This window comes from Oncorhynchus gorbuscha, linkage group LG01, assembly GCF_021184085.1.
Source record: "Oncorhynchus gorbuscha isolate QuinsamMale2020 ecotype Even-year linkage group LG01, OgorEven_v1.0, whole genome shotgun sequence".
Lineage (NCBI taxonomy): Eukaryota > Metazoa > Chordata > Actinopteri > Salmoniformes > Salmonidae > Oncorhynchus > Oncorhynchus gorbuscha.
This window is the reverse complement of record NC_060173.1, coordinates 94,727,669-94,796,296: the sequence shown is the minus strand read 5'-3', so window position 1 is coordinate 94,796,296 and position 68,628 is coordinate 94,727,669. Positions and strand designations below refer to the sequence as shown.

At 42.7% G+C, this 68,628-nt stretch overlaps 3 protein-coding genes and 1 pseudogene across 3 annotated transcripts in view; all 4 read right to left on the bottom strand.

Moving 5' to 3' along the window:
* Positions 1 to 18,469: 18,469 nt before the first annotated feature.
* Positions 18,470 to 30,075, bottom strand: LOC124026233 (high-affinity choline transporter 1-like). The gene is made up of 9 exons (XM_046339370.1): positions 29,941 to 30,075; positions 28,968 to 29,205; positions 27,875 to 27,988; positions 26,338 to 26,493; positions 25,984 to 26,132; positions 25,737 to 25,880; positions 25,461 to 25,614; positions 23,062 to 23,279; positions 18,470 to 22,672 (listed from the first exon to the last, which is right to left on the bottom strand). Exons 2-9 carry the CDS (start codon positions 29,149 to 29,151, stop codon positions 22,019 to 22,021), a joined length of 1,773 nt encoding a protein of 590 aa, XP_046195326.1. The 5' UTR covers positions 29,152 to 29,205; positions 29,941 to 30,075; the 3' UTR covers positions 18,470 to 22,018.
* Positions 30,076 to 36,780: 6,705 nt separating this feature from the next.
* LOC123989506 (claudin-14-like) lies at positions 36,781 to 37,540 on the bottom strand. Its single transcript, XM_046290614.1, has 3 exons — positions 37,307 to 37,540; positions 36,936 to 37,164; positions 36,781 to 36,812 (listed from the first exon to the last, which is right to left on the bottom strand). Exons 1-3 carry the CDS (start codon positions 37,538 to 37,540, stop codon positions 36,781 to 36,783), a joined length of 495 nt encoding a protein of 164 aa, XP_046146570.1.
* A 12,489-nt stretch (positions 37,541 to 50,029) lies between these two features.
* On the bottom strand, positions 50,030 to 53,258 carry LOC124026114 (annotated as a pseudogene).
* Positions 53,259 to 54,431: 1,173 nt separating this feature from the next.
* epha6 (eph receptor A6) overlaps positions 54,432 to 68,628 on the bottom strand; it is a 249,428-nt gene continuing 235,231 nt past the window's right edge. The window contains exons 11-18 of the mRNA XM_046366591.1: positions 67,488 to 67,616; positions 66,610 to 66,795; positions 60,359 to 60,420; positions 60,052 to 60,261; positions 58,981 to 59,130; positions 58,114 to 58,307; positions 57,863 to 58,012; positions 54,432 to 56,217 (exon numbers count right to left, since the gene is read on the bottom strand). Of these exons, the coding sequence (XP_046222547.1) occupies positions 56,109 to 56,217; positions 57,863 to 58,012; positions 58,114 to 58,307; positions 58,981 to 59,130; positions 60,052 to 60,261; positions 60,359 to 60,420; positions 66,610 to 66,795; positions 67,488 to 67,616 (1,190 nt within the window). The 3' untranslated portion in view covers positions 54,432 to 56,108. The remainder of the gene's footprint in view (positions 56,218 to 57,862; positions 58,013 to 58,113; positions 58,308 to 58,980; positions 59,131 to 60,051; positions 60,262 to 60,358; positions 60,421 to 66,609; positions 66,796 to 67,487; positions 67,617 to 68,628) is intronic.

Below are 68,628 nucleotides of genomic sequence, written 5' to 3'. Positions count from 1 at the left end.
GACTCTTTACTAGACTCTTTACTACAGACTCTTTACTAGACCCTTTACTAGACTCTTTACTACAGACTCTTTACTACAGACTCTTTACTACAGACTCTTTACTACAGACTCTTTACTACAGACCCTTTACTAGACTCTTTACTAGACTCTTTACTACAGACCCTTTACTAGACTCTTTACTACAGACTCTTTACTACAGACTCTTTACTACAGACTCTTTACTAGACTCTTTACTACAGACTCTTTACTACAGACTCTTTACTAGACTCTTTACTACAGACCCTTTACTACAGACTCTTTACTAGACTCTTTACTACAGACCCTTTACTACAGACCCTTTACTACAGACTCTTTACTACAGACTCTTTACTACAGACTCTTTACTACAGACTCTTTACTACAGACTCTTTACTACAGACCCTTTACTAGACTCTTTACTAGACTCTTTACTAGACTCTTTACTACAGACTCTTTACTACAGACTCTTTACTACAGACTCTTTACTACAGACCCTTTACGAGACTCTTTACTAGACTCTTTACTACAGACCCTTTACTACAGACTCTTTACTACAGACTCTTTACTACAGACTCTTTACTACAGACTCTTTACTACAGACCCTTTACTAGACTCTTTACTAGACTCTTTACTACAGACCCTTTACTACAGACTCTTTACTACAGACCCTTTACTACAGACTCTTTACTACAGACTCTTTACTACAGACCCTTTACTACAGACTCTTTACTACAGACCAAACACTAAAGTCTCAGACATCACCCCAATGCCTTTCCCCCAAACCCAACCCCCTCTCCTTGCAGTGGAGCTCCTTCTGGGCATCAACTAAATCACTCTCAAAGATGGCAGCCCCTCCTCTCTCATGCGTAATGTAATTTGTGTGTTGAAGGTCAGCGGGATTCAGCGCTGCGGCGAGTCATTACGCTGGCTACTGTTGTTGCTGTGACGATTCAGCACCTGTCAACTCACCAACCAGGAAGAAAAGCAGGAGAGCTTTGGAACAGGTTTAAATTGCCGGGATGCTATTAAAGAGAGAGATTGGAACAGAGACTGATCATATTCAGGGTAGGGATGTTTATTTCAACCAGTGTTATCGGTTCAATGCTGGAGTTTAATATACTGAAAGGAAAGCTAATTATTTACATCAGTTTACATTGTATTAGTCTATACACAATGGATGTTTAAAACATGACTATTTTTGACATTATAAATATAACCTCAACCCATTGAAGAATTGTCCTTGAGTCCCCAACAGGCCCTTATAAACCAGCTTCCGCCACACATTTGTCCTGTCCAGCTCTCCCCAGTCCGGTGCTCTAAGTGGGCCTAAGGATGCAGGCGACTCTATATTTAGCCACCACACAGAGCTATTTTAATCCATGCATACCTACTTAAACACAACCAGCTGTGGAGTACATTGGGATTAATCAGCTTGGTCAGAAATAAGCAGGATCTCTTTCTCTCCTCTCCTCTTCTCTCCTGCTCCCCATCTCCCTATCAGGTCTAAACAGGCCACAGGCCACTTAATGTTGATGAGATCAATGGTAGGACCATGGCTGGACACACACCATATTCATTACTCATCTACTGCAGCTCCATACACCACAACTGCTTAAAACAATCAATGCATATAAAGGTGATACAAATTGGTAAAGAATTGATCAGGAAGACACTCAGAATCAGAAGAACACTCAGTAGAACATATACAGCTAATTGCAAGGAAACACTTGAGTAAATGAGGGATACAAAGTATATTGAAGCAGGTGCTTCCACACAGGTGTAGTTCCTGAGTTCCTGGGAGTCACGTATAAAGATGCCCAGTTGCTCGTTATTTTGGAGAAATCTCAGTGATTCAGTGTGTGTATTTCAGTCACCACATCTCAACCCAATTTAACATTTCTGGGAGATTCTGTAGTGGAGCCTGAGACTGCGTTTTCCACCACCATCAACAAAACACCAAATGATGGAATTTCTGGTGGAAGAATGGTGTCTCATCCCTCCAGTAGAGTTTCAGACACCAGTAGAATCTATGCCAAGTGCGTTGAAGCTGTTCTGGCTTGTGGTGGACCAATGTCCTATTAAGACCCTTTATGTTGGTGTTTGTATATTTGTTTATGTATTTGTATATATATTGTAACAATTGTCTATTGACTAATATTGGTATTACCACTAGGCCTGAAACTATCACCTAAAGACTTGCATAAGAAACACTGTCTTTGGCATACCTCTTGATGCTCTGATGTAACTGGCATACCTCTTGATGCTCTGATGTAACTGGCATACCTCTTGATACTCTGATGTAACTGGCATACCTCTTGATGCTCTGATGTAACTGGTATACCTCTTGATGCTCTGATGTAACTGGCATACCTCTTGATGCTCTGATGTAACTGGTATACCTCTTGATGCTCTGATGTAACTGGCATACCTCTTGATGCTCTGATGTAACTGGTATACCTCTTGATGCTCTGATGTAACTGGCATACCTCTTGATGCTCTGATGTAACTGGTATACCTCTTGATGCTCTGATGTAACTGGCATACCTCTTGATGCTCTGATGTAACTGGCATACCTCTTGATGTTCTGATGTAACTGGCATACCTCTTGATGCTCTGATGTAACTGGCATACCTCTTGATGCTCTGATGTAACTGGCATACCTCTTGATGCTCTGATGTAACTGGTATACCTCTTGATGCTCTGATGTAACTGGCATACCTCTTGATGCTCTGATGTAACTGGTATACCTCTTGATGCTCTGATGTAACTGGCATACCTCTTGATGCTCTGATGTAACTGGTATACCTCTTGATGATGGCATACCTCTTGATGCTCTGATGTAACTGGTATACCTCTTGATGCTCTGATGTAACTGGTATACCTCTTGATGCTCTGATGTAACTGGCATACCTCTTGATGCTCTGATGTAACTGGTATACCTCTTGATGCTCTGATGTAACTGGCATACCTCTTGATGCTCTGATGTAACTGGCATACCTCTTGATGCTCTGATGTAACTGGCATACCTCTTGATGCTCTGATGTAACTGGCATACCTCTTGATGCTCTGATGTAACTGGCATACCTCTTGATGCTCTGATGTAACTGGCATACCTCTTGATGCTCTGATGTAACTGGCATACCTCTTGATGCTCTGATGTAACTGGCATACCTCTTGATGCTCTGATGTAACTGGAATACCTCTTGATGCTCTGATGTAACTGGCATACCTCTTGATGCTCTGATGTAACTGGCATACCTCTTGATGCTCTGATGTAACTGGTATACCTCTTGATGCTCTGATGTAACTGGCATACCTCTTGATGCTCTGATGTAACTGGCATACCTCTTGATGCTCTGATGTAACTGGCATACCTCTTGATGCTCTGATGTAACTGGTATACCTCTTGATGCTCTGATGTAACTGGCATACCTCTTGATGCTCTGATGTAACTGGTATACCTCTTGATGCTCTGATGTAACTGGTATACCTCTTGATGCTCTGATGTAACTGGCATACCTCTTGATGCTCTGATGTAACTGGCATACCTCTTGATGCTCTGATGTAACTGGCATACCTCTTGATGCTCTGATGTAACTGGTATACCTCTTGATGCTCTGATGTAACTGGTATACCTCTTGATGCTCTGATGTAACTGGTATACCTCTTGATGCTCTGATGTAACTGGTATACCTCTTGATGCTCTGATGTAACTATACCTCTTGATGCTCTGATGTAACTGGCATACCTCTTGATGCTCTGATGTAACTGGCATACCTCTTGATGCTCTGATGTAACTGGCATACCTCTTGATGCTCTGATGTAACTGGCATACCTCTTGATGCTCTGATGTAACTGGCATACCTCTTGATGCTCTGATGTAACTGGCATACCTCTTGATGCTCTGATGTAACTGGTATACCTCTTGATGCTCTGATGTAACTGGCATACCTCTTGATGCTCTGATGTAACTGGTATACCTCTTGATGCTCTGATGTAACTGGCATACCTCTTGATGCTCTGATGTAACTGGCATACCTCTTGATGCTCTGATGTAACTGGTATACCTCTTGATGCTCTGATGTAACTGGCATACCTCTTGATGCTCTAATGTAACTGGTATACCTCTTGATGCTCTGATGTAACTGGCATACCTCTTGATGCTCTGATGTAACTGGTATACCTCTTGATGCTCTGATGTAACTGGCATACCTCTTGATGCTCTGATGTAACTGGTATACCTCTTGATGCTCTGATGTAACTGGCATACCTCTTGATGCTCTGATGTAACCTCCGACGCGGCAGCCTGCCCGGCCCCAAATAAAAAGGTGAAATGAGGTGACGTCCTTTTGTCCTTTTATAAAAAATGTTGGAGTGACGCAGTTTATCAATGTTCAACTTGGGATTTTGGGGGGGATTTTCATTTGAAGTCATCAAATCAAATCAAACAAATGTATTTATAAAGCCCTTCGTACATCAGCTGATGTCTCAAAGTGCTGTACAGAAACCCAGCCTAAAACCCCAAACAGCAAGCAATGCAGGTGTAGAAGCACGGTGGCTAGGAAAAAGTCCCTAGAAAGGCCATCGTCATCATATGGCAGAGCACCCAGATAATGAATCAAGACAGGGCACCTATTAGCCACTCAACTTTATGTTGGTGTTTCCTCTATTTTAGCAGTTACTTTTTATTTAACCTTTATTTAACTAGGCAAGTCGGTTAAGAACAAATTCTTATTTACAATGATGGCCTACCTGGGAACAGTGTGTTAACTACCTTGTTCAGGGGCAGAACGACAGATTTTTACCTTGTCAGCTCGGGGATTCGATCCAGCAACCTTTCAGTTACTGGCCCAATGCTCTAACCACTAGGCTACCTGTACATTTTTCATTCAATTGGTTTATGGCAGATTTAAATGAACAGTTACTATAACTTATATATCACTTGTAAAAAAAGGATCAGTAGGTCCTTTAGAGTCAACATAAATCCAGCAGTCAGAAGTTGCTTTTGCCAAAATATTTGTTTTGAGCTAAACAGACACATCCTCCAGGTCTGGAGCTCACAGTGTGGGAGTCAGTGATGGGAAATCAATGAGTGGTTAATATTAGTGCAGTGTGCAAGAGGCCAACTCTCAATCAATGTGTCGTAGAGGGAAATACAAACAGCTAAACAGTTAGCCTTGAGCCTTCACATGTCATGACCCATCAAACAGGAAGTGGACAGAATGATACACAGACACAGGGTGTTCTGGGTAAGAAAATGTAATGTAGGGGATAAGATATAAAGTCATAATATCTGGTGACATGATGCCTTCAAATTAGTATTGTAGAGGGAATTATACAAATGGAGTTTTTTCCAGATGAATGGTGAGACAAAAGGCTGGTTCACCTTGTGACTGACAGGCTTCCTTTAGGGTTCAGGTCTAGCACGAGAGCTGTCAGCCTGAGACAGCCTGGAGAAACAAACACAGCCTTCGATACATCACACACAGCATGCACACACCAGCTCTCCAGTGACTGGCTGGCTCATATAACTGATTGTACACCTCAGGCTTCATCTTGCCAATATGACACTGGCACCATGAGAACTGAATGAACGAACCAAGTACAACCATTTCTGAGGCTGTGTTTTAGGCCATTTTAACCAGGGATCTTGTAGTGATTGAAGGGTAACATCCATGATGAGGATGGATGTCTTGTCTGTTGACCCTCTACTCTCTCATGTCCAGGTAGACATGTACATTTAATCAAGGCTTTCCTTTCTTTGGGATCAGAGGTAGAGGTCTGGTCATCCTCATTCTAAGAAGAGGTGTTCGTCTACACATAATCAGGACTAACGTTATTTATCTAGACAGAGATAAGTGGTTAACATGCATCCCTTAGATCACTTCACTATTCCCTTTTTCTTTACGAAGCTCTCCTACACAAGCTTCCGACTTAGCTAACTCTGTGTGAAGTATAAAACATGAGTTACCAAACCCGTTAACTCGATGTCCCTCGGGTCTCCACCGGATTAGGTACATCTGCTTGAAGGTCAAAATGCAACTTACTGCTGGAATAATTGGATGTTCTGGTGCCTCTCGGACAATTTAAAGTGTTGATTGAGGACCTAGTAGCCAAGGAATGTAATTGTATTGATTGTCGCTTTGTTTCACATTGTATTGATTGTTGTTTTGTATTGATTGTTGTTTTGTTTCACATTGTATTGATTGTTTTGTATTGATTGTTGTTTTGTTTCACATTTTATTGATTGTTGTTTTGTATTGATTGTTGTTTTGTTTCACATTGTATTGATTGTTGTTTTGTATTGATTGTTGTTTTGTTTCACATTGTATTGATTGTTGTTTTGTATTGATTGTTGTTTTGTTTCACATTGTATTGATTGTTGTTTTGTATTGATTGTTGTTTTGTTTCACATTGTATTGATTGTTGTTTTGTATTGATTGTTGTTTTGTTTCACATTGTATTGATTGCTTTGTTCTGTTTTGTCACGAACCGGCTCAAAGCCCGTAACAAAGTGGAGATAAGGAGTAGCAAAATATATATTTATTAACTAAAGCAACAAAGTATAATATACAATGGTGTGTGTAATCAGTAGTGTAAGTGAGTGTTTTGCATGCATGAATGTGATGATTCAGGGTGATGAAAGGTGCCAAAGCAAACCATAAAAAAAGGTGCCATAAAACCGGGGACCAACAAGGACCCCGGAACAACATACCAGCCTCTGCGTCCCAAATTGACACAGCCTCTGCGTCCCAAATTGACACAGCCTCTGCGTCCCAAATTGACACAGCCTCTGCGTCCCAAATTGACACAGCCTCTGCGTCCCAAATTGACACAGCCTCTGCGTCCCAAATTGACACAGCCTCTGCGTCCCAAATTGACACAGCCTCTGCGTCCCAAATTGACACAGCCTCTGCGTCCCAAATTGACACAGCCTCTGCGTCCCAAATTGACACAGCCTCTGCGTCCCAAATTGACACAGCCTCTGCGTCCCAAATTGACACAGCCTCTGCGTCCCAAATTGACACAGCGTCCCAAATTGACACAGCCTCTGCGTCCCAAATTGACACAGCCTCTGCGTCCCAAATTGACACAGCCCCTGCGTCCCAAATTTGCGTCCCAAATTGACACAGCCCCTGCGTCCCAAATTGACACAGCCCCTGCGTCCCAAATTGACACAGCCCCTGCGTCCCAAATTGACACAGCCCCTGCGTCCCAAATTGACACAGCCTTCTGCGTCCCAAATTGACACAGCCCCTGCGTCCCAAATTGACACAGCCCCTGCGTCCCAAATTGACACAGCCCCTGCGTCCCAAATTGACACAGCCCCTGCGTCCCAAATTGACACAGCCCCTGCGTCCCAAATTGACACAGCCCCTGCGTCCCAAATTGACACAGCCCCCGTCCCAGCCCCAAATTGACACAGCCCCTGCGTCCCAAATTGACACAGCCCCTGCGTCCCAAATTGACACAGCCCCTGCGTCCCAAATTGACACAGCCCCTGCGTCCCAAATTGACACAGCCCTCCCGTCCCAAATTGACACAGTCCCCAAATTGACACAGCCCCCTGCGTCCCAAATTGACACAGCCCCTGCGTCCCAAATTGACACAGCCCCTGCGTCCCAAATTGACACAGCCCCTGCGTCCCAAATTGGTGAGAGGTTATGTGTTCACACCTCCACCTGCCCCATCCAACCTCCTCCTCCCCAGACCTCAGCAACCTTTGTGCATAGGAAGCAATATTTAAGAGGAAAAAGAACACAAGACCAGGGGGGAACAGACAGGAAAGATAGAACATGACAACCCAAAACAATGGTCAGTCACGTAAACATTCAGGAACATGGCACAAAAGACCACAACAGCTACAAACTCCAACGAAAAGAACATCAGGGTCCTTCTTCATTTTTACAACTGCCAACGATTCATAGTCACTGCCAACGATTCATAGTCACTGCCAACGATTCATAGTCACTGCCAACGATTCATAGTCACTGCCAACGATTCATAGTCACTTCCAACGATTCATAGTCACTTCCAACGATTCATAGTCACTTCGCACGTAACAGAATTTCCCCATTTCAATCATTTAACCTTGTAGTGTTCAGCGATCTTCAACAGCTGTTCTTTAGTACATAATTCTAACAGTTCCTCTGATGGAAAGCGAATGAGCTTGTGTACATGAGACACCATAGTCATAAGTAAATATTCTTGCTCAACCCCTCTCCTGAGCACATCAGACCACAACCAGAGAAATGACAATCACCCTGAGCACCACAGAAGAGAGATGAGATACAGAGCTTCCCCAAAACCTACAATAACTCAACCCTAGTCTTCGTGCAGATTTGCGGTGGGTATTTATGCACTGCAAATTCCACCAAGCAACGGATGTGCCCCCGAGACAACTGCTCAATCCACAGACACCACACAAAAATAACAAACATTTAACCATTCCCAACATGTCCAAAATTGAAACACGTCGCTAAGCCTATCAGGGGAAAAAGGCTACAGCTCCGGGTAGCAAGTTCCACTACCCTACACAAATCTCCTACCGAGGTACACAGCCGATTTACTCACCTCCTCAGATTGACTTCCCAACAGAGAGTAGAACAAGTTTCCAGGCTAGTCAAGGCCTGGAAACTAACCATTATACTCCAACGCAGCACACAAACCAAACAACAAAGGCAACCAATACTGGGCCGATCACACTCAAACACAATATTCAAACCAAACACGTACCTCCACGGTCTCCCAAACCAATAGTTCAAAGATCCCGGACAAGCACCCACTTGTCACGAACTGGCTCAAAGCCCGTAACAAAGACATGGAGATAAGGAGTAGCAAAATATATATTTATTAACTAAAGCAACAAAGTATAATATACAATGGTGTGTGTAATCAGTAATCAGTAGTGTAAGTGAGTGTTTTGCATGCATGAATGTGATAATGCACGGTGATGAAAGGTGCCAAAGCAAACAAACGGCCACCAAGAACCACAACAGAATCTACAAAAGGTGTCTGCATGGAGAGAGTCGCCTCCATGAATCTGGAAGAGGTCTATTTATCCTGGGAGACACCTGGCCCAGGTGTTTCCCATGTAGCTGACGACCCTCCCAACTCCGCCCACCGGCATCCTAATAAGGAAACAAGAACAAAGAGAACATACGGCAGACAGAGTGGGAGGGTCGTCACAGTTTCACATTGTATTGATTGTTGTTTTGTTTCACATTGTATTGATTGTTGTTTTGTTTCACATTGTATTGATTGTTGTTTTGTTTCACATCGTATTGATTGTTGTTTTGTTTCACATCGTATTGATTGTTGTTTTGTTTCACATCGTATTGATTGTTGTTTTGTTTCACATTGTATTGATTGTCGCTTTGTTTCACATTGTATTGATTGTTGTTTTGTTTCACATCGTATTGATTGTTGTTTTGTTTCACATTGTATTGATTGTTGTTTTGTTTCACATTGTATTGATTGTCGCTTTGTTTCACATTGTATTGATTGTCCCTTTGTTTCACATTGTATTGATTGTTGCTTTGTTTCACATTGTATTGATTGTCGCTTTGTTTCACATTGTATTGATTGTCGCTTTGTTTCACATTGTATTGATTGTTGCTTTGTTTCACATTGTATTGATTGTTGTTTTGTTTCACATTGTATTGATTGTTGTTTTGTTTCACATTGTATTGATTGTTGTTTTGTTTCACATTGTATTGATTGTTATTTTGTTTCACATTGTATTGATTGTTGTTTTGTTTCACATCGTATTGATTGTTGTTTTGTTTCACATTGTATTGATTGTTTGTAACATCATTCGTCTGTTGAATGAAGAGAGTCAGACCGAAATGCAGCGTGTAGGTTATTCATGACTTTAATGAAGAATGTCGCGGTACATGAAATAACTGATAATACGAAAACAACAACCGAGTGAAACTAATTACAGCCTATCTGGTGACTACTACACAGAGACAGGTACAAACACCCACAAAATACAACGCGAACTCAGGCTGCCTAAATACGGTTCCCAATCAGAGACAACGATAATAATATATGCTATTTAGCAGACGCTTTTATCCAAAGCGACTTACAGTCATGTGTGCATACATTCTACGTATGGGTGGTCCCGGGGATCGAACCCACTACCCTGGCGTTACAAGCACCATGCTCTACCAACTGAGCTACAGAAGGACCAACGATAAGCAGCTGACTCCAATTGAGAATCGCCTCAGGCAGCCAAGCCTAACTAGACACACCCCTAATCATACACAATCCCAATTACTACAAACCGCAATACGAAAACACAACATATAAACCCATGTCACACCCTGGCTACCCAAACATATACCAAAAACACAAAATATAATGACCAGGGCGTGACAGAACCCCCCCCTAAGGTGCGGACGCCGGGACGCACCTCAAGAGCATAGGGAGAGTCCGGGTGGGCGTCTGTCCATGGTGGCGGTTCTGGCTCGGGACGTGGACCCCACTCCATTAATGTCCTATTTCCTCTCCTTCGCGTCCTGGGATAATCCACTTTCTCCGCCGACCATGGCCTAATAGTCCTCACCCTGATCCCCACATAACTGAGGGGCAGCTCGGGACCGAGGGGCAGCTCGGGACCGAGGGGCAGCTCGGGACAGAGGGGCAGCTCGGGACAGAGGGGCAGCTCGGGACAGAGGGGCAGCTCGGGACAGAGGGGCATCTCAGGACAGAGGGGCATCTCAGGACAGAGGGGCAACTCGGGACAGAGGGGCATCTCGGGACAGAGGGGCAGCCCGGGACAGAGGGGCAGCCCGGGACAGAGGGGCAGCCCGGTACCGAAGCAGCCCGGTACTGAGGGGAAGCCCGGTACTGAGAGGCAGCCCAGTACAGAGAGGAAGCCTAGTACTGAGAGGAAGCTCAGTACTGAGAGGAAACTCAGGCAGGTAGTAGGCTCCGGTAAATCCTGGCTGGCTGGTGGAACTGGATGATTCAGGTTGTCTGGCTGATCTAGAAGATCTTGGCAGACTGGCACTTCTGGCGGATCCTGGCAGACTGGCACTTCTGGCGGATCCTGGCAGACTGGCGACGCTGGGCCGACTGGCGGCGCTGGGCAGACTGGAGACTCCGGCAGCGCAGGAGAGGAGAAAGGCTCTGGCTGTGCTAAACAGGCGGGAGACTCCAACAGCGCAGGAGAGGAGAAAAGCTCTGGCTGCGCTAAACAGGCGAGGCGCACTCGACGTGCTGGGCCGACTGGGAGCACTGGTGGCGCTGGACAGACAGGAGACTCCGGCAGCGCAGGAGAGGAGAAAGGCTCTGGCTGCGCTAAACAGGCGAGGCACACTGGACGCGCTGGGCCGACTGGGAGCACTGGCGGCGCTGGACAGACAGGAGACTCCGGCAGCGCAGGAGAGGAGAAAGGCTCTGGCTGCGCTAAACAAGCGGGAGACTCCGGCAGCGCAGGAGGGGAGAAAAGCACTGGCTGCGCTGAACAGGCGAGGCGCACTGAATGCCTGGTGCGTGGTGCTGGAACTGGTGGTACTGGCGCGAGGACACACACAGGAAGCCTGGTGCGGGGAGCTGCTACCGGAGGACTGGTGTGTAGAGGTGGCTCTGGATAGACCGGACCGTACAGGCGCACTGGAGCTCTTGAGCACCGAGCCTGCCCAAACTTTGGCTCGATTCTAGCCCGGCCAATAGGAAGAGCTGTATTGATTGCACTGAAAACACCGTGCGCTCCATAGCATTTGTCTCTTAGCCCAACGGTGAGCACAGGGATATGTCTCCTATTGGCATAACTATTCTCCCTTCTAGCTCCCCCAATAATTTTTGGGGGCTGCTTTTCCGGTTTCCTTGCCAACCGTGTTCCTATCTCCCGCTGCCTCTGCTCTCCTTAGTGCCTCCACCTGTTTGATTCTTGCCAATATCTCCTCCCAAGTGTTTACCATCCAACACGTCTTCCCATGTCCATTCTCCAAATAATTCATGCTCCCTTTGCTGCTCCAGCTGTTGTTTAAACCAGCATCTCCGTTTTTGATTGTTTTTTTGTTTCAGTAGCCCTCTTCGAAATGCTGAATCCCAGGCGGGCTCCTGCACTCGCTCTGGGTCGGCCGCCCACCTGTTGATTTTTTGTCGTATACTCCATGCTTCTGCTGTCCATAACGTCCTCCTTCAGATCCTGCCAGTTCACACTCTGCTCGGTCTGTGAGCGGTGGTGGGTGTTTTGTTCTTCTGTTGAATGAAGAGAGTCAGACCGAATGCAGCATGTAGGTTATTCATGACTTTAATGAAGAATGTCGCGGTACATGAAATAACTGATAATACGAAAACAACAAACGAGTGAAACTAATTACAGCCTATCTGGTGACTACTACACAGAGACAGGTACAAACACCCACAAAATACAACGCGAACTCAGGCTGCCTAAATACGGTTCCCAATCAGAGACAACGATAAGCAGCTGACTCCAATTGAGAATCGCCTCAGGCAGCCAAGCCTAACTAGACACACCCCTAATCATACACAATCCCAATTACTACAAACCCCAATACGAAAACACAACATATAAACCCATGTCACACCCTGGCTACCCAAACATATACCAAAAACACAAAATATAATGACCAGGGTGTGACATTGTTGTTTTGTTTCACATCGTATTGATTGTTGTTTTGTTTCACATCGTGTTGATTGTTGTTTTGTTTCACATTGTATTGATTGTTTTGTTTCACATCGTATTGATTGTTGCTTTGTTTCACATCGTGTTGATTGTTGTTTTGTTTCACATCGTGTTGATTGTTGCTTTGTTTCACATCGTATTGATTGTCGTTTTTTTTCACATCGTTTTGTTTCACATTGTATTGATTGTTGTTTTGTTTCACATCGTTTTGTTTCATATTGTATTGATTGTTGTTTTGTTTCACATCGTGTTGATTGTTGTTTTGTTTCACATTGTATTGATTTTTGCTTTGTTTCACATCGTATTGATTGTTGCTTTGTTTCACATCGTATTGATTGTTGTTTTGTTTCACATCATATTGATTGTCGTTTTGTTTCACATTGTATTGATTGTTGTTTTGTTTCACATTGTATTGATTGTTGTTTTGTTTCACATTGTATTGATTGTTGTTTTGTTTCACATCGTGTTGATGTAACGTCGTTCTTCTGTTGAATGAAGAGAGTCAGACCGAAATGCAGCATGTAGGTTATTCATGACTTTAATGAAGAATGTAATACATGAAATAACTGATAATCTATGTAATAAAAACAACAAACGAGTGAAACTAATTACAGCCTATCTGGTGACTACTACACAGAGACAGGTACAAACACCCACAAAATACAACGCGAACTCAGGCTGCCTAAATACGGTTCCCAATCAGAGACAACGATAAGCAGCTGACTCCAATTGAGAATCGCCTCAGGCAGCCAAGCCTAACTAGACACACCCCTAATCATACACAATCCCAATTACTACAAACCCCAATACGAAAACACAACATATAAACCCATGTCACACCCTGGCTACCCAAACATATACCAAAAACACAAAATATAATGACCAGGGCGTGACATTGTTGTTTTGTTTCACATCGTATTGATTGTTGTTTTGTTTCACATTGTATTGATTGTTGTTTTGTTTCACATTGTATTGATTGTTGTTTTGTTTCACATCGTGTTGATTGTTGCTTTGTTTCACATCGTATTGATTGTCGTTTTTTTCACATCGTTTTGATTGTTGTTTTGTTTCACATCGTATTGATTGTTGTTTTGTTTCACATCGTGTTGATTGTTGTTTTGTTTCACATCGTATTGATTGTTGTTTTGTTTCACATCGTGTTGATTGTTGTTTTGTTTCACATCATATTGATTGTTGTTTTGTTTCACATCGTGTTGATTGTTGTTTTGTTTCACATCGTGTTGATTGTTGCTTTGTTTCACATCGTATTGATTGTCGTTTTTTTCACATCGTTTTGTTTCACATTGTATTGATTGTTGTTTTGTTTCACATCGTTTTGTTTCATATTGTATTGATTGTTGTTTTGTTTCACATCGTGTTGATTGTTGTTTTGTTTCACATTGTATTGATTTTTGCTTTGTTTCACATCGTATTGATTGTTGTTTTGTTTCACATCGTATTGATTGTCGTTTTGTTTCACATTGTATTGATTGTTGTTTTGTTTCACATTGTATTGATTGTTGTTTTGTTTCACATTGTATTGATTGTTGTTTTTTTTCACATTGTATTGATTGTCGTTTTGTTTCACATTGTATTGATTGTTGTTTTGTTTCACATTGTATTGATTGTTGTTTTGTTTCACATTGTATTGATTGTTGTTTTGTTTCACATTGTATTGATTGTTGTTTTGTTTCACATTGTATTGATGGTTGTTTTGTTTCACATCGTGTTGATGTAACGTTGTTCTTCTGTTGAATGAAGAGAGTCAGACCGAAATGCAGCATGTAGGTTATTCATGACTTTAATGAAGAATGTTGCGGTACATGAAATAACTGATAATACGAAAACAACAAACGGAACGTGAAACCTATTACAGCCTATCTGGTGAACACTACACAGAGACAAGAACAAACACCCACAAAATACAACGCGAACTCAGGCTACCTAAATACGGTTCCCAATCCGAGACAACGAGAATCACCTGACTCCAATTGAGAATCGCCTCAGGCAGCCAAGCCTAACTAGACACACCCCTAATCATACACAATCCCAATTAATACAAACCCCAATACGAAACACAACATATAAACCCATGTCACACCCTGGCCTACCCAAACATATAACAAAAACACAAAATACAATGACCAAGGCGTGACAGTTGATTGTTGTTTTGTTTCACATCGTATTGCTTGTTGTTTTGTTTCACATTGTATTGATTGTTGTTTTGTTTCACATCGTTTTGTTTCACTTCGTATTGATTGTTGTTTTGTTTCACATCGTATTGATTGTTGTTTTGTTTCACATCGTGTTGATTGTTGTTTTGTTTCACATTGTATTGATTGTTGTTTTGTTTCACATTGTATTGATTGTTGCTTTGTTTCACATCGTTTTGTTTCACATCGTTTTGTTTCACATCGTTTTGTTTCACATTGTATTGATTGTTGTTTTGTTTCACATCGTATTGATTGTTGTTTTGTTTCACATCGTGTTGATTGTTGTTTTGTTTCACATCGTGTTGATTGTTGTTTTGTTTCATAGCATCATTATCACAGATAGGAGATGAAATGAGTCTGCTACTGAGACCTAGTCTATGTAATACATGTATCATATTAATCTATGTAATAAATGTATCATATTAGTCTATGTACTAAATGTATCATATTAGTCTATGTAATAAATGTATCATATTAGTCTATGTACTAAATGTATCATATTAGTCTATGTAATAAATGGATCATATTAGTCTATGTACTAAATGTATCATATTAGTCTATGTAATAAATGGATCATATTAGTCTATGTACTAAATGTATCATATTAGTCTATGTACTAAATGTATCATATTAGTCTATGTACTAAATGTATCATATTAGTCTATGTACTAAATGTATCATATTAGTCTATGTACTAAATGTATCATATTAGTCTATGTAATAAATGTATCATATTAGTCTATGTACTAAATGTACCATATTAGTCTATGTACTAAATGTATCATTTTAGTCTATGTACTAAATGTATCATTTTAGTCTATGTACTAAATGTATCATTTTAGTCTATGTAATAAATGTATCATATTCCTCTCCTTCCAGTGTACTGCATTTCTGGCAGTATTAACTGGTGTATCAATGTCCAGTCTAAAGCGTTAGTTCAGGTTAATTCCCTGCTATAGCTGTGCTGTAATAACTACTAGTATTTATGTGCCTGTCTGACAGCACTGGCGTTAATAAACTCTGTCTGCACCCGAGGGAGGCAGGCAGGCAGTCAGGCTCTTGTGTGTGTGTGTGTGTGTGTGTGTGTGTGTGTGTGTGTGTGTGTGTGTGTGTGTGTGTGTGCGTGCGTGCGTGCGTGCGTGCGTGCGTGCGTGCGTGCGTGCGTGTGTGTGTGTGTCTGTTTGTGTGTGTGCGTGTCTGTTTGTGTGATCTCTCTGTAACTAACCTGCAGCTCGAATGGATTCAGCCAGAAGGCAATAGTTAGCCCAACAAGCACTTGTAACAGTGCCGGATGGCTTTCAATGTAAATAGATGATATCGACACCAACCATACTGCTGAGTCAATTCCACATCCTCCATACCTAATTCAAGATGGGAGCACCTGTTACTCACACTGTCTTATTGTCTCTATGTGAATCTGTTGCCACGGAGTTGAAAAGAAGATGGTAGCCACTAGCCTGTAGCTGCTTTTACCTCTCTTATTTTTATGCCTCTGTTGTGGAAAACCCAGTACATCTCTAACAACATTGTGCTCATACACATACGCACACACATCAATCCGGAAGGAGGAGGAGAAGGGCGTCGGCTAGTGGGTGGAGTCTCCCGGTCCATCCCATTTCTCATACCGGCTAATGGAGACACAATACATGTCTGGCTCCTTCTTTTCCTTTCCTCCATCTTGAGGAGAGGAGCGCAGCACTTAGAGTAATGTAAATACCGCGGGCTATTTCTAGACCTCCTCACCCTTACTGCTTTGACTGGAGAAGCACTACATCAACGGAGCTGCATTGCTGTAAATTACATCATTCTCTTACTCTCTTTCTATTTCACAACGTTGATGTCTTCATTATTATTCTACAATGTAGAAAATAGTAAAAATAAAGAAAAGCCTTGAACTGTACAGCAAATCCAATGTCATTCAATTGTGTTAGTCCGTTAAGTGCATGGGCATGAGTTATACCTCTGTGATGTTAGCCTGAAGGGGGTGTGAACAGAAGTGGAGTCCAATGTTCACCAGTATTTCCCCTAGTGATTTCTATCAAGGCTGCCAGCAGCAGCATTCTATTGAGATCTTCCCACACACACAGGTACAAATGTAGCATCTTAATTTGATCACCCTGTTGCCGGAGAACAGTCCTGCAATCCTACATCTGTACCCATGTACATAAACTCACACCATCAGACACACCACCCACTGTGTCTGTGTTTAATTATCTTGATGGAGTGGAGTGACCTTGGTTTTCCCAATACTCTGTGATGAGTTCATGGCCCAGGGGTTGAGGGGAGAACAAACAGTACCCTGTATGTTGCTACTTCACACCCCAACCAAGGTTGTTGAAATGAATGAGCTAACTGGATCAGGGGCCACATGGGGTCAGGGCATGGGAGGAAGTCTTGTATTCAGGTCAGTGTGAAGCATCAGGTCAGGCGTGTCAGTGGTCTGGTTTGGCATTACAGAAGGCCGTCAGGGTGTGTGTCTGTCTGTTTGGCATTACAGAAGGCCGTCAGGACAGCGGAGTCAATCACCACCTTCCGGAGACACCTGAAACCCCACCTCTTTAAGGAATACCTAGGATAGGATAAGTATCCCCCCCCCCCCTTTAAGATTTAGATGCACTATTGTAAAGTGACTGTTCCACTGGATGTCATAAGGTGAATGCACCAATTTGTAAGTCGCTCTGGATAAGAGCGTCTGCTAAATTACTTAAATGTAAATGTAATGTAAATGTGTGTCTGTCTGTTTGGTATTACAGAAGGCCGTCAGGGTGTGTGTCTGTCTGTTTGACATTACAGAAGGCCGTCAGGGTGTGTGTCTGTCTGTTTGGCATTACAGAAGGCCGTCAGGGTGTGTGTCTGTCTGTTTGGTATTACAGAAGGTCGTCAGGGTGTGTGTCTGTCTGTTTGACATTACAGAAGGCCGTCAAGGAGTGTGTCTGTCTGTTTGACATTACAGAAGGCCGTCAGGGTGTGTGTCTGTCTGTTTGGCATTACAGAAGGCCGTCAGGGTGTGTCTGTCTGTTTGGCAGGAGAGTGCTTCATCTGGTGTTCTGGAAAAAGGCATCAATCAAAGACCAACACAGAATATAATAACCATCACTGCTGTCAGAGCTGCCAAACACACACACACACACACACACACACACACACACACACACACACACACACACACACACACACACACACACACACACACACACACACACACACACACACACACACACACACACACACACACACACACACACACACACACACACACACACATCAGCAGAGAAATCAGTCTGTCTTTTCACTGTTCGCTAAAAAGTGGGTTTGATGCCCTGATTGGAGATCACAGAGGTAGGGCTACACATAAATACCATCAAAATCACTGGAGCTGGATAGATTGTTTAGAGAGTAAAGGGAAGACCTTGGCCCGTCATGTTGTTAACCAGTCTCGCTTACCGTGGTACGTTACCCAGAGCTATCAAATCAGCCAGTCAGCACTCTCTTTATACCAGCTGTTTACAGCTCTCACACTGCACTGGTTATATGTAATACACAAAAACAATGAAAGACAAATGATCAATGTGCTAAATAATATAATTTATTTACCTCACATATTAATCACCATAATTTTATAGACACTGCATAAATAAATAAATAATTATGTAGCTGTAATTTCACCTCACTAAACGGATAAATAATTGATCATGTTGCATTGAAACGTATATTCCATTTGTTCATATGCTGACTTTGTTGGTATATACATGTATCACACATAAATATATATTTCCATTTACGACATAGAAGCACATTTAGTATAGCCAGCCGAGCAACTGATGTGATTATGTTTTTTATTCTTTCATTTTGATTTGTTTTTCCAGTGATACTGTAGCACATAAGACAGCATGAAGCCGGGTCTCCTGGTTGAAGGAGAGGAAACCTTACATTCACATTACATTCCAAACAGACTGCCTGACACACAAGTCCACTCTGACACTTTGCATAGCATCAGACCAGCTCCCAATACTACCCAAATTAAGGCCATAATTCAAACAGATTAAAATTATATATTAAGACCAGCAAATGTTTGCTAACAAATACTATTTGAGAGGAGTGAAGCAGAGAATATAAATACTCAACAACATCAAAACAACAACCACATTTCCCATCACCATCAGAAAATCTGCTTTTTGACATATTTTCTCTGACCAACCTATTGGTCAACAGACCTTCCTCAGCGTTTAGGGCTGGTTCGAGGCATAAGAGACATAAGCTTAGGGCCCCTGGCTGCTAGGGGGTTCCCCCACAAATGTTTTAAAAAGGAAGTCGGTCAGGGTCTCAACTTACTATTGACAGTTAGAATAGTATAATACACCAGGTGCAATTTAGAAATGTGGTTGTGCATCAGCATTTGTTTCTTCTTATGTCAGTTCACTGACTACGTTTCCATCCAGCCATTTCATGAGCATGAATTATCTGACGCATAAAAAGTCACGACAGGGCTGATGGAAACATGAAATGCCGATACAATTTTATAAATGCCAACAGACAATGTGTTGGTTCAACATGGTGTGATCTTCTTGTGTCTGTAAAAGGAATTATGTGAGAAATGGCAGTGGAAGCGCCTTTATGCGCAAATATTGGAATAATAACCATCCTATCAAAATAAACTAGGAGTGATGCAGTGATATATTGTGTGGTCCTCCCACTACGACTCGGAAAACCATGCAGTTTATTAGGCTGCAGTTGAAATAAGTTACGATGAACTTCACACAGTGGGTGAATGTGCAAGGTGATGAATTTGATGCTCCTTTCGAAAAAATATTGAGGGTCTTCTTCTGGTGACATGATCGATTCCTGGCTGCCGTTTGAAAAACACACTCTTATCCATAATCATCTCCTAACATAGGTAATCTAGCTGCACTGTGTCTGCCAGCTGTTGGCTAGAGCACACTGCCAAGACCAGAGTGAATACATTATATAACTCAAAAGGTTTTGTGACAGAACCATCAGTAGAGCTGAAAATGTGATTGAAACCCATCTAACTATTATTTTTCATTTGGTACTGTTAAATGGAAATTTAACCACAAAAGCTATTTTAATCTACATTACGTCACGCACAGTATTTTAAAGGCAAAACGTAAGTTTAATGGAAACACATCTCTGGTGCAAAAATAAGCATATTATTTCATGCAGGTTTTAGAATATCTGCATGAAAATCTGTTGAAATTGGATGGAAACCTAGCTACTGACAGCCACTCATTTAGCCATGTCAGCCAACAATTTTTAGAGTGGTAGTTAAACTCGTCAGCTATCTAAACTTGTAGTAATCATGGCCGAATACCAAATGCCCAGGGGGCCTGACCTCCAGCAGGCTCCCATTGATTTTGTTTGGCATTCTCAGTCAAATATCATATTAACATGGCATAAGTCATTACAAAATGGATAAAATTGCAGAACATTTGCTGTAGAACTGCAAATAAATCTCTCTGCCTCACGGCAAAATGTGTACTATTGCATGAAATGTGTTATAAATTTGAACATTTTCACTACACTCCATGGCAAAATGTGTAGAATCTCAGGAAATTACGTTTAAAACATAAAACATGGGCTCCCCAAAAGGCTAGCGTTCCCTGTCAGCGTTCACCTATCATTCACTCAGCATAGGACCTGCTCAGCTTCCAATCATTACAACCACTGATACCAAAACAACCAGTGCTGTTCTTTTCCTGTCTCAGCTCATAACCAGCTTGGAACCAATCAAATGTTCTTGGGGCAGACGGATGGAGAAGAATCGAATCGTTCGTGCAAACAGGTTATTGATACGATCCCTGGAGGAGCAATCTCAGCCTCCCCAACCCCTCTGCCACTCTGCTGCTGCTCTGCACTCAATAACAGTTTAGAGAAGGTAACAAACGATTATAGGGCCCATCTCAAATGGTACCCTATTTCCTATATAGCACACTACCTAATCTTATGTGGCTCTGGCCAAAAGTAGTGCACTATATAGGGAATATGGTGTAATTTCTGATGCAGATGGATGAAAACCACAGCTAGGTCCACTTTCAACCAGTATAGCCATTAATACAGTATTTGTATGTCTTGTCACCTATATTGCTGACACACGGTAGTTTCTCAGTAAAAATGTGATGTAAGACTGTGAAATATAGCAAGTGTTCCCCTCTAACACAACAGCACAGTATTGAACCTCTCCACCTGCAGAGAGGAGGATTTTGGGACATGGACAACATGGAATAGGAGTTTCTCTTCTCAGCTCTGTTCAAATCCGGTTACTATGCAAATACTGTTAACACTGAGTATTCTGAACTGTACCAGGTTATTGTGTGTAAATTAGATTATGAGCACACAACATAAAAACAAACTGAAATGTTGTGTTTTTGCTATCAAGATAAAAAACAATCAACGATTTGTAATGATTTGTAATGACATATATATTTAAAGCATGGACCCTAAAAACAGTATTGCTGTATTAGTAAGTTAATTCTTAGCAAATTAGGAAATAATCTAAATAAATAAATAAAATAATCTAAAACTGATTTCAGACACATAACTAATGGAGGTGAATTTGTTCACGCACGCACACACGTACACACACACACGTACGCACACACGTACACACACACACAATTAAATGTTGCATTATTCTCATCACCCTCTGGGCTGGCATCCATCTCAGAGTTCCCTATTGACACATACAGACAGTTCTATTTTATACCTTGATTACCTTACCTTTATAATGACTCCATTTACTGTAGCAGCACTGAGAACAGAAAACTAAAATGACCATGGCGTTTGATTCGCAGAGAGTCAGTCAGTGGTTGATATGATGAGAACACAACGGGGCTGGATGGCTGGACAGACCTGGTCTGGGCCTGGGTTCAAGGATCTACATCAGGGCTGGCTAACCCTTCTGCTGGAGAGCAATTGGTATGCAGGCTTTTGCTCCAGCCCTACTGTAGCACACCTGGTTGAGCTATTAAAGATGCTGATTAGTAGCGTCAGGTATGTTAGATCAAGGCTGGAGCAACATTCTGCAGGAGGGTAGGTACCCAGGAGGGCTGGTTCTAGTCAGTTCTGGGTCTAGGTCTGGCTCTGGGTCCTGGGCTTTGGGTCCTGGTCTCTACTCCTGGTCGTTGTTTAAGGACTCGGGGCTGGACTCCTCGTCATCACTGAGAGCCTCTGTGTTTGTAAACGCCCCGGCCAGTGAGGTGCTGAGGTGCGTTTTGACCGGCGCCATCTCCGACAGGATGATGTTGTCGTGACTGACCAACGTGGTCTTGTCCATAATCTCCTTACTGTGTTTGGACACCACAGCATCCATGAAGTCATACTTATGAGACAGAGTCCCAGACTCAAACAGGTACTTGAGCAGGTAGGAGAAGGCCACGTTACCCAGGAAGGAGGCCAGCATGGAGACCGTTTTAAAGGGGAAGCGTTGCTGGATGAAGTACTCCACGTCTCCAGTCAGGTGGTGGATCTTCTCCTGTTGCACCCAGCCGGGATAGTAGATAAAGGGGGGAAGTTTGAGGTAGGGTTCCCCTCCCCCGATACGCAGCAGCAGACCGAAGATGTAGCCGGCCACCGAGCCGTACGTGTTGGTTCCTTTGATGAAGAGCACGCTGAGCAGCTGGGGGAAGATGATAACATAGACCAGGTCGGAGCTCAGGTACCACAGGCCGTATACTGTCCCTGTGAGCAATGCCATGGCCGTGGCCAGAGCTCCGAACACAAAGATGGTGATACGCATCACCCACACGATCTCACGGTCTGTCGCCTATGGGGGTTAAGGAGAAGGAAAGGGGAGGAGGGACTTTAGTGTTTGTATCTGTGTGCATTTGTGTACCTTGTGTTTCCTGTGTGTTTACTGTGCGTGCCTGCATATGTATGTATGTACAGTGGGGCATACATACATAGTTGAAGTGTACCTATGATGAAAATTACAGGCCTCTCTCATCTTTTTAAGTGGGAGAACTTGCAAAATTGGTGGCTGACTAAATACTTTTTTGCCCCACTGTGTGTGTGTGTGTGTGTGTGTGTGTGTGTGTGTGTGTGTGTGTGTGTGTGTGTGTGTGTGTGTGTGTGTGTGTGTGTGTGTGTGTGTGTGTGTGTGTGTGTGTGTGTGTGTGTGTGTGTGTGTGTGTGTGTGTGTGTGTGTGCACTCACAGACTGTCTGAAGGCCAGCTTGTAGATGTTTCTGGCGAACATTGAACTGGCTGAAAGGATGGAGGAGTCCGCTGATGACATCACAGCGGCAGACACCGCCCCCAGACCAAAGAAGGAGATCCAGGGTGGGCACAGGTGCTGCAGCACGATGGGCAGGATCATATCTGATTGGTCCTTCTCTTTGGGAGGAATTGCCCCGTATGTAGTCTGGTTCCAGTCTGGGGAAGACAACAGACATAGTAGTTTACGTACTTTCGGGCCAAAATGTATATGGGTGAGGTTTATCAAATGTATATGGGCAGGGTTTATCAAATGTATATGACAGGGTTTATCAAATGTATATGGACAGGGATTATCAAATGTATATGGGCGGGGTTTATCAAATGTATATGGACAGGGTTTATCAAATGTATATGGACAGGGTTTATCAAATGTATATGACAGGGTTTATCAAATGTATATGGGCAGGGTTTATCAAATGTATATGGACAGGGATTATCAAATGTATATGGACAGGGGTTATCAAATGTATATGGACAGGGTTTATCAAATGTATATGGACAGGGTTTATCAAATGTACATGGACAGGGTTTATCAAATGTATATGACAGGGTTTATCAAATGTATATGGACAGGGTTTATCAAATGTATATGACAGGGTTTATCAAATGTATATGACAGGGTTTATCAAATGTATATGGGCAGGGTTTATCAAATGTATATGACAGGGTTTATCAAATGTATATGGACAGGGTTTATCAAATGTATATGACAGGGTTTATCAAATGTATATGGGCAGGGTTTATCAAATGTATATGGACAGGGTTTATCAAATGTATATGGACAGGGTTTATCAAATGTATATGGACAGGGTTTATCAAATGTATATGGACAGGGTTTATCAAATGTATATGGACAGGGATTATCAAATGTATATGGGCAGGGTTTATAAAATGTATATGGGGGATTCATTAGGAGGGTTTATCAAATGTATATGGACAGGGTTTATCAAATGTATATGGGGGATTCATTAGGAGGGTTTATCAAATGTATATGGACAGGGATTATCAAATGTATATGGACAGGGTTTATCAAATGTATATGGACAGGGATTATCACATGTATATGGACAGGGATTATCAAATGTATATGGGCAGGGATTATCAAATGTATATGGACAAGGATTATCAAATCTATATGGGGGGGATTCATTAGGAGGGTTTATCAAATGTATATGGGCAGGGTTTATCAAATGTATATGGACAGGGTTTATCAAATGTATATGGGGGATTCATTAGGAGGGTTTATCAAATGTATATGGACAGGGTTTATCAAATATATATGGACAGGGTTTATCAAATGTATATAGGGGATTCATTAGGAGGGTTTATCAAATGTATATGGGGGATTCATTAGGAGGGTTTATCAAATGTATATGGGCAGGGTTAACTCAAATATTTATGGACAGGGTTTATCAAATGTATATGGGGGATTCATTAGGAGGGTTTATCAAATGTATATGGGCAGGGTTTATCAAATGTATATGGACAGGGTTTATCAAATGTATATGGGGGATTCATTAGGAGGGTTTATCAAATGTATATGGACAGGGTTTATCAAATATATATGGACAGGGTTTATCAAATGTATATGGGAGATTCATTAGTAGGGTTTATCAAATGTATATGGGCAGGGTTTACTCAAATCCGTACATACAACAGATGTGATTCAATCTGTCTGTTAGAAAATATCTCTAGTCTCGAAGCCATAGTACGAAACTATTCTGAACGTTGTCATTTCATCAGTGATGACAGGAACTGCATGTATCTCAACAGGCAAGATACAGCTTCTCAACAGAGGAATAATCCCCACAACACCAGAACATATATCTGCCATCTCAGTACCTCCTCTCCCCCTCCATTCTACCACTTCCCCCTTCTCCTCACTCGTCCGTGTCAGTCATACCCCTAGTCAGTCAGTCTCACTCTCCTTCTCACTTCTGGACTTTAACAAACAGCTGTTGATTAACAGTGACTTTGATGAAGAATCTTCAGATCAACCTAATTAATTAGTCTTCCTCCTGATGTAATATTGACAGAAATCACATCTCCTAATGAATCCCTCTCCGTGCTGTATGACAGGAGCCGTCTGGTGTTATTTATATCCCACTGTATCCTGCCTACTGGTGTATACATCTGAGCTGAGCTACATTGTAGAAACAAGCTAATAGAGAAAGATGGGGCATTTTATCATACTTCCCATTAGTAAATAATGTGAGTGGATTCATGGATATGAACAACATAAGAGAAAATATGTGTGAGACAAATGTTTGTGTGTGTATGTGAGTGCCTGTGTATATGTGAGTGTGTGCGTGCCTGTGTGCGTGTGTGTGTGTTTACCTGTGGAGGCCCCTATCGCTCCTATGAGGACGGAGGGGACAGCCATGACCAGGCAACCAGCGGCAGCGATGAAGGACAGAACCTGGGCGTACGTAGCTGAAGAGGCAGAGAGAACCCGTTGAAAATACACCTGCCACGGAATCCCCCCCAACATCTAGGGACAGAAACACCACAGTCAATACACAACAAACCAACGCACAGCTTTATAATGAATACATACTCAAAACCTAAGCATAATTACATTATAGTCAATATAATTGACTGATGATGACATACCAGAAGACAGAAGTTGTCGATCCACATCCAGGTGTCTGCTGAGTCTATCTTACCCAGCCAGGGTGTCTGGTACACAGCCTCTTTAGCTGTCACACTGATGCTTGACACCGCTGGGTTGGACAGGGCAAACGGCACACTGACCCACTGAGAGAGAGAGAGATGAGGGGAAGGGTGGGGGGGTTTCAGCACCATGATCAGCGCTGGAGAGTACATCATCCTGGAGTTGTATGGCAAAGGAGGGACTCACCAGTCCCAGGAAGATACAGAAGAGCTGCACCACGTCAGTGTAGGCCACAGAGTACAGGCCTCCTACCAGGGTGTAGAAGATGGCTATCAGGGCTGAGATCACCACCGACATGTTGATGTCAATGTCCACAATCACACTCAGAGTAGCTCCTAGACAAAACACAGGGACACACACACACATCAGCAGCAGGTATGAAGTCAGGTCTGATGTGTCAAATAAATAAACATGTGTTGCTGCAGTCTAACGCCTGATTATTGAAGAATGTATAGCTATTCATTTTCCTCATCTCTCCCTTTTCAATAAGGATTTTTTATTTGAATAATGGAGTTAAAATAGTAATGTTCCCAAGCCTACCCAGGGCTGACAAGATGGCGGCAGACCAGAAGATCTCCCCCATGAGCGCGGGAATGAATAGCAGCCCCCCCATGCGCTTCCCATATATCTGCTGGAACGGGTCCAGCATGGTGACGTAACCCCTGGAGCGCATGGGCTTGGCAAAGAACAGGCCACCTGGAGCACGAGAGAGACACCATTAACCAACATCGTCATTGAGATACTGGGTTGTCCCACAAAATGATTAGTGATTCATTTTAAGGTTCAAAAACGACAACAACCTGTGCCTCATTTTAATGTCAACCCTGTTACATGAAGTGAACTCTTGTTTTACTATGGTGATAAAAAATTAACATCTAATAGTCAAATCATAGTGTAAAAGCAGGTGAGCTGGTTCTACTATTTTTGGCCATTTTCTGGTGTTTTGTAGTGAACAACTGAGAGGGTCAAGAATAACACGTCAACACTGTTACCCATAGATAGTCAGGCTAGAATAACAAGTCAACGCTGTTACCATAGATAGCCAGGCTAGAATAACCCGTCAACGCTGTAACCCATAGATAGCCAGGCTAGAATAACCCGTCAACACTGTTACCCATAGATAGCCAGGCTAGAATAACCCGTCAACACTGTTACCCATAGATAGCCAGGCTAGAATAACACGTCAACACTGTTACCCATAGATAGCCAGGCTAGAATAACCCGTCAACGCTGTTACCCATAGATAGCCAGGCTAGAATAACACGTCAACACTGATACCCATAGATAGCCAGGCTAGAATAACCCGTCAACGCTGTTACCCATAGATAGCCAGGCTAGAATAACCCGTCAACGCTGTTACCCATAGATAGCCAGGCTAGAATAACACGTCAACACTGTTACCCATAGATAGCCAGGCTAGAATAACCCGTCAACGCTGTTACCCATAGATAGCCAGGCTAGAATAACACGTCAACGCTGTTACCCATAGATAGCCAGGCTAGAATAACACGTCGACGCTGTTACCCATAGATAGCCAGGCTAGAATAACACGTTAACGCTGTTACCCAGAGATAGCCAGGCTAGAATAACACGTCAACACTGTTACCCATAGATAGCCAGGCTAGAATAACACATCAACGCTGTTACCCATAGATAGCCAGGCTAGAATAACACGTCAACGCTGTTACCCATTGATAGCCAGGCTATAAATATTCTCACAATTGAAATGATTTGTAAAGCTGGCATTCAATGACCCCTCCCTGTTGCACACAACAAGCTGCCATTCCCCCTTTAGCAAGGGGATTTATGCCTGATATAAGATGACATTTTCAACACTGTTACAGTCAACCGTGTTACTATATTTGACACTTAGGCTAATAGACACTTACTATAGTATTTTTTTCTATTTAACATCTTGAGATGGGAAAACTCGTTTTTTTATGAAGTTGAACAGAATGTATATATTTGGTGAAAGTTACACTATACTCAAAAGGCACCTAATTGGTGGAACGACCGTACTATGTACTACCCTTCATTGATGATGATGAATCCCAACACAACTGGTTAGTGTCCTTACCTACTACCAGACTGAGGGCGTATCCAAAGGGAGCCTGTGCCCAGGCAAGGCCGTAGTCAGGCAGGTAGACATACTCTGCCGTCCCGTTGATGTAGCCGCCGCCCACCCATGTAGCTGGAGGAGAGGTTCATCACATAGTTTAAGATATATTAAAATATTTAACACACATTAATAAGCTTGCCTAAAAAAAATCCAAATTGTTGAGATTTCTTATAGTTTTATGTTTTTCATAGACTTAATTTTAGAGCCACATTGTAGCCTTCAAATTAATCACACAACTAATATCCAATCGGATATATTTATTCGAATAAATCACAGAACGTTAATAACCTAGTTGTTATTCCCAGTTAATAAAGCTAATGAATATGTCAGGATTGGTAAATTATGAAACGGTTCACATGGATCAATTAGGCCACCATTATTTTCCTGAGCATTTCTGTAACTGGCGGAAAATAAATAATTGATGACTTTTCGCGCCTATAAAAGCCTGCACCTCCGGGGTCTGTTATTAAAATAGCATCAAAGAGATTAGTTAGGAAATGCTCTGGGTCTTTAATTAACTTTGGCGTCAATTAATGTTGTTCTCACTAAAACAAGGGAATAATTCTGATAATGAAACGGTGTGCATTTACAATAGCCTGTCGATACATTGTGTTCTCCAACTCGATACAACAGCTGTCGTTGAAATTTAGTTAATTGATTTTCGCGATGCCTATCGCAACAGTTGATAAAGGTCCGTGCGTAAAACCGGTCCGCGGTGCTGGTCTGACTGCTGTGTGGGGAAAAATAGTCACACAGGCATTTGTTTTATTACGTCAGTTTCCATTGTGTCATGAGGAACATGATTGATTTCAATTTCCCCATCACAAAACTGTCTCTAAAGTTGACAGCGGAAATATTTGGAAATAAAAGCAAGGTGCAATTCCTCTCCAACAATTCAGTCAATTTAGGAAGAAGTCCACATTTAAATGTAAACCATCCTCATAGGAAACAATTGTAGGTTTTCAAATCATGAATTAAATGTTATAAGCCAACCCAGCCCTGCTACAATCTCTCTCCAAGTCGCGAAGTCTAAAAAGATGTCACAACTCACCCGTCATGGTGAATCCACCGACGAACAACCCAATGTCCCTCCCGCCCACCATGATGGTTTCACTGCGGTCCTGGCCCTCCGACACCCCTGAGTTTTTGTTCTTCCACGCGGCCCATATCCCCACGGCCAGAATCAGCAAGTAGAAGATCACTATAGCCACGATCCCCTCAGCGTGGACGGCCATCCTCTTCCACTGCCGTGATCAGTCTCTGCGTGAGGAACGGCGTTTCATTGAGACCTGCGCCAGGGATGGAGAGGAAAAAGCCACTTCAGCCACTCCCGGTAAAGTGGTCATCAGACGCACAATCAAACGTGTATCTTCTTAAGACAAACAGATGTAACTGTTTTATTACATAATTGGCTAAATAATAATTAGTTGAATTTGTATTGGCTATAATATTATTTGACAATTTGAGCTTTCTCTCTTTACACTCTTTACAAGATTTTGTGGACTGTTTTATTTACATCTTAACCAAAATCATGTAGGCTACATAATACACCCACGAATGATTATGGGTTTAACAATCATGTTTAAAGTAAAACAGGGATTGTGATTGTAACCATGTTTTATCAGATGTAGAAAAGGCTGTTCTACACCGGTTTCACATGTGCGTAAAAGGCGCATTACGCATCCCGGACTGCGCGCCCTACTAGGAAAATAAAGTGCTGAGACATTTTAACTGGATGTGTCTTTCGTGCCACACCACCAAAATCAAATCACTTTTCAGGTTTAATTCTTGCTGACGGCAGGGTTTCAGGAGCGACTAAAGCAGTAATATCGATTTCCTTTCAAAGACCCGCCGATCTCTCACACACACACTTAAACGTAATTTCAGCTAATGGCTTCTACTTTAATTGAATTAAATCTTGAGTCGACAGTTATTTAACAAACCGGTTGAAACATATATGTAAAGACAATTGTTTGGAGAACGAGGGAGTACCCTATCCAGGACAGAGTGTGTGTTCCTCCTACCTTTATAGTTGGCTCTTAAATGGACGTCGGGCGGTGGTTGCAAAATAGCGACCAACTGGATTTCCAGAGAATAATGGGTAAGATCCTGGTAGGAAAGATCTTAGAACTCAACGTAATCCACGCCACCCGTGTGTAATTCCCCGGTATGGTTTATGAGAGGAATATTCGTCAGAGGGGGGTGGGGGTATGGGCGTGAGAAGCTGAAGGGGAGTGGTGGGTTTGGTTTATCAATAAAGGTTGTGTAGAGGCAGACAGTGAAGGTCTTCCAGGAAAGGACGGGAAAAGAACTAATAGGTAATGGCATGACGCACACCCAGGGGAGAGATGTCCTCTAAAACGTCCGGTTTGAAGGGACCTCGTTAACTCTCCAGGTTACATTTAGACGTGATTGACGTTCACACAGGGGCCTGTTGAGTGGAAATGAAAGCACTGGGATTTTTTTTTACGCGGGAGAATATTGAGATAGTGGGAGGTTAGAATGCTGGATGGATGGCCTTTCTCTTGCTACATCCAGTAACATTTAAATTATTTATTTATCTGGTAAAACATGGGCCATTTTATGCAGGATAGTGTCTAACATTATAGCCATGGGCAATAGGAACGAGAATCAGTCAAACTGTTGGACATAAAAATACAAAAACCCACCAGGAAATCATCTCCACGTGATTTTAATTTTGGTATATTCCCACAGATTATAGAGAGACGTGATCCTATACAAATGTAAGCAAGGTTTGAAATAATTATGTTTAAGTCAAATATATTTGTGTGGGCTTTTTGCAGTCAATTTGCAGTCTACAAATGATTTAGAATTATGTTCAGGCCCCCGACCATCCGCTCTAGTTGATGATCCCTGACCTACACCAACATTGTTCTACTTTCAGTGTGCATTGAGTAGCTCTGCGTGGTGTGCGTCAAGTATTTGGAGATAGCTCATCAGGGATTTGGAGTATAAAGTCGCAATTGTCAGATTGTTGCTGTCCACGGTACTGAAATTTGGAAACAACCACTTCCATCCATTCTACACTCTAAAAAGAAAAGATTCCTGGGGTATCCTTTAGGGGTTCTTCAAATTGAAACTTTGGGGGACCCCCTAGCAGTTCTTTGAAGAACCACTTTTTATTGATCCTCAAAGAACCTTTTGGAGAACGTTTTGAGGTACATTTTTGAACCCCCCTGTTATTAGTATTATTAATAATATGCATAACAATAACACAATATTTTTGTCATCAGTGTTTATTATGGTTTCAATGGAAAAGCAGAATAAAGAAATGTATGAGGTATAAACTCCCAGCAGAACCCCAAGTCCAATAGACATATCCTCAGTCGTGTTGATGTTCCTCCTACCCATAACCAGAATGATTTAGAAGTTCATGGTGAACAAACAGGTTTCCTGTTATATTCATCAGAGGTGTAGGGAGGGTGTGAATCCCAGAAATAGTCATTATGCAGATGATTAACAAAACATGCACACAACAGTATTTATTCCCTAGTTTTTGTGGTAAATATGAATTTAAAAAACGTTTTGATAATGGTCTTCATACACATACATTGTCCATAATGTAGAGGCCTATGGGATATTAATTGAAGAGGTAAGTGAGGAGGATGGTAAATGTGATCTGCATAACATACATACCAAAACCAATTGACATACCTTTGTATGGCTCCTCGTCTGTATACCTGCAGACACAAAAGTGAGCAGTTCAGTCATCTGCACCTAATACAACTAGCCTTCAACATATTCTTATAGCCTACATATTCTTATAGCCTACATATTCTTATAGCCTACATATTCTTATAGCCTACATATTCTTATAGCCTACATATTCTTATAGCCCACATATTGTTACAGCCTACATATTGTTATAGCCTACACATTCTTATAGCCCACATATTCTTATAGCCCACATATTGTTACAGCCTACATATTCTTATAGCCTACATATTCTTATAGCACACATGTTGTTACAGCCTACATATTGTTATAGCCTACACATTCTTATAGCCCACATATTCTTATAGCCCACATATTCTTATAGCCCACATATTCTTATAGCCCACATATTCTTATAGCCTACATATTGTTATAGCCTACATATTGTTATAGCCTACACATTCTTATAGCCTACATATTCTTATAGCCTACATATTCTTATAGCCAACATATTCTTATAGCCTACATATTGTTACAGCCTACATATTCTTATAGCCCACACATTCTTATAGCCCACATATTCTTATAGCCCACATATTCTTATAGCCCACATATTCTTATAGCCCACATATTCTTATAGCCTACATATTCTTATAGCCCACATATTCTTATAGCCTACATATTCTTATAGCCTACATATTCTTATAGCCCACATATTCTTATAGCCTACACATTCTTATAGCCTACATATTCTTATAGCCCACATATTCTTATAGCCTACATATTCTTATAGCCTACATATTCTTATAGCCCACATATTCTTATAGCCCACATATTCTTATAGCCTACATATTCTTATAGCCCACATATTGTTATAGCCCACATATTGTTACAGCCTACATATTCTTATAGCCTACATATTGTTACAGCCTACATATTCTTATAGCCTACATATTGTTACAGCCTACATATTCTTATAGCCTACATATTCTTATAGCTTACATATTCTTATAGCCTACATATTCTTATAGCCTACATATTGTTACAGCCTACATATTCTTATAGCCTACATATTGTTACAGCCTACACATTCTTATAGCCTACATATTCTTATAGCCTACATATTCTTATAGCCCACATATTCTTATAGCCCACATATTCTTATAGCCTACATATTGTTACAGCCTACATATTCTTATAGCCCACATATTCTTATAGCCCACATATTCTTATAGCCTACATATTGTTACAGCCTACATATTCTTATAGCCTACATATTCTTATAGCCTACATATTCTTATAGCCTACATATTCTTATAGCCTACATATTCTTATAGCCTACATATTCTTATAGCTTACATATTCTTATAGCCTACATATTCTTATAGCCTACATATTCTTATAGCCTACATATTCTTATAGCCTACATATTCTTATAGCCTACATATTCTTATAGCCTACATATTGTTACAGCCTACATATTGTTACAGCCTACATATTCTTATAGCTTACATATTCTTATAGCCTACATATTGTTACAGCCTACATATTGTTGTAGGCTGTAACTGTTCTGCCTTACTATTATTCAACCATGCTGGTCATTTATGAACATTTGAACATCTTGGCCACGTTCTGTTATAATCTCCACCCGGCACAGCCAGAAGAGGACTGGCCACCCCACATATGCTCTCTCTAATTCTCTCTTTCTTTCTTTCTCTCTCTCGGAGGACCTGAGCCCTAGGACCGTGCCCCAGGACTACCTGACATGATGGCTCCTTGCTGTCCCCAGTCCACCTGACTGTGCTGCTGCTCCAGTTTCAACTGTTCTGCCTTATTATTATTCGACCATGCTGGTCATTTATGAACATTTGAACATCTTGGTCATGTTCTGTTATAATCTCTACCCGGCACAGCCAGAAGAGGACTGGCCACCCCACATAGCCTGGTTCCTCTCTAGGTTTCTTCCTAGGTTTTGGCCTTTCTAGGGAGTTTTTCCTAGCCACCGTGCTTTTACACCTGCATTGTTTGCTGTTTGGGGTTTTAGGCTGGGTTTCTGTACAGCACTTTGAGATATCAGCTGATGTACGAAGGGCTATATAAATAAATTTGATTTGATTTGATTTTATTGTTACAGCCTACATATTCTTATAGCCTACATATTCTTATAGCCTACATATTCTTATAGCCCACATATTCTTATAGCCTACATATTCTTATAGCCTACATATTCTTATAGCCTACATATTCTTATAGCCCACATATTCTTATAGCCTACATATTCTTATAGCCTACATATTCTTATAGCCCACATATTCTTATAGCCTACATATTCTTATAGCCTACATATTCTTATAGCCTACATATTCTTATAGCCTACATATTGTTACAGCCTACATATTGTTACAGCCTACATATTGTTACAGCCTACATATTGTTATAGCCTACATATTCTTATAGCCTACATATTCTTATAGACTACATATTGTTACAGACTACATATTGTTACAGCCTACATATTCTTATAGCCTACATATTCTTATAGCCTACATATTCTTATAGCCTACATATTCTTATAGCCTACATATTGTTACAGCCTACATATTGTTACAGCCTACATATGTGGTCCTTCTGTAGCTCAGTTGGTAGAGCATGGCGCTTGTAACGCCAGGGTAGTGGGTTCGATCCCCGGGACCACCCATACGTGGAATGTATGCACACATGACTGTAAGTCGCTTTGGATAAAAGCGTCTGCTAAATGGCATATATTATTATATATATTATATTGTTACAGCCTACATATTGTTACAGCCTACATATTGTTACAGCCTACATATTGTTACAGCCTACATATTGTTACAGCCTACATATTCTTATAGCCTACATATTCTTATAGCCTACATATTGTTACAGCCTACATATTGTTACAGCCTACATATTCTTATAGCCTACATATTCTTATAGCCTACATATTCTTATAGCCCACATATTCTTATAGCCCACATATTCTTATAGCCTACATATTCTTATAGCCTACATATTCTTATAGCCTACATATTGTTACAGCCTACATATTCTTATAGCCCACATATTCTTATATTCTTATAGCCCACATATTCTTATAGCCTACATATTCTTATAGCCCACATATTCTTATAGCCTACATATTCTTATAGCCTACATATTCTTATAGCCTACATATTGTTACAGCCTACATATTCTTATAGCCTACATATTCTTATAGCCTACATATTCTTATAGCCCACATATTCTTATAGCCTACATATTCTTATAGCCTACATATTCTTATAGCCTACATATTCTTATAGCCTACATATTCTTATAGCCTACATATTCTTATAGCCCACATATTCTTATAGCCCACATATTCTTATAGCCTACATATTCTTATAGCCTACATATTCTTATAGCCTACATATTCTTATAGCCTACATATTGTTACAGCCTACATATTCTTATAGCCCACATATTCTTATAGCCTACATATTCTTATAGCCTACATATTCTTACCTCTTTGTTCGTTGATATCCATTGAATTGTGTCCATTTTCTGTTTGGGAAAGAGTTGCACAAGACATTTACCTTAAATTGAGGGGATCTTGTTTCTGTTGGGAAATTAGATTCCTGCAAGAACCCCTACCAACTAAGGAGGTTAGTAGGAACCCACCTCATATGGGGTTCTATGGGGTTCTTGGAATAATCTTTTGGGTACAATTTCAGTGCCAAGAACCCTAAGGTTCTTCGAAGAACTTTGAGGATCTTAGAAGAATCCTTGTTGAACAACTCATTTTTTGAGTGTATTGGTTTTCAGTCTGTTCAAGCAATTTACTCATTTCAGTGCACATTTCATATAGACATTGTCTAATTTCTAAGAGCAATGGACCTCTTTTTGCATTGAAGATTGGAAAGGCATTTTTCATTTCTATATTTAGACTGAACATGTTGACCAATTTAATGAATAGGCTACCAGACAGCTGACTTATCTGTTCTTCTGACAGTTCTGTCTAATTTACCTTTCTTTATGTTGACGGTCTGCCAGAGAGAGGATACATCTAATTGGATAGCTTTAGAATACACAAACAACTCATAAACCTGTCCACGTGCCTGCCGTGGCTAATAGCACAGGTAGGGGCCTGCAACAGGAGACAGACAACAATAATGAATTGACATGGACTGCGATATGGACTGCGTGTAAATGATCAAATATAGCCTTTAGCTAACTTAAAATGGCTGTCAAAATTAAGACGAATAAAATTTTAAAGGGAGTTATAATTGGATATATTGTTATAGGGATTGGACATAATTAATGGAAATTCTAGGAACCTTTTAAAAAGCAGTTTCATTTAAACATTGACTATGTTTAAATGAAATTTATTTCTAAGCTGCCTGTCTTCAACCTAGAACAAGTTGGATATCTGCCAAGCAATTGGCTAGTCTTTTCTTTCTTGAACAGTGAACGCCACTCACCTCCTAGACAGACTGTTGGTGCCACCGTGTGGTCATTGTAGGCCTGGCGCAGATCACATTTCCCAGAAGTTTCTGTGCTTTACTCCAGTTAGGCTAATGCACATAGCGAGCATTCTACCACCATACTCAAACTCAAACTCAAACGTAGTCTGTTGCACCATGGTGACTTTGTATTTTAAAATAGCAGTATAAGTATAAAGCAGTTTACAAATATGAGACTATAAAACTATAAAGACAGGAAGTGCTTCACAACAGCCATTAAGTTATGAGCAATGAAACGGGAACAGATAATACATGTGAAATAAAACGTACCATTATCATACCTGCTGTCATTTTCCTAAAGGCCTTTATGAAGGAAGCTCATTTTTGTATCAGGAATAAGTCCTGTTAATGTTTTTCGGCTCTTCTGGTAAACATAGAAAGTCAACAGGATAAGTAATACAGGATTAGCCTGTGGGCAGTCCTAGAGAAGGACACAACCTGAACAACATTAACACCGTAAACCACACGGATCCTCACTGACTCTCTGAAGGTCTGCTGGAAAGTCAATGAGTGTGTACTTGCTCACTTAAAAGTAACTTGAGTCTGTTTTTTGTAGCCATTGAGTTTAAACTTCCCTCAATCAGTTTCTATTATCTGCCACACTCAGACATAATCCTTGAGTGTTTGCACTTCCACACTAGGAGCATTCATTGAGTGTGTACTCTACACCGCCATGCCAATCTCATACTTCATAACTGCAACACAGTAACATTTCTTGTTATTTTGTTATTTCTGCAAACATTTTTAAGTGAAAAAAACTAGTATCAGAGTTATAAAATAAAATGAATAAAAGATGAATTAAATATATTGAATAGTACCTTCAGGTAGGATGGGGTTGTAGAAGTCGAGGATGACATCATTGGTTGTCCAGCAGACAGTGATTAGGCAGAGCATGCCTGCAGACAGGAAGCAGACCCCCCCACTGATGGCCAGGACATGCTTGATGGACGAGCCACGGGCACAGCGGGTACACTTCATCCCTGCAGAGGACACGAGGGCTGCCAGGGTGGAGGTCAGGCAGGACAGCAACATCAACGCCCGTGCCGCCTAGGGAGGGAGAAGAGTTTAGTATCATAATGGCTGTTGCTCAAATTACACCCTACCCCCTATTTACTAAGCTACCGTGTGCTCAAATTAATCTAATCAATCAACCAATCAATTAACAAATCAAACAACCAATGATTCCTACCTGCAGGTCAGGTGGCAGAGCCAGCATTGAGCGATGTACTTCACACTGGTAGATGCCCGTGCTGTGCCACACACACTCCATCCAGAGCCCCTTCATGTAGGCAGTGGCTGTGATTATGTTAGAGCCCACATAGGCCGTCTGCCACCAGTGGGGGAGCACTGTAGCAACTACACTACCCACAAGCCCCAGCAGACCCAGGAAGAAGCCCAGCAGCTGGACCGTCATGCTGGCCATGTTTGGAACATCCGCTAATGACCAACTGCACACACAAAACTACACAATGCTACACACAACACACAAATCAACACACACAGAGCCACACACACAACCACACAATAATGGCTTTGAGACATGAGTTTAGTATCCTATTATTCTGGTCTTTATCTCTGGTTCCCAGCTGTACTGTTGGAACTCCAGAGGGTCTAGAGTCAGTCATGGTGTTGAAGCCATCCTGCAGTGGTGGTCCCTTTGGAGCTCAGGTGTTGTGGTTTCGCTGTCTTCAGTGTTGTCTATGGAGCTCTGTACAGTGACTTCAGTGGCTCCAGTGGCTGTGTCTTCCATGTGCTCTCTAGAGCTCTTTGACAGATGCTTCTTCTGAGGGTTCTGTCCCTGGTGTCATTGAGTCTGTGACTAATAAGTTCTTCGTTCAGCTCCACTTGTTGAGCGTGGTCCTCTGAGCTCAGCCAGCTAGTCTCTCTTTGATTGTGACTGAGGCTGTTCTGCTGCTCCTGTGGAGAACACACATGATTAAACATTCACAGAAACCAACACCCAGCTCAGTTGAATGTGACAAACCACTAACTTCTAATTGAGAGACTGTTTTATAACTCTTGTATAATGTATATTTTGTGTTTAAAAACACTAAAACTATTTAATGAAAATATGCATTCAGCTGGCCCATAATAGATATTGCATTTCCCCAAGTACAATAAAATGTGTTTTATTTTAATCATACTGTTTGATTTATACTGAACAAAAATATAAACGTAACATAGAACAATTACAAATATTTTACTTAATATAAGGAAATCAGTGAATTGAATGAATTAGGCCCTAATCTTAGGATTTCATATGACTGGGAATGCAGATATGTTTATTACTGTTATGCAGGTGAGTGAGGACCCAAAAGCGATTTAACAGAAACAGAGTCTTTTAATGTCCAAACAGGGAAAACATAAATCCTCAATCTTTACAGGAGATGTCCAAACAGGGAAAACATAAATCCTCTATCTTTACAGGAGAGTCCCCCTTCTAGTAGTAGAGGAGAATTGCAGGGCTAGCGGCAACAGACTGCAGGTCCCTTCGGGTAGGCGCGGGCCGTAGAGGACAGAGACACCTGCTCACACGCAGCATCTGATGAAGAGGCAGAATACGACAGGACGGAACAAGGGCAAAGCAAACAAGAATCCGACAAGGACAGAAGCAGAAACAGAGAGAGAAATAGAGACTTAGTCAGAGGGCAAAAGAGGGGACAGGTGTGAGAGAGTAAACGAGGTCGTTAGGAGAATGAGGAACAGCTGGGAGCAGGAACGGAACGATAGAGAGAGAGAGAGATAGATAGAGAGAGAGAAAGTAACCTAATACGACCAGCAGGGGGAAACGAAGAGAAGAGAAAGCACAGGGACAAGACATGACAATACATATATGACAATTACATGTTTTATTTAACCTTTATTTAACTAGGCAAGTCAGTTAAAAACAAATTCTTATTTTCAATGACAGCCTACCGGGGAACAGTGGGTTACCTGCCTTGTTCAGGGGCAGAATAACAGATTTTAACCTTGTCAGCTCAGGGATTTGATCCCGCAACCTTTCAGTTACTGGCCAAATGCTTTAACCACTAGGCTACCTGCCGATAGGGGGAGTGAGGCCTAAGAGGATTTAAAAAATAAGTAACAACCAGTGGGTCTTGCGACAGGTATATAGAGATGACCAGTTTACAGATGAGTATAGAGTGCAGTGACGTGACGTGTCCTATAAGAGTATTGGTGGCAAGTTTGCATCTGTTGGTCACAGATACCTTAAAAAAAGATAGGGGCGTGGATCAGAAAACCAGTCATTATCTGGTGTGACTACCATTTGCCTCATGCAGCACGACACATCTCCTTTGCATAGAGTTGATCAAGCTGTTGATTGTGGCCTGTGAAATGTTGTCCCACTCCTCTTCAATGGCTGTGCGAAGTTGCTGGATATCCTCGGGAACGGAAAAAGGCTGTCCTACACGTCGATCCAGAGCATCACAAACATGCTTATTGTGTAACATGTCTGGTAAGCATGCAGCCTGTGGAAGAACTGAGACATTTTCAGCTTCCAGGAATAGTGTACAGCTCCTTGCGACATGGGGCTGTGCATTATAATTCTGAAACATGAGGTGATGGCGGCGGATGAATTGCACGACAATGGGCCTCAGGACCCTGCCACAGTATCTCTCTGCATTCAAATTGCCATCGATAAAATGCAATTGTGTTTGTTGTCCCTAGCTTGTGCCTGCCCTTACCATAACCCCACTGGCACCAACGTTGACATCAGCAAACCGCTCGCCCACACGACGCCTTTATCTTGGCCAGATCGCAGTTGTAAATGAGAACTTGTTCTCAACTGGCCTACCTGGTTAAATAAAGGTGAAATTAAATGTTTTAAAAAATACTTGTGGTCTGCGGTATATGAGGCCGGTTGGATGTACTGCCAAATTCTCTAAAACGTTGTTGGAGAAATGAACATTAAATTCTCTGGCAACAGCTCTGGTGGACATCCCTGCAGTCATCAGGCCAATTGCACTCTCTCTCAAAACTTGATACATCTGTGGCATTGTGTTGTGTGACAACCCTGACACATTTTAGAGTGGCCTTTTATTGATGATGTTTTTGAATCATCTTCTTGTTATGCCACACCTGTCAGGTGGATGGATTTTCTTGGCAAAGGAGAAATGTTAACAGGAATGTTTCATATGGAATGTTTCTGGGATCTTTTAGCTGATGAAACCAGAGACCAACACCTCACATGTTGCGTTTATATTTTTGTTCAGTGCGCTCAGAGATTTTCTCACTGATAATATGTAAAATGCAGTTGGAATATTCAACTTGACAAAAGTTCATTCACAGACAGATTTGGAATTTAGTCACAAGCAGCGTCAAACACATTTGATCAATAATTTGCATACAGCACTTACAGAACACATTGCTTTTCCTCACTCTAGACCTCATTTCAATTGACCATAGGATGAACTCATATTAATATGCTATTTTTGGAGGGGCTTCTGAGGTGCAGAAAGGTCAGAAGTGATGGGAACCCACTTTAATTTAGTTTTCCCTGCCCTCTCCTTCCTCTATAACTCACTTTGGAAAACAATTTTTGATTTGAAGAGCGAGGAGAGGAGAAGGCTATTGATCTAGTGAACAATAAAACACACATTTCCATACCAACTATTTTTGTTTTCAACTAATGTCAGTACTATTAAATGTCACAGCTAAGTTGATTGTGTCATAGAGCATAAAGTAATAAAACAATTATTATCTGAAGAAGAGACGAGTGGCTAATGTGTGGACACCTGCCATGTGAGATCAGAGTCCTGATATTATGCTACTGCTGCCAGTGAGTGGTGCGCGCACACACACACACACACACACACACACACACACACACACACACACACACACACACACACACACACACACACACACACACACACACACACACACACACACACACACACACACACACACACACACACACACACACACACACACACACACACACACACACAAGAATTTGTTCTTAACTGACTTGCCTAGTTAAATAAAGGTTCAATAAATAAAACACACACAAACTCTGGACAGTGACAGACTAATCCACATGCCATTGATATTGTGTTATTCATATAAACAGGATTTCTCACATTTTATTTATGATATCGAATACTACAGTTTTCCTTTGCCTCATTCAGAGGGAATACAGTTGATATCAGTATTATGATCCACTTTCCAGTTTTCATGTATCAATTATTTCATCTACCAACCTTGAAACAAAAAAGGCACTGTTTATATTTTTCATACTTTATCGAAGAAAAGCAGCTCAGTAGAACACTGGGAACAGAATGCTCTTTGTGTTTAATGATGGATTCTGTAAGGGAGGAAACAACCACACATTAGAACAACTGACTAACATGTTGTTGGCTACTGATCACGTGAGTTCAAACTTTGCTTTTCCGTGCACGTACCAAAAGTTATAAAATAAAAACCCCAACACTTCACTTTCAGTGATCTACCCAACACATACACTCCCTCCTCTCCCCTTCTTACCTGTGACATGCATATCCTGCCTGGTGCTATCTAGTGCTGCAAGATGTTAGCAGCTGGTAGTCTCTGTCTGTGTGTCCTATGTAGACTCACAAACCCATGTAATGTAGCATTTATAAAGGCCTCTCCATAGTTCAAAAAGCCTGTCAAAGCTGCACGTCACCGCCCTGACCAGACCAGCTCTCTGTCTGCTTGCTCTCTCTCTCACTCTCTCTTTCCCTCTACCACCAGTGTCGCCTCTGCTTTAGAGTCCAAGTGAGGGCAGTGTATGGGTATGTCTGTGTCCTTATTGTCCTGTCAGGGAGGTGACAACTGTCTGTCAGTAATGTGACATGGCGTAGCTCGGTATGGTGTAGCTCTACTTTGGCTCTATAACGGTTAGTTGCAAACATAGTTCCTACCCCAGGGGAAGAGAGAGGGCATCACAATGCATGGTCCTCCTCCTTCTAACCAGTCAATATGGGGATCTGTCAAAAACAACAAACAGGAAGATGGAAACAACAAAAAGTAATTGAAAATGTTTGAGGACAGTATAATTTGAGAGTATTCAAATACAATAGTAGAAAATGATAGCACTATAAATGATTATGCCTTAGCACTTATCATGGGACAACATAAACAGAGTGACACAAGTACAATACCTGAAGTACAAGAGATTCCATGTCGTGTGAGCGCCTCCAAATCTGCTGGTTGCTCTTGATCTGGTCAGTGATAGACAGTCTGCCACTATTTTCTTAGTCCTGTTCTCTAGTTTTGTGTATTCTGAGCCTATAGAAGACCGACACACAAGGCTATATTCCCAATCTGTCTGTCACTCCTTCATACGGAGTAGTAGCCTGGCAGGAGCCTTTCTAGCGGCCTGCAGTGCAGCCCATCCTGCTGTGTCAGTCTCTCATAAGATTATGTGTCCTGGCTATCTCCTCCAGAAGGATATAATACCATGTGAATGGGTCGTGTCTAGATGGGATCCAGCTATTGTAAATTTTACATCAAAAGGTGATCTTATTTTTTTGTTGTTGCATTTTAGCCAACCCTAACCCTTTTCCTAACCTTAACCTAATTCTCCTAGCCTGCCACATTTATTCTCCTAACCTGCTGCATAGCTTCTCCTAAACCTGCTACGAATAGTCAATTTGGGCAAAAGCTGGTTACCTTCTAACCATGACAATGTGAATGCTGAGGAGTTAATAGCCTTAGTGGAAACACTGTAATCCTCCACGCATTAGGGAGCTCTGTCTTAAATAAGGTGTTTATTATCTGCTTCTAGGGCAACAAATAGGAAACGTACTGTATATTTGAATGATCACTGTAAACTCCTTTTGAATGCAGCTAAGGCCTAAGATTTGACATTAGAATCAGCTTATTCATAGGTTAGGCTACTGTGGGCTAGGCTAAATAAAAAATCTGGTAATGTCATGTAAGACTAATTTTAAGCCACATAATCATTAGGCTAGCCTGCATGAGAGGGATCATAGGTACATTTATCATAAATCACACACGTTTAGGATGTGTAGGATGGCGCCGACAGAGATGGCCGCCTTGCTTCGAGACCTTATGAAACTATGCAGTATTTAGTTTTTTTAAATGTATTATTTCTTATATTATTACCCCAGGAAATCTTAAGCGTTTTTACAAACACCCTGGAAGAACTATTTGATATAAGAGCGACGTCAACTCACCAACATTATGACCAGGAATATGACTTTCCCGAAGCTGATCCTCTGTTTGGACCACCACCCAGGACAATGGATCGGATCCCAGAAGCCGACTCAAAACCATGGCGCCGCAGAAGGGGCAGATGGAGCAGCCTCCTGGTCAGGCTCTATAGATGTGCACATCACCCACCGCTCCAGAGTATATTACTCCCCAATGCTCTTGACAACAAGGTAGACAAATTTCGACCAAGGTTTGCCTTCCAGACAGACATCAGAGATTGTAACATCCTCTGTTTCACGGAAACATGTCTCTCTCAGGATACGTTGTCGGAATCGGTTCAGCCACCGGGCTTCTCCATGCATTGCGCTGACAGAGATAAACACATCTCTGGGAAGAGGAAGTGCGGTGGTGTATGCTTCATGATTAACGGCTCATGGTGTAATCATAACAACATACAGGAACTCAAGTCCTTCTGCTCACACGACCTAGAATACCTTACAATCAAATGCCGGCCATATTACCTCCCAAGAGAATTCTCGTCAGTTATCATCACAGCTGTGTACATTCCCCCTCAAGCAGACACCACGATGGCCCTCAAGGAACTTCACTGGACTCTATGTTAACTGGAAACCATATATCCATATATTCTGCATTTATTGTAGCTGGGGATTTTAACAAAGCAAATTTGAGCACAAGGCTACCTAAATTCTATCAGCATATTGATTGTAGTACTCGCGGGGGTAATACACTTGATCACTGCTACTCTTAACTTTCACAATGAATACAAATCCCTCCCCCGCCCTCCCTTCGGTAAATATTGCCATGACGGCGTCTTGCTCCTACTGTCTTTATAGGAAGAAACTCAAACAGGATGTACCAGTGACTAGAACCATTCGACACTGGTCTGACCAATCAGAATCACCGTTCAAGATTGTTTTGATCACGTGGAATGGGAAATGTTCTGGTCAGCCTCAGAGAACAACATTGATCTATACGCTGACTCAGTGAGTGAATTTATTAGGAAGTGCATTGGGGATGTTGTACCCACTGTGACTATTAAAACCTACCCTAACCAGAAACCGTGGATGGACGGCAGCATTCACGCAAAACTGAAAGCACGAACCATGAAATTTACCAATGGAAAGAGGTCTGGGAATATGGCTGAAAATAAACAGTGTAGTTATTCCCTCCGCAAGGCAATCAAACAATCAAAATGTAGATAAAGAGCTCAGACATGAGACGTACTTTGCAGGGTTTACACGAAATCACGGACTACAAAAAGAAAACCATTGACTACAGCTCAGCATTCAACACCATAGTACCCTCCAAGCTCATCATTAAGCTTGAGGCCCTGGGTCTCAACCCCGCCCTGTGCAATTGGGTCCTGGACTTTCTGACAGGTCGTCCCAGGTGGTGAAGGTAGGAAACAACATCTCCACATCGCCTAACCCTAGCCCTCAGCACTTGGGCCCCACAAGGGTGCGTGCTCAGCCCCCTCCTGTACTCCCTGTTCACCCATGACTGTGTGGCCATGCACTACCGGTCAAAAGTTTGGACACACCAACTATTAAGGGGTTTTCTTTATTTTCACTATTTTCTACACTGTAGAATAATAGTGAAGACATCAACACTATGAAATAACACATATGTAATCACATTGTAACCAAAAAGTGTTAAACAAATCAAAATATATTTTATATTTTTCAAAGTAGCCACCCTTTGCCTTGATGACAGCTTTCCACACTCTTGGCATTCCCTCAACCAGCTTCACCTGGAATGCTTTTCCAACAGTCTTGAAGGAGTTCCCACATACGCTGAGCACTTGTTGGCTGCTTTTCCTTCATTCTGAGGACTAACTCACCCCAAACCATCTCAATTGGATTGAGGTCAGGTGATTGTGGAGGCCAGGTCAAATTATAATATAAATTATAATGTATATTATTGTCCAATTCACTTCTCTTGACCTGGGGAACAATAAGGGCCTTACACGCTTTCTGAGAGGGGCTAAGGATTAATAAAATAATTATAAGAATAAGAATTCGAATTACATTCATCTTTTCAATGATGTTCTGATGTAATCGCTGCAGCAGATGTTATCAAAGAGGATGTTGTTGCTAATTTGTTAGCTTCTCCCTTTACAAGAATAACTTTCAACAAGAAGTTAAGTTTTAAATGATCATCATCTGGTGAGTGGAACTGTGTTTCTTATTGCAGCGCACTTGCTGTTGTTAACCATCTCTTTGAAAATAACTGGCGTGGGAGAAATCGTTGCATTTAAAGTTTAGGTCACCGGTTACTTTGTGCTAAATGTGAAATGTGTTTTGCAATGGGAAGTAGTAGTTGTACATTTCGATTAGGAAATGCCTAATGGTTGTGTTTTTGTATTCTTATGATTGGGACCTAGTGGCTCATTATGGCCGAGTGAATGGACTGCATATCCTTTAACAGCATGCTGTGCGTGACTGCTGTCTTTCCATCGGTCCTAAGCAGCTGTGTAGTGGTACCTGGAGAAGTGAGTATACTCTAATTTTGCCAAAAAGTTCCAAAATGGCCCACCCAGCAAAGGAAAGGCGTCCTGTGTGAAAAATCCTATGTTTTTGCAATTTGATTGGATAGGCCTGTGTCTACCCATATCTACATCCCTGATGCAAACAGGTCATGAAGACTGAATTGCGAATCACAAATAGCCTACTAACCAAGAACTCAGACCAAACCTTTTCAATACCTGGTTTGCATACCCATTGTTGCCTTAGTTAGCATTTACTGGTAGATATACGTTGAAATGTCTTTCCTACCCACCCTACCGGTTACCAATGCCATTCTTCTGTGAGCTGCTACATGCCCAAACCGGTTGAGAGCTGCACATTATTGCAATGTACAGATGATATTCTGTTGAAACTAGGCTGTGTGGAGGCGCTCATGTGAATATATTTCACGTGCTTTGCGATTTGGTGGCTACTTTGCGCATTTTTCTCTATTGTACTACATAATTGATAAGTCGTATACCTCTGTTACACTACTTTTATACGCATCAGTGGGGATTATGTGAGTATATGCAATACCCCCCACCCGCCCCCCAAAAGGTGGTTATACGGTTTATACCTGCGCATAGCCTCCACTCCACCACTAACCCTTTGTGTTTTACAAAAGTACACTCTCCTACATGAGTGCGCAGCTATTACCGTTGCTGTCCTTTCAGCATCACGAACCTGTCACATACCTAAGGCCTAGGTCCAATAGGTTCGTCACTGCGCAGACATGTCTAATAGAAATAAAGACTGCAGGTATTAATATTTCAAGAAAGAAGTGTATATATTTGGCCTGGCGAAGCGGTTTTATGCGTTTACTGAATGGGAAGCTGATAATTCTGAGTTTTTTTTTACTCGGCTGGTCTTGAGTAGAAATGATGAGTCCTTATTGTCCAAGACCGAGTACAAATATATCCGACACTCAACATGTGGTTTCGAGACCCGACCGACACCTGGTCTCAAGTACTACTACAACATTGGAAAAAATACAGTTCTACCTGATGACATCATTAAAAGTTAAAACATTTTAAAAAACGGTGATTTACAAACACTGAGATACGAGGTGACACCGTGAGCAAGAAAATACCCTCCCTTGGGCTAGACATTTCAAAACCTTATAAGTTCTAACTATTTAAATTAGCATACATTTGCACAAATCAATCCACTAAAAGCAATAGTAACGGTTCAAACTAGAGACACCAAACCAACTTACACATGTTCAGGCTATCCTATCCTAAGTAATAAATCAATCAATTCTTTAATCCATCCATCTATACTTTTTCAACTATAACCATTTAAAATGTCCTTAAATTAACATAGGTTTGAATGAGAACCATGGGAATACAGAGGTAGTTATTCAATATGGTCCTGCTACTTTGCCAATTAAGCTATAAGACAAACTTTAAATTCTTCAGGCTATCCTAACTTAAAATTCTTTAAAACCTTTATCAAGGATAGATTAGCATGACAAACCCCCACCAACAGTAACTCTTGAACCGTTCAAGCTAGAGACACCAAACCAACTTTCACATGCTCAGGCTATCCTATCTTATCATATCCAATCAATCCATCACTCAATCTTTCCATCTACTTAATTTTTCAACTATAACCAGTCCCTACCATTACTACTGCAGTCACTACCACTACTATAACTTCTTTCACAACCATAAATACTCTGATTCAGAGGGGTTGGGTTAAATGCGGAAGACACATTTCAGTTGAAAACAATCAGTAGTACAACTGACTCGGTATCCCCCTTTCCCTTTTAAGCAAGCACACCACATTCTCTTCAGGAAATGTACTTTCCTAGTTGCACTTGATACTTCCTGTGTTGATGGAACCTAAACTCATCTGTTTTTGCATAAATGATTAAAACAGCCTTTGCAGTCTGAATTGTTAATTCACTATTAACCCCACTCACTAAGCCAGATCAATATATCTACAGATCCTGCAAATAGAAAGACAAATTGTCATCCTCTTGGAGGAGAAGAAAGAGACTAAACAAATCAAGCAAATGCTACGCCTTTAATTGTTTTCATTAAAACATCCCAACATATATAGCAATATATTGTAGCACTGACTGGTGTACTATGTCTGAAAACATCACAGCACATTTAATGGCATACAAAACAAGCATCAAGTACAGTTCAGAAATATGGAGGGTAAAATGTTTAACAACAGAATACATGAATCATATATTTCCACAAGCAGACAACACAGTTACACATCACGTGCTGTAACACTGAATAACAGTCTGAATACATTTACATTTTAGTCATTCAGCAGAGGCTCTTATCCAGAGCCACTTACAGGAGCAATTAGGGTTAAGTGCCTTGCTCAAGGGGACATCGACAGATTTTTCATCTCGTTGGTTTGGGGATTCGAACCATCGACATTTTGGTTACTGGTCCCAGGTGAATCCATCTCAGAGGGTGGTCTCTCTTCACTGCAGCAAGCGGTTCAACAACACTTCACATCAACACTTTACAACGGTATCATACAGTAGGCATCATGACAGAGTATCAAACAGAAAGGAAAAACAGATGATTCCCTCGCACCACATACTGTATGTAAATAGTGACAGAAGATAAGCAATGACACGGCCGGTTGGAGGAGCCATGCTGTAGTTGTCGATTCCCTCGCACCACATACTGTATGTAAATAGTGACAGAAGATAAGCAATGACACGGCCGGTTGGAGGAGCCATGCTGTAGTTGTCGATTCCCTCGCACCACATACTGTATGTAAATAGTGACAGAAGATAAGCAATGACACGGCCGGTTGGAGGAGCCATGCTGTAGTTGTCGATTCCTCGCACCACATACTGTATGTAAATAGTGACAGAAGATAAGCAATGACACGGCCGGTTGGAGGAGCCATGCTGTAGTTGTCGATTCCCTCGCACCACATACTGTATGTAAATAGTGACAGAAGATAAGCAATGACACGGCCGGTTGGAGGAGCCATGCTGTAGTTGAGCCTCGCACCACATACTGTATGTAAATAGTGACAGAAGATAAGCAATGACACGGCCGGTTGGAGGAGCCATGCTGTAGTTGTCGATTCCCTCGCACCACATACTGTATGTAAATAGTGACAGAAGATAAGCAATGACACGGCCGGTTGGAGGAGCCATGCTGTAGTTGTCGATTCCCTCGCACCACATACTGTATGTAAATAGTGACAGAAGATAAGCAATGACACGGCCGGTTGGAGGAGCCATGCTGTAGTTGTCGATTCCCTCGCACCACATACTGTATGTAAATAGTGACAGAAGATAAGCAATGACACGGCCGGTTGGAGGAGCCATGCTGTAGTTGTCGATTCCTCGCACCACATACTGTATGTAAATAGTGACAGAAGATAAGCAATGACACGGCCGGTTGGAGGAGCCATGCTGTAGTTGTCGATTCCTCGCACCACATACTGTATGTAAATAGTGACAGAAGATAAGCAATGACACGGCCGGTTGGAGGAGCCATGCTGTAGTTGTCGATTCCCTCGCACCACATACTGTATGTAAATAGTGACAGAAGATAAGCAATGACACGGCCGGTTGGAGGAGCCATGCTGTAGTTGTCGATTCCCTCGCACCACATACTGTATGTAAATAGTGACAGAAGATAAGCAATGACACGGCCGGTTGGAGGAGCCATGCTGTAGTTGTAGATTCCCTCGCACCACATACTGTATGTAAATAGTGACAGAAGATAAGCAATGACACGGCCGGTTGGAGGAGCCATGCTGTAGTTGTCGAGGTCCCTCTTCTCTCCATCACAATCCTTCATCGTAAGCCTTTCATTCATTTCATTTCAGTCATTATTCGGATATGATCTGTTGATAAACATATGGACAATATATGTTTATAAATATATGGACAATTCATGAGATGATAGTTACAACAACAAACAGCCTCAACAATGAGACCTGAAGCTCCACAACTACATTAGAAAAACCCTTCACTAGAGGGTTAAGAATAGGGGAGATTAATTATCATGAGACACACGACAACATTATACCTGTTACAGATGGAATAGTCTCCCCTGCTCCAAACACATCAACAACATCATCATCTAAGTCCACCACAATGACATAAACTAATGTGAGCACACATTATACTTACTGTGCAATTTGCTCTATGGGTAAGGTAGAACAAAACAGAATGATTCAATATTGGTGCCAAAATTCCATCAGAAAAAAGTACACGTACATGCACACACACGCAGTTATGTACCTTGTAGCCAGTCCACCCCCTCCTGTAGGCCCTCTCCTTTTACAGCATAACTGGCACTGAAACACAGGGACAGATTTTAGTAACCTATCCCAACACAACTGTGTGTGTCTGTACCTGCTTATTGTGTCCTCCAGATGTGCCAGGGTTTGTCCTTGATGTTCTCCAGACAGAGCAGCTGAGAGACTTTGACTGAAGACATGGCTTCTCTCAGGTCACTCTTATTAGCAAAGAGCAGCACAGGCATCCTCCTACTGCAGATGTCTGGAGGGAGCAGGAACACCAGAGAACAAGTGAAGAAACTCTGTCTGTCTGTCTGTCTTTCTCCCCTTCTCTCCCTCTCTTACTCTCGCTCTTCCTGTCTCTCTTTCTTACTGTCTCATTCTCTTACCTTGGTGATTGAGAAGAGTATCAAGTTCCTCTTTGGCAACGACCATTCGTAACTCGTCTCCACTATCGATGACAAATATGATCGCGTGACTTTCTCTGTGGACACCACAACAGAAAACAATGTCATCAACAAGGGATAGGAGGTTCAACAGGGTAAAAAACACTGAATTTGTTTCTCTACATCAGGGTTAAGTAATTAGATTCAGAGCGGGGGCCGGTAACTCTTTGAGATAGATTTAGGGTTGGGTAACCACTAAAACTGCTCTACAGGCAATATTGGTTACTCTAAGTTTAGAGGTAAGGCACCTCTGGATTAAAACATCCTGTCATATCATGCAGGTCTATATAGATAAACAGTGCAGGTGTGAAGTCTTACTTGTAGTAATGTTCCTATAGGTTTCTATATCTGCTCTGACCAGACATGTCAAACACTGTGAAAGACCAACTTTGTAGAGACACCACATACATGTTACACATTAACACACTATAGTAATATAATTAGTATGACTTTTTCCTGGTTCACTAAGTTAATCATAGTTTACATTACAAGTTAATTACTACCTTGAACTCTTGAATTTTTCTATATTGAAGCCAATAGTTGGGACAATGTCTTGTGTCTGGGTCTGTAATACGCACAAACAAAACGCAGACAGACAAACAATAACTGAAGTGTATCAAAAATAAATGGCAAAATAGGGTGAAATAGGCTGTACTGACCTTCACCTGACTAACATGTTTCCAGTCGTCTGAGAGTGGACCATATAACCTTAGCTGAAGACAAGCAAGTAGTGGATAATTGCAGAGTAACAATGCAATAACACATAGGTCTTCTACTGTATATAAGCACAATGCAATAACACATAGGTCTTCTACTGTATATAAGCACAATGCAATAACACATAGGTCTTCTACTGTATATAAGCACAATGCAATAACACATAGGTCTTCTACTGTATATAAGCACAGTGCAATAACACATAGGTCTTCTACTGTATATAAGCACAATGCAATAACACATAGGTCTTCTACTGTATATAAGCACAGTGCAATAACACATAGGTCTTCTACTGTATATAAGCACAATGCAATAACACATAGGTCTTCTACTGTATATAAGCACAATGCAATAACACATAGGTCTTCTACTATATATAAGCACAATGCGATAACACTCACAGCTCGTATGTATAACCACAATGCGATAACACTCACAGCTCGTATGTATAACCACAATGCGATAACACTCACAGCTCGTATGTATAACCACAATGCGATAACACTCACAGCTCGTATGTATAACCACAATGCGATAACACTCACAGCTCGTATGTATAACCACAATGCGATAACACTCACAGCTCCTATGTATAACCACAATGCGATAACACTCACAGCTCCTATGTATAACCACAATGCGATAACACTCACAGCTCCTATGTATAACCACAATGCGATAACACTCACAGCTCTTATAATCAGTGGTGTAGTGGAGGGTAAACGCAAGTAACACAATTTACTCACCTTTATTTTTTGCATGACAGTACACTCACCTTTTGGGAAAGAATTCATGGAAAGTACAGGGAACGTTACTCTTTTCACCGCGACTGGCGATCAGTTTACCCACCTATGTTTTTGTTTACCACTACATCACTGCTTATAACCACAATGCCTAAAATTCACAGTTCTAATATACACTATATATACAGAAGTATGTGGACACCCCTTCAAATGAGTGGATTCGGTTACTTCAGCCACTCCCATTGCTGACAGGTGTATCAAATTCAATGGCCTTACTTAAGACCTCAGTGACTTTCAACGTGGCACCGGCGGACGAATCTGGGTTTGGCCGATGCCAGGAGAACGCTACCTGCCCAAATGCATAGTGCCAACTGTAAAGTTTTGTGGAGGAGGAATAATGGTCTGGGGCTGTTTTTCATGGTTTCTGCTAGGCCCCTTAGATCCAGTAAAGGGAAATCAACACTACAGCATACAAAAATGGCATTCTAGACGATTCCGTGCATCCAACTTTGTGGCAACAGTTTGGAGAAGGCCATTTTCTGTTTCAGCATGACAATGCCCCCGGGGCACAAAGCAAGGTTCATACAGATCTGATTTGTCAAGATCAGTGCGGAAGAACTTGACGGGCCTGCACAGAGCCCTGACCTCAACCCCATTGAACACCTTTGATATGAACTGGAACGCTCCCAACATCAGTAATGCTCTTGTGGGTGAAAGGAAGGAAGTCCCCGCAGCAATGTTCCAACATCTAGTGGAAAGCCTTCCCAGAAGAGTGGAGGCTGGTTATAGCAGCAAAGGGGGGACCAACTCCATATTAATTCCCATGATTTTGGAATGAGATGACTTTTGGTCATGTAGTGTATAACCACAACAGTTAACACTCACAGCGCTTATGTATAACCACCATCTCCATGTCTCAGCTCACTCAACTCACATACACAACTCCCGTCTCTTTCCATTGACAGGCCAGCGCGCAAAGGACGCGCGCGCCTACAACAGGCCACCACGTTAATACGTTTCAATTTAGAACACAATCAAATACATCAGTCAATGGACTACAGTAGGCCCATATGTTCAATTATAGTTAGGCCATGTCAGTGGACTTACATTACTGGGCTTGAGTTGGTTGATGGTGGTTTTCCCGCTGTTGTCCCAAACACAACACGTTCCCTTCTTTCTTCTTCAGACCCAGCCATCCCTTCTTTCTTCTTCAGACCCAGCCATCCCTTCTTTCTTCTTCAGACCCAGCCATCCCTTCTTTCTTCTTCAGACCCAGCCATCCCTTCTTTCTTCTTCAGACCCAGCCATCCCGACAGTTTATCAAACAGGCCCATTTGTCCTTCTTACATCTGATCCTAAGGTTTAAATGTGAATTCGGTATAAGCCATCTTACCCCCTCAATATATAATCTAAAGTTTCTACAATTTCGCTACAATTTAGTCTAACGTTCTAAAATAGAATGTTGCCATGGATATGAGGACTATGTAACTAGACAGCAGACTGGCAGTCCTGTCTGTGAATAAGCCTATTAGAGTGAATTAACGCTCTGAACCTACTGCTGACCTGACTCGCAGTAATGGGGTGATTCTGAGATGGACATTAGACAATGTCAACTTCATGAGGAAATGTTTATTACATAGGCCTACAGTAGCCTTTACATATTCCAGTCATTCTGAATATGTACAGGCTACTGGTGTTTTTTGATATACTTTTCTTAGTAGTAGCCTATACATTTAAAAAAACGAGATGATTATTCATTATTTAACACACATCACGAGTCACGACAATAGCATAACTTGGCTTTTCTCCTGCTTTATCAGTAGTTGAACAATTAAGCACAAGCAGTAAACAAACTGTTGGATATCCACAACATCGCCCTAGCTCGAATAATGGTACTGAGTGGCGCAGTGGTCTAAGACACTGCATCTCAGTGCACTGCGGTACCTGGTTCGATTCCAGGCTGCATCACACCCGGCCGTGATTGGGAGTCCCATTGGTCCAGCGTCGTCCAGGGTAGGCTGTGATTGCAAATAAAAGTTTGTTCTTAACTGACTTGCCGAGTTAAATAAAAATAAGAAAAAACGATGCATGGTCCAACTGCCCCATCTGCTGGCTAGCATTAAAAAGTCCATCTGAAATACAGTGTATTCTACAAACCTCTCGGGACACTGGTGGACAAAATACTTCCAGTGCTGTTGAGGCAACAAAAAAACCAAGGGGAAACTGATTGCCAGTCACGGTGAAAAAAAGTTATGTTCTCTATACTTTCAATAGATGTTTATATTAAAGTGGGTAAAGTGTCAAGCAAAATAAAGAAGTTGGGTAAACTCTGCATTTACACTCCAATACACCAATGAAGACCTCCAGTAAATACAGCCATGTTCAACCAGATACCCTTCTCATCATTTGATGGAATAGTACCTTTAAACAATGACTCCTAGAAGAACATGCCATCCATAGAATGAAACAGTCAGTAATAAAAAGACATCTAACCACCAGTACTGTTCACCTTTATTTGCAAATAAATATCAGTTTTAAACTGCCTCTTACAGTGTGCAAGATCTACCACGTCTCTTTGAAAATGATAGAAAAATAAAATACTAGAATTATAAGTATACTTGTACTTTGTACAAAAGAGCATTCCCTTTGCTCAGCAGTAAGACATGCTAAACAGCCTGATCTGGTTTCTCCTTCAAGGAGGAGCCAAGTGTATCCTCCCTCTGAGAGGTCTGTCTGTGAACACCTGCTGGACAGGTGAGCTCCAGGCCGGTAGAAGTTGCCTCAAAACACAGATCTAGGATCAGCATAGCCTACCTCCTACATCCTTACCTCAACCATTAGTGGGTAAAATTGTAAACTGACCTTTGTTCAGTTTCCAGGGCAAATTCCTTCTACTCCGTACAGGCTCCTAAGGTACACTCCTGCTCCTGAACATACTGTATACTGTAGATGTGTGTGTGACCGACTGGGTTTGAACCCAAATCGTCTGTGCTCCACAAGACTGTGTTAGCCTGCTGAGTTAAAGCCTAAGCATTTGCTTCGGGGAGCTAATGAAAGACTTCAGGTTTCAGGCAGAGTTTGGGGTGGTTCACCTATGCTACCTGTGGATCTGGAGAGGTTTATGGGATATTACAATGCTGTTGAGGGCCATATAGAGACAAAGAGATGTTGTATATATATGTGACTTTGGTGCTGCTGTCTCTCTGTGCGTCTGTCACCGAGCAGAACATACCTCTATATGTCTCAAGCATGGCATACATGTGAGTCTTGACAGCAAACACATATCATGACACCAACCACTGTATGCCAAACAGCCTTGGTTTCCATTCCTACTATATACAATGTTTTCCAACAGCTGTCATAAGTCTTTAGCATTGCACAATTGGCCTGTAGAGCTAGCATGTTAGCGTGTAACAGAGTCTGTTGAGGTTTGCTAACAATCTGCTCTCAATGTCTATAGGTCCATAAGAGACTATCATTTATTTATTTCTCTTATCGTAGTTACTGAGACGACTGCATATATTGCTCATTTAGATAAAATGCTAAATAAATAAAGATAGTATCCAGATTTACTAGGGCGCTCACATACAAGACTGCACAGATATAAATATTATTTTAGGATTATAATGGATAAATTATTCTATACACTTAAAACATTCAGAAATACTCCGCACTTCCAAAGCGGACTCTTCGTCTTCTTCAAGTATTAGCATACCCAGATACTCTGGAGAGGTTAAAAAACGTAACAAGAATACCTTATGATTATGCTTACTTATCAAACTCCAAAATAATTCATATCATATTAATTAAGGACAATCCTTTTGATTGCTCGTCTGTTAGCAGCTACATCATGGTCACAAAAACATGTAGTAGATCAAATCTACAGCTCTACCGTATAATAAGTACTGATGCTGCAACAAGGCATACATTCCCCAGGGGCAGCCAGTACAGTGTGATTCTCAGAGTCCCGTCCCTGTCTGTATTGGCCTGTCTCTGGCTGAAGCAGGTTCAGGTGTACAAAACAGTCTGGCTTTATGGAGTTTCTGCATCAAGGTCCAAGTGTGTGGTAGTCTGAGTATGAGAGGCCCCCGGGCTGAGATGGTCCGTCTGTACGCCTGTCTGAGGCACAGGCTGTGGCTGTCTGTCTGTCTCTCTCTCTCTCTCTGTCCGTCTGTTTTAAGGTCTCATACATGGAAGCCATTCTCGTGTAATAGCTGCAGTCGGAGGGTCTGAATGCTGCTGACGATCCTCCTCTGGTGGCCAATCAACACCACCCCGATCCTCCGCACGTCTCTAGGGAGAGAGGGAAGATACGCACGCACATGCGCACACACATGCGCACACACACGCGCACACACACACGCACACGCACACACACACACACACACACACACACACACACACACACACACACACACACACACACACACACACACACACACACACACACACACACACACACACACACACACACACACACACACACACACACACACACACACACACACACACTTGGTTAGGGGAAATTGTTGGGTTAATTTAAGGTATTGGAAGGATAAGGTGGGCAGGCAGTGCAACCGTAACGTTTACCGTAATTGCTGGACTATTAAGCGCACCTGAATATAAACCGCACCCACTGAATTATAAAAAAATATGTATTTTGTACATAAATAAGCCGCACATGTCTATAAGCCACAGGTGCCTACCGGTACATTGAAACAACTGAACTTTACACAGCCTTTAAACGAAACACGGCTTGTAACAAAAATAAATAGGCTTTAACGAAACACGGCTTGTAACAAAAATAAAACACGGTAACAAAAATTGCTTTAACAAAAATAAATAGGCTTTAACGAAACACGGCTTGTAACAAAAATTAAAACAGTAGCCTACCAAGAAAGTCATTGGTCACTATCTTCCTCCTCCTGTGCACTGAAACCACTGAAGTCATCTCCTACGGTGTCGGAGTTGAATAGCCTCAGTATTGCTTCATCCGATGTTGGATCGTTTTCACTGTCGCTCTCGTCACTTTCATCCGGAGGCAAATACCCCGCTGAGCTCATGCTGCCCCTTCAACACGCAGCAGTCCAGCCTTTCGAAACCCGTTGATGATAGTGGATTTTTTGACAATGCTCCACGCTGTCAGGACCCACTGGCAGACTTGACCATAAGTTGCTCTTCGCATGCGGCCCGTTTTAGTGAAGGATTTCTCCCCACTTGTCATCCAAGCCTCCCACTGAACACGGAGCGCCACTTTAAATGCACGATTTACACTGATGTCGAGTGGCTGCACATACTTTGGGCCATCTGCTTTTCTTCCCTCTGAAAGGTTTGTTGTTTTTTTGCACTGAGTCAGTTCCTCATGCTGCTGTTTACAAAGTCTTATAATCGACTCAATAAGGCCAACCTCCCGTGCAGCAGCTCTATTTCCTTTTCCAACAGCCAGATCGATCACCTTCAACTTGAAAGCTGCATCATATGCATTTCTCCGTGTCTTTGCCATGATGAGGGTGACAAAATGACTACCGTAATCAGAATGATGGGAAGTTTGAGCGCGCTCCATTTACGTCACATTATGTGGCGGTGCTCAGTTTTTTGGCGGCGGCATGAATCTTGCGAAAGCGGGAAAAATCCATAAATTAGCCGCGTCATTGTATAAACCGCGAGGTTCAAAGTGTGGGAATAAAGTAGCGGCTTATAGTCCGGAAATTACGGTAGTTAAAGTTAGAGTAACATTAAAGTAATGTTTAGTTAAAGTTAGAGTAACAGAGTAACGTTTAGTTAAAGTTAGAGTAACATTAGAGTAATGTTTAGTTAAAGTTAGAGTAACATTAGAGTAATGTTTAGTTAAAGTTACAGTAACATTAGAGTAATGTTTAGTTAAAGTTAGAGTAACATTAGCGTAATGTTTGAAGTAGGGAACAGTCCCTCCACTCACTCAATACTCATCTGTGCCACAGAGTCCAGTGTGCTGAATCCTGCTGCCACAAAGCTACTCTTGTATTGGCTCATCTTGATGGAATCCAACCAATCCCCGATGGAGATGAACATGTGGTAGTCCACCACCTCTCCTGGGGACTCTGCTAGACTGACAGATGGATCAAACAAAAGAGAATATAATAAGACCTAAAAACGTTTCACTTGCGGGTGAAATCAGAATGTCTGTTAAATGAAATGAATGTGATGTACCCCTGTATATCTTCCACCAGGGCCAGCAGGCTGCTGGGGTTCCTGATCAGCTTGTCCAGGAAGGAGACCACATCAGTGAACTTGGGCCTCTGGCTCCTCTCCTTCTGCCAGCAGTGCAGCATCAGCTGGTGTAGAACCACGGGGCAGCCCATAGGAGCAGGGAGACGGTAGCCCTCCTCTATGGACAGGATCACCTGGGGTGGATGAAGGGAGAGAGTCAGCACGCACACACTTCTCGCTCATGTCATTGAGGCATTTCAGGAAGTGTGTACTATGCAAGTATTACTACGGTATATCAGAGCAACTGTAAGCATGCCTCCAGGGTGTGTTGGGGGGGGCTGTGTAAATATAACAGCCTGTTCATCTGGCCGGAAGCCTTGATGTCCTCTCTGAGCCCTGACGGGTGGTAGGATGGAGCGGAGGGGTGAGGAGGCAGAGGCAGCAACAGTCAGGGATTGGCTGGGGCGTTTGTCTTGGAAAGCACTTCTAAGCAATTCCCCAGCATCACAATCCCCATGATGCCAGGGGCTGTGTGTGTGCTGGTGTGCGCTGTGAATAGCTGAGGGGGATTACCAAAGAGCTTTCACACTCCACAGGGTGACGGGATGAATCCCCTCCATCCCTCTGACCATTGACCTGAGACCGTGAGGTCAGTCAGCCAGGGTCTGACTCCACAACTTTTAAACCCCTCCGTTGGCCAGTCTCTCTCTCCCTCTCCCCCCTTCCCCCTCTCTCTCCCACCAGTGGAATCTCAAAGCTTTAGATATTATACAGTATGGACACTCATAAGAATGGTGTTTCACGATACCCAATCCCCATTAAGACTCTCAGGTTAACTCCATAGAGAAGACATCATCCACAACTCACATCCTGATTGGACATCTCCCAGTAAGGCCGCTCCCCGTAGGACATCACTTCCCACATGACGATACCGTAGCTCCAGGCATCGCTGGCTGATGAGAACTTCCTGTAGGAGATGGCCTCTGGAGCTGTCCACCTGATAGGGATCTTACCTCCCTGTTCACACACACACACACACACACACACACACACACACACACACACACACACACACACACACACACACACACACACACACACACACACACACACACACACACACACACACACACACACACACACACACACACACACACACACACACACACACACACACACACACGTCAGGTTCCATCTGGTTCGTGACAATGCATGCTTGAGGAAATATGTGCAATTGACAGACCATATGTTAAACAGTCTCAGTTTGAATGCACTTTTCTGAAGTCTCTCAACGTGTACAAACACATTTTCACAGTTTGAGACTGTCAAAGAACAAAGAAACGCTCTGAGCTGCTTTAACAGCAGAACTAACATTCCTCCTGGCCTTTCTCCCTCTACTCTCTTTCTATCTCTTCAGTTGAGGGCAAGAGTAAAATCACCAGTCTGCACAAATCCTCAGTCCATATTGTGGCTGTGACCCAACCTGCCTGCCTGCTCCCCGCTCTCTTCAACCTACTCTCGCCCCCTGTCCCCTCACCCTACCAGACCAGGCAGTTAACCCACTGTTCCTAGGCCGTCATCGAAAATAAGAATTTGTTCTTAACTGACTTGCCAAGTTAAATAAAGGTAAAAAATAAAATAATTTAAAGACCAAAGTTCTGTCGAGCGGAAAATAGTTTACAGATGCCCCCAAAAGCAAAATATCCTTTCTGTTCTCTCTTCCCCGTTTTCTTCCAGAATACACCCCTTCCCCTCAGAGTGACCCTGAGAATAGAGGTCACTAGGAGGGCATGCAGACTCAGAGAACTGTGTGTTTTTGGAAAAGACAGACTATACAGAACATAAATAGAACAAAATAACAGCAGTTGATCGAGTGGAAAGAAAGATGAGTGAAAGCTATTGAAAGCACAGATAAGGTCAGGGGAAGATCATAGTTACCGTGGTGGTGTAAGCTGCCTCGGGGTCGTCCTCCAGCACTCTGGACAGGCCGAAGTCAGACACCTTACACACCAGGTTGCTGTTCACCAGGATATTACGAGCGGCCAGGTCCCTGTGGACGTAACCCATGTCAGACAGGTACCTCACGCCTGACGCGATGCCACGCAGCATGCCCACCAACTGGATCACTGTGAAGTGACCGTCGTGCTTCTAATGGAGAGAGGGACACAAGAGAGCGAGATTTTCATTATGTCTTTCTGTTCTTTTATAATTGAAAATCAATAAACAAATGGTATTTGCTTCTCACCCTCAGGAAAGAGTCCAGAGATCCATTTTCCATGTACTCCACCACAATCATCACAGGTCTGCCTGAAATCACAGCACACAGCACCACCAGGTCAGTCAGACCGGTTAGAGATGTGACTGGAATAAGAACCTGCCCACACCCAGCTCTCCAGTGTCTGAGCAGGAGAACCTTCCTCTACAGTAATGCTACTAACCAAGCAGCAGTCATCTCTTGCATACTGTCTGTGTATCATCATTGTGTCAATATTTGCTACAGAAAGTAACCAAGAGGAACAAATTAACACTGGCTCAGGTTTCCCTGTGTTTCATTAATCCCTGTTTGCTGAAGGACTCAGAGTGGAGTTACTCTCTGTATGATGGTTAATAGAAGATTAGACCGGGGGTAAGAATAGATACTTTATTCTAGATATATGTGTTTAATGGACATTTGTCCCAACCCCTCCAGACCCTCAAACATTGAGAGGCTCAGGGTCAGCAATGGTACAGCACCATTGGAGCAGGTTGCGGTTTAACCTTGCTCAAGGGTTGGTACTCTCTCTAGCATCTAGGCCACCTGCTGCCCACATTTGCATCTGCACACTGTTTCCCAGTCAGAGTCTATGAGCCTGGGGAGGGATTAGCATTAGCCTTTAGCATCAACATGCTGTTTCCTGTTAGAGTCCATGGGCCTGGGGAGGGATTAGCGTTAGCCTTTAGCATTAGCATGCTGTTTCCCTGTGAGAGTCTATGGGCCTGGGGAGAGTGGACCATAATCCACCACTGGATTAATTAACATCCTGTTTGATTAACAGCCTGTTCTAATTATTGGCCACTGTTATTGCTCTTTAGTCACACCAGGGAGGAGAGGTAGACAGGCGGGAGGTCAAGGGAGTAGGAGATGAGGAGCCACGGTAAAGGCAGAGAGAGAAGAGAGAGGAGGGGCCCGGGAGGGAGAGGGAGTCAGGACAGCAGAGAGGAGGCCGGGGTGAGGACAAAGGGGTATTTATCGGCTGTCTCCCCCTGCCTCCCATGGGGCAGCCATCTCCTCTCTGTGATCTCCCAGTGGGTGAGTGTGCTGCTGAGTGCACTAATTACAGGATTACACACAACAGAGAGACAGAGACAGCTCTGGACAGCTTAATATATTATAATAATATGCATTAAAGACAGGTCTTTCATTAGAAAACATACAGCCAAATCATACAGTGATCCATAAAACTACACATTTAACCAACAAACGTTTTTCACTGTTTTAGAGCCCATTGATTTATGTTATGTTTCTTGTCTGTTGTGTTGTCCATCCATTGACACAGAATGAGTGGCTCCATGGTAATGCATGAAAGGGAACACTAAAGGAAACCCCACTGTTCAAACTCATCAGACATTTCACAGCTCCTGATTCACACAGACTACAGCTGATTGGTTCTGTCGATCGCACGTTTAGCTTCGCTAAAGTGACATTCTGTTTACTCCTCACAGTATCCTGTTAATTGGGGTAATTGGCTCAACAGTCTGGCAGTAAGGACAGGCCCGCTGTGAGGCTATGATATCAGAATATACAATCCGAGATGTGAAAAGAAACAGGACGGGAGGTTGAAAAGTCTGACCCTGCCACGGCTGAATTAGAAGCAGGCCTCAGTCAGGGGTCGTTGTCATGATTACTTGGTTTCCTGTAAAATGTACTATTTCAATTGTATCACACTTTTTGGAGGACTGAGTTTCAGTTAACTAATGGCTATTTGATGAATTCTTCAAGACATGGATCAGTTTCCGTGAAGTGAAATGACGTTGAAAGTGAAATAACGTTGGCGCTGACAACCCTGGCCTGCTGTTCGGCTATAGTGAGAGAGGTAGGGGGCAGGTCAGGACACTCAGTATCTGGCTCACACATAAGGCCAGTGATTTCTTCAGCTAGCCAGGCCTGAATGGGGGCTCTGTGAGGCAGTCAGTCAGTCAGTAAGTCAGCCAGCCAGCCAGCCAGAGAGAGAGAGAGAGAGAGAGAGAGAGAGAGAGAGAGAGAGAGAGAGAGAGAGAGAGAGAGAGAGAGAGAGAGAGAGAGAGTGTGAGAGAGAGAGAGAGAGAGAGAGAGAGAGAGAGAGAGAGAGAGAGAGAGAGAGAGAGAGAGAGAGAGAGAGAGAGAGAGAGTTAGAGAAGCGGTGGTGAATGGGGGCTGAAGATATAGAGCAGCTGGCTGGGCTGGCAGCAGAGAACAGTGATCAGAGGCTGTCTGTCCATGGTGTTGACCAGATTACACTTCTCTCTGTATCAGCTCTGAGCTTCAGAGAGGACCAGGCCTGAGTTCTCCATGTAAACCTCTCTCTCTCTACCTCTCTCTCTTCCTCTCTCAATTTAATTCAAGGGGCTTTATTGCCATGGGAAACACATGTTAACATTGCCAAAGCAAGTGAAGTAGATAATATACAAAAGTGAAATAAACAATAAAAATGAACAGTAAACATTACACTCACAGATGTTCCAAAAGAATAAAGACTCATTGTTTTTTGGTAGGTTTCCAAACTACATTCCTTCCGTCTATAGCATTTCTTAATATTGAGCAGTTCCTTCGGCTTTGATGCCTCATGATTGAGTATTGCCCTGCTCAAGTAGACGGTGATTTTGCTGTGGTCTGATAGGGGTGTCAGTGGGCTGTCTGTGAATGCTCTGAGAGACTCAGGGTTGAGGTCAGTGATAAAATAGTCTACAGTACTACTTGGTGGATAGGACTACCAGCTCTCTGTAACCTAGAGGGCAACCAGTGGGTCCGTCTCCTCTATTCCAGGTTTCTTGTTGGATGACAATGTCTGTATTTCCAATTTCTTTGATGAAGTCCAGGTTCCTGCTCTTTAGGCCAAAGGCAGATGACCTCAGGCCTTGGATATTCCAGGATGAGATATGAGATAGTGAAGGATTTGTGTTCCATAAAGTGTCCAATGTTGTTGGTCGTGTGGTTTGGCCTCAGAGTGGGATGTCCTTTAGAGTCCGGGTGAAGGTGGGCACTGCTGCCTTGTATAGGTGGACCTGGTGATAGAGGCTGTTCAAGTCCAGGGTGGTGTGGTGCGCCAGGAAAATATGTGGTTTTGAGGCACAGTCATGGGAAATACTTGCGTTTACCCACTGTATGTTAGCAGGGTGGAAGTCTTTTTGTGGTAGCAGGGTGGAGATAACCACTTGTGCGTTGGGGAAAGTAGAAGAAGCTTTTTCAATCATTCCGTTCAGTGTGGTGGCCACCCTTTCTTGCTGTGTTCTCAGGTCGTTTGTGCCTGTGTGTATTATTATGTGGCTAGGTGAACCTAGTTGGGCCTGAGACAGAAGGTCTAGGGAGCGCTGGGTGTTTGGACACCAGAGTTTAGACACACTGTATACTTCTTGTATAAATTTCCCATTTGAGTCCATAAGGAGAACAATCTGTGTCTTGTGTTTGTCCTCAGTCGATGTGGGGGGGGTTGTCAGGAGGGCTATCAGGGTGGCTGACAGGGGGGGGGGGGTGCCCCCTGCTCAGAGGGGGGTGTGAGATGCCCATGGGCTTGGGGTTCTTCATTTGTCTGTTCTGCTGTGATGTGAATGCTATGGTCAGGGTCTGGTGTGGACTGTTGTGCTGTGCTGTCGAGACTTTTGGCGGGAGCTGAGGTGGGCTGTTCTGCTGGCTTCTCTGCGGGGGTGGCCACCTCTCTAGTGGGTTGTTCTCTGTCACACGCCACCCCCCTCACCCTCTCCTCCAGCAGTCTGATCCTCTCCTCTAGTGCTCTGCTATTCTCCTGCTCTTGCTTTTACTATTGTTGAAGTTGTCTCACCGCAGTCCAGAGTGCAGATAGGTCTCTCACCTCCTCCATCTCTCTGGGTCTGGTTAAGGGGGTGTTGTTGTGCTGGACTGTTGTCTGGGTCTGTGCTGACTGGAGTGTAAACCCCTGCTGTTTCAGCTCCACCTGTCTTACCTCCAGCTGGGGGAATGTATCCTTCAATGAGGGAGTAGTACTCTGTGCTGGGAGGTTGACTTTCCGCTTGGGGTTGCTCATCTGTTGGGTTATGTATTGAAGAGGTCTGGTCTGACCTGCTCAAGGGAGAGCTTCTCCTGTTGGGCTAATTCTTTGATTAGGTGAAACAGAGGAGTAGTGTGCAAATATAGCACTGTGCCATGCCAGGGGATGGTTTGTGTGGAAGATGAGGTTGCTGATGTTCTCATTTTTATAATAGTCAGCAAAACGTGTCTCTTGATTTTCCTAAAGGAACTTCATTTTGTGATCTTTTCTTGCCTTATTATTCTTTACATACACAGGGTACTGTATTTTAATTGCCTCTGAACAGCGGGAGGCAGCTTCTAAGGCCTCTCCATTTGGTTGGAGTAGACTGTGCGACTCTCCTGCCACTGATGGGCTAAAGGGCTTTGACACCTCTCACTTGACACGTCAGTGCTAATTGAAGTTGTATCAAGTGGCAGCCTTAATTTAGCATTCAGTCCTTATGAAGTAATGTAATGTATTTTTCTTCTTGGCTTTTGGAAATAAAATATAGCTTCAGACTAAACATTACTCACCCAGTTCCAGGTTGGATGGTGTTTTCAGGTTTCTGTTGTTTTCCAGAGCATTTGCTGTATAGTGTTGGAATAATAATCTTTGGTAGTTGTAAACCTTCCAGGTGATTCTGTAATTCCGTCCAAAATCAGGTTGTAGGTTTTGAGTTTTGATTTGGAGTTATGTTGTAGATGGTAGCATCCTGTATATGTCCTGGTGACATAGTGAAGGTTATGTTGTAGAGGGTAGCATCCTGTATATGTCCTGGTGACATAGTGAAGGTTATGTTGTAGATGGTAGCATCCTGTATATGTCCTGGTGACATAGTGAAGGTTATGTTGTAGATGGTAGCATCCTGTATATGTCCTGATGACATAGTGAAGGTTATGTTGTAGATGGTAGCATCCTGTATATGTTCCTGACAAAAAAATCCAAGTTTATCTAACTCTAAATCTATATATTTTTAAGAACATTCTGAAAAATGCAGGAGCTCATCTGATCATGACCTCTCTCTCTCTCTCTACGTCTTCTGTCTAGCTTCTCTTTTTCTCTCCTCTCTACTACCTCTCTTCGTATCTCCTCTCTACCCATCTCCTCGTATCTCCTCTCTACCCATCTCCTCGTATCTCCTCTCTACCCATCTCCTCGTATCTCCTCTCTACCCATCTCCTCTCTACCTCTCTCTTCCTATATGCTCTCTACCTCTCTCTTCCCATCTCCTCTCTACCTCTCTCTTCCTATCTCCTCTCTACCTCTCTTCGTATCTCCTCTCTACCCATCTCCTCGTATCTCCTCTCTACCCATCTCCTCGTATCTCCTCTCTACCCATCTCCTCGTATCTCCTCTCTACCCATCTCCTCGTATCTCCTCTCTACCCATCTCCTCTCTACCTCTCTCTTCCTATATGCTCTCTACCTCTCTCTTCCCATCTCCTCTCTACCTCTCTCTTCCTATCTCCTCTCTTCCCATCTCCTCTCTACCTCTCTCTTCCCATCTCCTCTCTACCTCTCTCTTCCTATCTCCTCTCTACCTCTCTCTTCCTATCTACCTCTCTTCCTATCTACTCTCTACCTCTCTTCTTATCTCCTATCTATCTCTCTCTTCCTATCTCCTATCTACTTCTCTCTCTTCCTCTCTCCTATCTACTTCTCTCTCTTCCTCTCTCCTATCTACTTCTCTCTCTTCCTCTCTACCTCTCTCTTCCTATCTCCTATCTACTTCTCTCTCTTCCTCTCTCCATCTCTCTGTATCTGTAGAGCCAATCCAGAGGAACTACTGAGAGTATAAAGTAGTGGTGAGTGAGGAACATTACCTTGTGTTTCTGTTCAGGTAAGATAGTCACACCCTGATACCTCCCCTTTAATTAGACTCTGGAGTGGAGGAGGGGAAACAACATATGGAGACAGACTGAAGGAGACAGAGAGAGAGGGAGAGGGAGAGAGAAAGGGAGAGGGAGAGAGAAGAGTGTCTGACAGTGAAGAGAGAGATCAGAGGGAAAGAACGATGGAGAAAGTGACAGTGTGGCGTACACAGGTGTCTCTACAGAACAGTGGACTAGACGAGCGTGGAATGGCTGCTACACATTGTGCTGGAGCGTGTGCTTGTGTGTGTGTGGCATATGCAGCTATGTGGAATGGCTGGTTGTAATGACTCATTAACGGTGTTAGAGGCAGCTGTCCCAGATAAACACACACTTTCTGCGGTCTGTCTGTCCATGTAAACTCCTAAAAACAGAATCGACTACAATTCCCATGATCCTCCTTACTTCTGGTGACCACGCCCTCCAGCCTAATGATGTTGGGGTCATCAAACTGTCCCATGATGCTGGCCTCTCGGAGGAAGTCCCGCCTCTGGCGCTCCACGTAGCCGCCTTTCAGCGTCTTTATCGCCACAGAGATTTCCCTCTTCCCCAGTGTCCGCAGACGACCGCTACACACCTCCCCGAACTCACCTGGAATACACACACACACACACACACACACACACACACACACACACACACACACACACACACACACACACACACACACACACACACACACACACACACACACACACACACACACACACACACACACACACACACACACACACACACACACACACACACACACACAATATCAAACCACTGGAGGGCAGTGTTGCAGTACAGAGACAACTCCACAACACGTTTAACTCTGAATTATTCAACTCTCTAAAATGTCTCTTTGCTCCTTCTGAACTATCAGCCTACAATCAATCCATAGTCTCTCCTCTGCTCTCTAAAGCTCTAACAACTTTCATATCCCCCACTGTGTGTGTGTGTGTGTGTTGGATTGTTATACTGAGCAGAGAGAATGTAGTCTTAAATCAAGTGCTGGGAGGGGAAGCACAGGCCCCCCACTGTATAGAAGATATAATTAACTTCCTTTCTTTAAAATGAAAACAGATTGCTTCATATGGCTCATTATGGCATATTACACCCAGATGCCAGATCTTCTCACATCCACTACGGTATATATATAGAGCATACTGTGCAAATCTAAAGGAGCTTCTGTAATGAGTACTGAATATATATATATATTGTTGCCAAAATTTACCTTGGTCTTTCCATGCCAATGAAGCTTGACGAATTGAATGGATAATTGAGGATAGAGTACCCACCTGCTCCGATGACTCTTTCTATGCGGATCCGGGTTGGGTCAATCTCTTTGGCAAACTCATGGACAGCCTGAGTAGGATCCTCATAGGTGTCCGGATCTACATAGGTCTTTACCCCTGGGTACGGGAGGGCTGAGAAGAGAGGAGAGACTGGGTTCTGCCTTTGGTAACTTTGCTACCTGCTGTTTTATGCCTCGTCTTTGTTAATAACCTCTAGTCTCCATCTCCAAACAGAACAATCAATGGTCATGCAAAACAGAGCTCCAGCATCAGCCTGAAGACACAATCAACCTCAAACATCCACTTCTGGATGAAACACAACTCTGAAGGTCAGAGCGATAAGTCAAGATATCAGTGGAGAGAGAGGAGGAATACACAGGAAAGAACAGAGAAAGAGGAGGAGAGAGGAGAGAAGGAGGATGAGAAGAGAGAGTGTCCTCTCTGTCCTCCACTGATGAGGACAAGGATAGCTCTGAAACACAGAGACAGTCTGTATGGAGTCAAGCCTATCTGTTGTCCGAGAGAGAGAGGGGACAGACACACAGGGCAGTAAGAGGCCCTGTCAGCTGGACTCTCTCTCTCAGAACTCATCTTGCTGTCTGTCTGTCTGTTCCTCTACCAATGCCCCCTTCCTATATCCTATCTCCTTCTGAGTCATTTCCCTCTGTTCCTTTCTCCCCCTCTCGCTCATCTCAGAGATAAAACACAGTGGATGTGGGGAAAAGAGAGACAGAGAGAAACACAGAGAGAGGTAGAGGAGAGGCAGAGCTATAACTAGATTCAGCCAAAAGGTAAGACACAGATGACTTGAAATGGATTCTGAAGAGGAAGCGAGCAGGAGAGGATGGAGGGGGAGAGAGATGGAGAGAGAGTGAAGGAGGGAGGGAGCGAGCAGGAGAGGATGGAGGGGGAGAGAGATGGAGAGAGAGCGAAGGAGGGAGGGAGCGAGCAGGAGAGGATGGAGGGGGAGAGAGATGGAGAGAGAGCGAAGGAGGGAGGGAGCGAGCAGGAGAGGATGGAGGGGGAGAGAGATGGAGAGAGAGCGAAGGAGGGAGGGAGCGAGCAGGAGAGGATGGAGGGGGAGAGAGATGGAGAGAGAGCGAAGGAGGGAGGGAGCGAGCAGGAGAGGATGGAGGGGGAGAGA

Bases quoted from the DNA above. Each gene is read 5' to 3' on its own strand.
- LOC124026233 (XM_046339370.1), bottom strand. From the start codon at position 29,151: ATGGCCGTCCACGCTGAGGGGATCGTGGCTATAGTGATCTTCTACTTG. The intron at 26,133-26,337 runs GTAGGCTTGGGA...TGTTTTGTCTAG, and splicing joins CGCCATCTTGTCAGCCCTGG to GAGCTACTCTGAGTGTGATT. The intron at 22,673-23,061 runs GTGAGTGCACAC...TAACCCCCATAG, and splicing joins AGCTGGCCTTCAGACAGTCT to GCGACAGACCGTGAGATCGT.
- LOC123989506 (XM_046290614.1), bottom strand. From the start codon at position 37,540: ATGGCCAGCATGACGGTCCAGCTGCTGGGCTTCTTCCTGGGTCTGCTG. The intron at 37,165-37,306 runs GTAGGAATCATT...CTCCCTCCCTAG, and splicing joins CTCTGCCACCTGACCTGCAG to GCGGCACGGGCGTTGATGTT. The intron at 36,813-36,935 runs GTACTATTCAAT...ACTGTGTTGCAG, and splicing joins CAACCCCATCCTACCTGAAG to TTATGAAGTATGAGATTGGC.